This window comes from Neofelis nebulosa, chromosome 1, assembly GCF_028018385.1.
Source record: "Neofelis nebulosa isolate mNeoNeb1 chromosome 1, mNeoNeb1.pri, whole genome shotgun sequence".
In the NCBI taxonomy this organism is placed as follows: domain Eukaryota; kingdom Metazoa; phylum Chordata; class Mammalia; order Carnivora; family Felidae; genus Neofelis; species Neofelis nebulosa.
This window is the reverse complement of record NC_080782.1, coordinates 50246915-50319003: the sequence shown is the minus strand read 5'-3', so window position 1 is coordinate 50319003 and position 72089 is coordinate 50246915. Positions and strand designations below refer to the sequence as shown.

The 72089-nt window shown below is 38.1% G+C and overlaps 1 pseudogene; it reads right to left on the bottom strand.

Moving 5' to 3' along the window:
• Positions 1-28605: 28605 nt before the first annotated feature.
• On the bottom strand, positions 28606-59559 carry LOC131516015 (THUMP domain-containing protein 1-like; annotated as a pseudogene).
• Positions 59560-72089: the final 12530 nt, after the last annotated feature.

Genomic DNA, 72089 nt, shown 5'->3' with positions numbered 1-72089 from the left:
AAGGTCACACAGTCAGTAACATGCAGAACTCAGAAGCAAACCTTATTCTGTTGACCCAGTATTTGATCTTTACAGTAACCTTTCCACTATCCTGGTCTTCACTAGATCCAGATGGTTAACAACTGTGGTCTTCACCAGACAACATCTTTCAGATCACCACATAATATTTCCATAGAGTTTCAACTCAAGATTTTTGGGGAGAGCATGTTTTGACTAGCCACAGATATAAGATGAAAGTAGAAAATACTAGAAGCCCCCTCTAGACTTCTAGTATACATTTATCTCATCATACATTTATCTCACCCTCAGTTTCAACTAGAAAGCTTTCTATCTCAAGCAACAGAAACTTCGACTCAGATGGACAGAAAAATTAGTCAGAAATCGAGCCCTTTCAGGCAGGCTTCGGGGAGTTTGGATTAAGTGTTATCATCAAAGATCCTTGCTCTTTATGTCTTATCCTTGGTGTTAATTTAATGTTCAGGTTAGAAGTAAGATGGCATTTCCAGGCATTACTCAAGACCCAACATCTAGAAAAAGAAGAGAAACTATTTCTTCATACCTCTCTTTCCTATAAGGAAGGAAACTTTTACCACAAGCCCGTCTGCGGTCTTTTCCTCTTGTCTCATTGGGCAGGATTGGGTCATGTGCCTTTCTTGGAACCAATCACAGACAAGGGAAAATCGATTAATAAAAAACCAGTTAGGCCCATCCCAAGAGCTGGAGATGGGGTCACCTTTTAAAGGTGCAAGGCTTCATGTGAAGATGTTGATACCTAAACAAAATCAGGGTTTCCCTAAGAAGGAGGAAGTGGAAATGGATGGTGAGTGGACAACACGTGTCTGCTACACCCTTCTCTGGTCTGCTTCAGTGATTCCAAGTCATGTTACCCAGTACTGTTCATTTTCTTCTCTGTTTATTTCATGTAATGGTAACTTCTTCATTCTCTCAATAAACTCCAAAGGATGTGAATTTCTGAGATGGTAAAGCTCATTTCAGACCATGAAGTGACTTGTTAATCACTGAGATAAAAGGCTGGGTTTTGGAAAAGGTAAATATTGTTTGTTGAGGACATAAGCCACTGCAAATATTTCTTAAAGTATATCCCATAGTATGTAAATCTAAAAGTGTGTGTGTATGTACTTGTGTAGAGAAGAATGTAGATGGAGGTGGGAGAGAGGGTTTTGTGGTTTAAAAAGTCTGAAAATGATGTAGTTTCTCCCTATTTGAAATAGTCAAAGTGTGAATTAATATATTAAAAACCCTGAGAAATCCTTCAGTAGAGCAACCTAGTCATTAACCTAGTGTTCCCTATCTCTTTTTAGATTGGAACACTTCTGAGCATTTCTATTAAAATCCTGCAGAACACATATGCTATGATCACACTTTGAGACACTAATAATACCTTCTTTTGACTTATAACATAAGAATTCAATATTCTTACATTAATACCAGGTATGAAGACATCAAGAATATTACAGCTTTAAAATCTTACCACCAAATTATTTTTTCTTGGAATTCATTTCAATTCAAATAAACCATGTCTAAATATGTAACTATGATGTACATATACACATACATAATTCATATATCTATCTATCTATCTATCTATCTATCCATCATTTATTAAACTTTGAAACCATTTAAGGGAAAGGAGTGAATTTGGGTGAGGGGTAATGATTTCTATTTGCAGCATGCTGGGTTTTAAGTATCTCTAAGATATTCAAGTGGAAAATTTGAACAAATATTTGGATAATGGACATAAAACCTAGAATTTAGGAGATTTAGGTTTCAGTTCAAAAATGTTAGAGAGACATACAGAAATGCTGAGACTGATTATGTGAAACAGTTGAAGAGGCAGGGTAGTATGTTATTCATCTAGTGGAGATTTAAGAGGGCATAGCAGGAAAGACTGAAAGAAAAGAGGAATGTTTGACCAGGCATAAAGCATGAAGCAAGAGTACATGAAAGGACAGATGGCAGTGGAGCTAACACATCTTGAGGTGGCCAAAGATTACAAGAGATGTGGGGCATGTTAGGTCTATATGGCTGTAAGTTTTCTAAGGTAATGAGGCACTACATCCTCTGGTGGCCAGTGGAAGGTGGCAAGAGTTGTGATAGCATAAAAAACACTTTTTTTTTTTCAATGTGCCATCCACAACCTGAATAAATTGCTCACCAGTGAGTACAGAAACCTTTCCTGGTCCTTTTGCTGGTTGTCTCTTTACATGTCAGTTCCTCTCTTCTCCATTCCAACAGCTACAATTTCTCAGGGAACCAACTCTACCCTGACCTCCAGCATTGGATTATGTAACCAAGGCTAAACTAATTAGAACACCCTGTTTGCCTGGCCACAGTGATTAGCTCAGGTATAAATATATAACTTAAGCTGGTATATTAAGAGCATTTTTTTCTAGATTTTGCTGTGAACATTGGGAAAAAAATACATTATACATTCTTATTCCTGCAGCATGTGGCAGAAACTGCTGGCTCCATCTTTAAAATATGAAAGAACACAATCTTATGACTCAGATGTCACAAGGGAAGATAAACCAGAAAGACAGAGAGAAACAAGGATTCTGTTGACATTGTTTGAGTCACTAAGTCAGTCTTCACCTGAAGCAGGTGAGGACTCTGGATTTTTCATATGCATGAGCCAATGAAGTTCCCTTCCTATTTAGGTTAATCTGAGTCAATATTTAATTAGTTTCAACCAAAAATTCATTGAAATATGATACAGAGAGATGCTAATTTCTGGTGAAGTCATCTGAATACTTAATTGATTACATAGATGTGGAAGGGAGACTCTGAGCTAGAGGCCCTGGGCATGCAGGATCCAGGGAGTGGTTGATTAAACCCTTTGTCTTGGTTTGCTTAGACTACTATCTCATGGTCCAAGTAGAATTTTTAGAATATTGGTATGACCATAATTATGTATTGAATACCTTTGTCAATTGAATGATGTTTTCAAAAAAGTTCTTACTAGAAAGAGCCATAAGTCCTTAAAAATAGTAATTTGGTGGAGACTAAACATCAATCACTTGTTGCCATCATGAGCTATGCTTTCTTATTGGAGTCATAATCCAGATGAAGCTGATATCGAGCCACTGACATTTATGAACTTATTGCTTTGACATTTATAAACGTATTGCTTTTTGACATTTACAAACACATTGCTTATAAATTTGTTAATGAATTTATTAGTTAACAGAAATCCACTGCTCACTGGAGTAGCAAAATTTAACACCAAGGCTGACATCATTACATATAGCCTATTTCATCCATAAAGTAGAAGGTATATTCCAGAAGAATGCCAACTAGGATTAAAAATTATTTAGTGGGCCATCACACAGTTCTTTAAGGAAAGAGATCGCAGCACAAGCACCACTTCTAGGTTTCAATGATTTTAGCACGATAAGCTGGTCTACTGGATGTGTCATCAAATTTGATCTGTAACCTGTCTTTGTAAACAAAGTTTATTAGAACACAACCATGTTCATTCATTTACATATGTGTATGGCTGCTTTCATTCTACAATAGCAGATTTGAGTAGTTGTGAAAGCAACTGAATGGTCCACAAAGCCTATGACATTTATTACATATCTCTTTACAGAAAAAGCTTGTAGTTCCCTGTGATTAGACTATGAGTGCCTTGAAGGTAGAACTATATGATTTTCATCTTGGTATGATAATCTCCACTGCATATCAGATGCTTGTTATATGTCAATCACTGTGTTACTGTGCTTTATCGTTTTAAATCCTAAACAACTCAATGGGTTAGGTGTTCTTATCTTGGTTCTATAAAACTCAAAGAGGTAAAACAATTTTCTTGAGGACACACAACCATTAAATCCCAGACCTGTAAGTCAAGCCCAGATGTGCCTGTTTGACCTAAAGTTCATGCTCTTAACTGCTGCATATCCTGCACCACATCTCCATCCCTCTACACAATTCCAGCTTCACAAAAAGTACTTATTGTTTGGTAATGAATTGAAATGGAAACAGAATTATTTTAAAGGTATTTGTTTACTTTATTTAAACCTTAATAGATCATTTACCTTACCAGGGATACTCTCTTAATTGAGCATGAATGGCCTAGAGAAAATTGACAAGAAGGAAGAGTTATTTCCAACATGAAGGAAGAGTTCTATTTTCCCTTTTCCATACATAGGCTTTCTCTTAAGTTTTGGTCTTCAGTAGGCAGCACTAATGAGTCAACCAAGTTAACCAGAAGAAAGAAACAAATTGAATTGCTACTTGGATGATATACTTGATTTACGAAAAAGAGGTTGGAAAGGCCTACCATTATCAAATGGGACAACTTCCAATTTCCTTGCTGCCTTTGTGCTCTTACCTAAACCAACTGAAAATACTCTATTGCTCAAGACTCTATACAAGTCAAGACCCTGTTATGTTTCTAATGACTGATTAACAGTTGTAATGTTTCTTACCTGTTATCATCCAGCATACAGACTGTTGAATCATGGAAGTTGCTATATTATGGATTGCAACTGCACCTCTCTTTTTATATTTTTCTCATCCTGGGATTTCTCAGACATGGCCTTTAGAGATAAAGTGATTGCCTCTAACACACACAAAACACAAAGATAGAAGATTGACCCAGGAAAGATGGGGAAGGCTCCTCTTCCCAAATCATATAACCAAAAAGAAGTAATTGTAGCCATGCCTGGGTGGCTCAGTCAGTTAAGCGTCTGACTCTTGATTTCAGCTCAAGTTATTATCTCATAGTTTGTGAGTTTGAGCCTTGCATTGGACTCTATTCTGGCAGCATGGAGCCTGATTAGGATTCTCTCTTTCTCCCTCTCTTTCTCTCAAAATAAATGAATAAACTTTAAAAAATAAGTAATTATTGCTATGGAAAGAAGAAATAAAGGAAGTTTTCTGTGCCAGAGAATACTTCAGATTATATTTTCCTTATTATCATAGAATATTTTTCTTCAGAAAAGTATAAAACTTTGGATTAAAAGCCTTAAAACCCCTAATGAATTTTTTTAATGGAAACCACCATTCCACATACACCACAATTCCATTTCCCAAGGAAATCTTGTTGTGCCAGAAGCTAGAGCTGTTTTCTGTTATTAAATATGCAGTGGTATTATCAGCAGTGCCTTGGAAAGTTATGGGTGCTACCGGAGGAAGGTTGTGGAAAGCAATGAGAAAGATAGTTGCAGAGGTATCATGTCTGTGGATGTCTTAGTGTTACTGTCAATTTCTGCCTAGTCCCAACTAACATATTGGCTCTTTTCATGTCTAAAGACAGAAGTGGGTGCAAAGTTTTCAGTTCCCCAACAAAGCTTAATTCAGGGATTCATCTTAGAAACAATTTTCTTCAGCTGTCATTGCTTTCTTCTGGACAACTTCAAAGAAGCTAGCTGATCTTTTCTTATCCGTTTTGGGACATGAAAACATTTTTCTACTGAGGTAAAAGTTCCAGAAATTATAGTTTAGTTATCACATAAGTAAAATCCTCCATCTTCTATAGATCCAATAAGTTTAGCCAGCCTTGATCTCTTTTCTTTCCAGATGACCCCAATCATCTATTTCTTACATCTTTACTTCTCAAACTATTGTTCTTGGATCACCCGTATCACAAGCACCTGGGAGAGTGTGGTAAATATGATCTCTAGACCTTATCTCTAGACCTTGTCTCTTAGACAAAAGGTGATTCCCGGATTAGCCCTTTACATATCTTATAGTCATAAATGTTGCAACCAGATAAGCAAGTTGTGTCCAGCACAAGAGTATCCAGTCAAAGGGAAGAAGGATAAAATCAAGGTGTGCGCCCTGGCACAAGACTGTGCCCATCAGAGGAAGAGGTGGGGTTTTTCCTAATTTGCACAAATGTCCCCTGTGCTAATTGGTTGCCCATAAGGTTACATCTGCCAAGAAGGGACATCTTTTTCTAATTTACACAAGGGCACTGTGTGGGCTGGCAGTGCCCTACTTGTAGGTCTAATTTACAGGGCCCATGGGACAAACATCATGTGCTAAGTTCTTTGTTCCCCCTCCCATTGTACCTCCCACACTATTAAAACTCAATATTTGTAGAATCAAATTGAAAATGCTAATAACATATTAATGCTAGAGAAAGAAAGACAGTTTTATCACTCAAACAACAATAGTCCCCTTCATTTCTCTCCTTGCTTGAATTCAGCAAAATCAGCAGAATTTTCCATTGCAGACCACAAATTGAACATACAGTCTGTGTGGGGGGCAAAATGAAACTCTTCTCTTCCTTCCTAGTGGAAATAAAACTCTTTGGCAGTAATTCTTGGATTGTTTTCTTTGGAAATTGCATTCATGTGATTTTTCAAGATGTTTCCCGGGCTTTGTTGAAATTTGATCCATTTAGCAAGAAACACATAACTCAATTCATGTTAAAATTCTCAGGGTTACTTAAGAATAATTATGAGTTGTCCATGTGTGCTAGAAAAACAGTCCAGACTTCCTTAAGAATGGGAAGATTATTTGTCTCTCTGAGGTAATGTTTCTCCCGATTAAGCATGCCCAATGCAAGAGTTTGCTTGAGAGGTGGCCCCAAATTTTTCACTGGAAAGCACTAGACAGGCTTCACTGATTTCACCCTAAAGCCATTCTCAGAAGTGATATATCAGGTATGAAGCAAAGATTTCTGAACTTCTATAGAAGACAATAATATTTCACTTTCATAAAGAGAATAAGAGTTGGGCCAAACTTTGGGATGTAATGGTTGGATTTGGCCTCAAACACAGCTTTCCTGAGATCCCTTTATTGAATAATTTTCCTTCACAGGCATCCTTCTTTTTACTAACCCCTCCAAGCCACAGTGAAATCAAACAAAGCCCCCAAAATCTCCCTTGCTCTCACACAACTCTTCTAACACAGAAATGGACTCTCCTGAGCATTCACAGACTTGGACTTGGCAGGTAGCAAAGGCAACGTAAATGGAGATAGGGAATTGCAGTACAGAGAGAGGCCACCTGTCCTTTTGCCAGTGTTCAAGAGAGAGCTGATCCCTATTCACCCTCGCTTATTTGAGCCCCTTCTGGTTGGGCTCACAGAACCCTGTGTCTCTGAGAACCCTGTGTAAGTCCTTGGGAAGAACTGGAGCTGGGAATGAGAGGCCATCAGGGACATGGTGATATTTTACCACCACCTGTTGTTTTCGTTTCTCCAGCTCTGTGCACCCTATCCTTTGATCCCTTGTCTACATGGTGAGTGCAGTGTTCTTCAGTTTAAATGTCCTATGTTTAAGAGACCAACCCAGGTTTGCTTTACTTCATCCCAGTTCTAAATTCCTGAGGATGGGAAGCGGTTGTTGCACTCATCTTGGATCTGGTAACTTTTCTGGCTTAATTGTCTATGGCAAAGAACAGAGTCAAGCAGAACAAACATGTGCTCAAGGAGGTCACCCCTGTGTCCTGGATCATGGGGAGGAGAAAAGCAAACTGTTAGAGAAAGCAAACTGCTCAGAAAATCTAAAAGGGATCCTGTAGAAGCCTTTCACCTATGATCCTAGAAACAAAAGGAGAGCTTTAAGGTCATTTATCCCAACTACCCATCCATGGCAGAAATCTGTTCTACAACATTGCTAACAATAATCCTTCAGCCCTGCTTGAATACCCGCCAAAGATGGAGAGTTGCCTCCTTCTGAGGCAGTCAGTATTGTTAAAAATTTTTTCTTAGGTTATAGCAAAAAATTCTTCTGGTAATGACCACACATAGGTACTAGTTCTAACTATTTAAGCAGCATGGATTTCTAACATTGGAGTGAACTTGCATATACATATACATGTACATGTATATATACACGTACATGTATATATACATATACATTTTTAAAAAATATTTCATTTATTTTTGGGGAGAGTGCAAGCAGGGAAGGGGCAGAGGGAGGGGTACAGAAGATCTGAAGTGGGCTCTGCACTGACAGATTGACAACAGTGAACCCAGTGTGGGGCTTAAACTCACAAACTGAGAGATATAACCTGAGCCAAAGTTGGAGGCTTGACAAACTGAGCCACCCAGGTGTCCCAACTTATACATTTCTTTAAATTAAAGAGCCTGGAAAGAGGTTAATAAGAAGGAGGATGGTGTGAGAGAAGGAGAACAGGCTCTGGTGATAATATTTAACAGTCAGTTTTCAAACAACTATCAACGAGATGTGCAACCTTCAACAAGCCATTCAACGTCTATTTCCTAATTGTAAAATGGTCAAGTGTCGTGAAAATTAAATAAAATAAAGTGCATAGAGCACTCATTTTAGTGCCTGGCATAGAGTTGAAGCTTATGTTGTTCTAGCTGCCATTATTTTATTTTGGTATTACTTATGTAAATACAATGAAATCATGTATTTTCTGTTTTTTAATTTTTTTAGTGCTTATTTATTTTTGAGAGAGAGACAGACAGACAGAGTGTGAACAGGGAAGGGCAAAGAGACAGGGAGACACACAGTACGAAGCAGGCTCCAGGCTCTGAGCTGTCAGCACAGAGCCCGACGTGGGGATCAAACTCAAGAACCACGAGATCATGACCTGTGTTTAAGTCTGACACTCAACCAACTGAACCACCCAGGTGCCCCCAAATCATATATTTTCTAAGCCTTAGTCACGGTGCAACCGATAGTTCTCAATTTGACCAGATAGCTGCTCCTCCAAGATTGTTCATGTTAATGGGTAAAAGTAAGAATGTAGTGTCAGAGTATTCTTTATCCACAGCCTGGAACTTGTTTCTAGAGAGAAGACTGGGGAAACATCCGCAAACCATCTGTCACAGTAGTGGGTGTCATTCTATTTGTTATTTAAACATGAAGCTAAAGGCTTGTTGCTCAAGCTGTAAAGACGGGGAGTGAGTGAAGATAATTCTATATCTGTAGTCTACAGAACTGGAATATAGAAGTTGACATTTTTATGATTTTCATAATCTTTGCAAGTACGTAGTGTAGCCAGAACCAAGGTGTTCTGAGTCCCCTGGATTTAGTGTCAGGTATGAGAGAAAGGGAAAAGAAGCTGAAATGATTGCATTTGCTAAACCCTTGCTCTGAGAAGCTGAAGAATCAGAAGGTGTCTGGCTACCTAATGAATGGGTACAGCATGACTCTTCAGACTGCAGATGCCTTCAAAACTAGAGATACCAAGGAGGTGGTAAGGTGACACCTATCTAAAAGGATTATCATTTCATTTCTTCCTTTCTTCCTATGAATACTGAAGTGTGCCTAAGCTTTCTATACTAAAAATATATATAAGATTTAATCTTCTACATATTATATATAATATTTTATATCAAACTATGAATTTGACTACAAGCATAAACACACATATAAATACAAGATAGACACTGTTTAAGCTTTTCCATTTTGTCTTCCATTTACAATTACCTGATCAACAGGTGCAAGCATCAGTTGATTTTTGTTATGTAATTAGGAAAAAAAGACAATAAGAAATCAGACTAAAAAATAATAAACTTTCCTGTAATTTAAAAAAATAGACTCTTACAGGGTGCCTGGGTGGCTCAGTCGGTTGAGCGTCCGACTTCAGCCAGGTCATGATCTCATGGCTCATGAGTTTGAGCCCTATGTCAGGCTCTGTGCTGACAGCTCGGAGCCTGGAGCCTGCTTCCAATTCTGTGTCTCCCTCTCTCTCTCTCTGACCCTCCCTGCTCACACTCTGTGTCTCTGTGCTTCAAAAAATAAATAAACATTAAAAAAAATAGACTTACATATATGGTCAATTGGTTTTAGACAATAGTGCTAAGACCATAATGGGGAAAGGATAATCTTTTCAGCAAATGATGCTGGGGTAACAAGATATTCCATACAAAAGAATAGAATTAGACCTTTATTTCACAACGCACAAAAAAATTAACTCAAAATGGACCAAAGACCTAAATGTAATAATTAAAAATGTAAAACTCTTAGGAGAAAGTATAGAGGAAAATCTTCATGACACTGGATTTGGCAATCATGTCTTGGATTTGAAACCAAAAGCACAGACAATAAAAGAAAAATAGATAAGTTGAACTTCATCAAAATTATAAAATGTTTGTGCCTCAGGGGACACTGTCAATAGAGTGAAAATGCAATCCACTTGCAAATTATATACTGATAACAGATGAATATCTAGAATATAAAAAGAACTCCTACAACTCAGCAATAACAAAAAAATGACCAATCAATTCAAAAATAGACAAAATGTGGTATATACAATGTACTATTATTCAGGCATTAAAAGGAATGAAATTCTGATACATGCTACAAAATGGATAAATCTTGAAAACATGCAAAGTAAAATAAGAGAGACACAAAATGACAAATATCCTATGGTTCTACTTATATAAGTTACCTAAAATAGGCAAATTCATAGAGAAAGTATAATGGGAGTTACCAGGGACTCAGGGAAGGGGAAAATGAGAGTCATAGTTCACTGGGTACAGAGTTTATGTTTGAGATGACAGAAAAGTTCTGGAAATACATAGTGGTGATAGCTTAAAAAAAAAAAAAAAAAATATATATATATATATATATATATATATATATATATATATATTTATATATATATAAAATAATATAGTTCCAGAGGAAGGGAAGAGCACTCCAGGCACAGAGCATAGAATGTGCAAAGGCATGAAGGTAAGGATGTCCCCATGTTTGAGGAGTCCAGTGAGGCTGCATCACTGGTTGTTTTGGGAAGAGATGCTGGAGTCTAGGCCTACTTGGGAAGGGCCTTGAACACCAGTCAAAGAGAAGTAATGGCTTGGAAATATACAGTGTTTCTAGGCCCACCTTTACATGCCATGCCGTATTATGTTTTTCCAGAGAAATAAAACCAGGAGGAAAATAAGAGGGGTGTGTGTGTGTGTGTATGTGTGTGTGTGTGTGTATGCACACACACACACATACACACACACACATACATACATCCTATTGGTTTTGTTTTATATAGAGAGATAGAGATATAGAAACAAGAAGAGAGGCAGAAAAAGAGAGATATTTATTATAAGGGATTGGCCCATATAATTATGGGAGAAGGCAAGTCCCAAGATCTATAGGTTGGCTCTGCAAACTGGAGGCCCAGGAAAGCCATGTGACCAGAAAGAGAGGAAGCAGAAAACTTGTGAATAGCCCTAAATCCTCCCACTGAAAGTTCTGCACCCAATTCCAGCTGGATGTGGAGTTTTCCCTCACTGACAAGCAATTCTCCAACACCAGCTGGGTGTCCTACAATTCGACTCAATTCTGACACTATTGACTTGGAGATAGCATCAGATCCCACAAGTTAAGGGCTCAGTCCAACAAGAGCCCCCACTTTATTTATTTATTTTTTTTAATTTATTTATTTATTTATTTATTTATTTATTTATTTATTTATTTTTTAATATATGAAATTTACTGTCAAATTGGTTTCCATACAACACCCAGTGCTCATCCCAAAAGGTGCCCTCCTCAATACCCATCACCCACCCTGCCCTCCCTCCCACCCCCCATCAACCCTCAGTTTGTTCTCAGTTTTTAACAGTCTCTTATGCTTTGGCTCTCTCCCACTCTAACCTCTTTTTTTTTTTTTTTCCCTTCCCCTCCCCCATGGGTTTCTGTTACGTTTCTCAGGATCCACATAAGAGTGAAACCATATGGTATCTGTCTTTCTCTGTATAAGAGCCCCCACTTTAGATGTCAGTGGCAAGTCCACGTTGTAACCTGTACTTCTGACTGACTGGTTATAAGTCAGAGGTTCCCACCACTCCCTCCTTGGGTTTGATTAACTTGCTAGAATGGCTCCCAGAACTCAGGAAACCCATTTACTCACTCAGTTGCTGGTTTATTATAAAAGGATATAACTCAGGAACAGCCAGATGGAAAAGATGCATAGGGCAAGGTATGGATAAAGGGCAAAGAGTTTTTTTCATGGCCTCTCCAAGCCACTGTCTCCAAATCTCTACATTGTTCCCCAACCAGGAAGCTCTCCAAATCAAATCCTTTGGATTTTTATGGAGGCTTCCATGGTTGATTAAATCATTGGCTGTTAGCCATTGATTAAGCCTCTAGTCCCTCTCACCTCCCCAGAGGTCAGGGGCGTGGGACTGAAAGTTCTAACCTTCTAATCACATGGCTGGTTCTCCAGGCAACTGACCCCACCCTTAGGTGCTTCTCTAAAGTCAACTTATTAACATAACAGAAGACACCTTTGTTGCTCTCATCCCTTAGGAAGTTCCAAGGGTTTTAGGAGCTCTGTGCCAGAAATGAGGATGAAGACCAAGGAAATGTCTCCAAGCAGAGTAGTTGACAAAAAGTGACCAAAAAAAAGAGAAGAAAAGGGAAGAGAAGAGAAGAGAAGAGAAGAGAAGAGAAGAGAAGAGAAGAGAAGAGAGAGAAAAGAAAAGAAAAGAAAAGAAAAGAAAAGAAAAGAAAAGAAAAGAAAAGAAAAGAAAAGAAAAGAAAAGAAAAGAAAAGAAAAGAAATAAAGAGCCACAGAGATTGATAGAAACCTGAACAATGAGAGACTTTAGGCAACATCCAGGGACCCCCTTCTGGAACAGGCACGACGTCTTTCCTTATCATTTCTACAACTTCATTTATAACAAAAATGAATGAGAAACCGTGACCATGGTTCTTTCTTCCCAGAATTGTGCCTTGTGTAGCTGCCTATGCCAGTGGTGGTTCCAAATTTTCTGTAAAGGAGGAGCATAGACGCACAAATCTAATAAGGGCAAATGCAGTGAGATTTGTCTTAAGACTGGATTTGCTTAGCATGTTTGGCATTTTTATATAGAGTGCAGGTTTATTTGGGATGGTTTGAGGTAGGACCACTGATGAATATCATAGGGAGATAAAAACCCTGTGAACTCCCTCTTTGCAAACTGTCCCCAGCACATGGCTACTGAAGGGGATCAAATATATGGGTGTCGCCCTGCCTTCAGACCAGAAGACATAAACTAGTAGTGTACTAAGGAGGCCAACCATTCTGGTTTGCCTGAGACTGGGCAATTTTTCAAGACGAAGACTTTTGGTAGTAAAACTAAGACAGTCCCCGGCAAATCAAGAGAGTTAATATCTAGCATATAGACCTCAGACATATTTTATTTTGTCATCTGTTATTTTATTTCTTTTTAAAACATGAGTTAGAATCATTGAAAAATAAGTGTTTCTAAAAATATCCAGGTACATACTTCTTTTAACAATTCAGAAGATCTGGACATTCTGAGACCTGTGTTCCATCAAGGCAGTAATTCACCAGGGCCAAGTGGTGGCAGCTCTTTCCCAAAGACAGAACATGTGCCTTCCAGGTCTTCACAATCCCCACCTGGCTGCTTTCAGTCATTTATACTACTTGCCTGGACCCTGTGGCATGAGGCTGAACGTTAGAAATATCTGAGTGGCCTGTACCATTCCAACATTTAACTATACCCCATACAACCATATAGGAATTTCTGGTGGTGAGACCTTGGCATCTACATATATACATCTTATATATGTACATCTTTTTTAAATATAATTGTACATCTTAAATGTACAATTCAGTGATGTTACATACATTTACATTATTGTGCAACTATCATCAGCCTCAACATGCAGAGTGTTTTCATCATTATAAACAAACTGTACCCTTAAAACTCCCCATTATTCCTTCCCCCAGCTTCTGGAAACCACTGTTCTAGTTTCTGTCTCTTCTTTGTAGCTCATATAAGTGAAATCATAAAATATTTGTTCTTCTGTGTCTTGCTTATTTCACGTCGCTGAATGTTTTCCAAGTTCATCCATGTTGTAGCATATACAGAATTTCCTTTCTTTTTAAGGCTGAATAATATCCCATTGTAAGTATATACCACATTTTGTTTATCCATTTATCCATTGATGGATGTTTGGATTGTTTCCACATTTGGGCTATTGTGACTAATGCCACTATGGACATTGCTATATGAGTAACTGTTCGAGTCCCTGCTTTCAGTTATTTTGGGTATGTACCAAGGACAGAATTGCTGGATCATATGATAATTCTATACTTAATAGTATCCATATTTAAGTTCCCCAGGTGATTCTAGTGTACAGACAGGGTTGTAAACTTCTAATCTCTGAAGAATCTTTACCTTCTCATTTCAATATGGGGAGGAGGGTGATGTAGCAGGCAAGGAGCCAAGTGGGCAGCTCACAAGACAATCAACAAAATTAAAAATGATTTGGAGTACACAGAATCTTTCTACCTTCCCACTCAAGCTTCTGAAAACAATTCTCTGTAGCCCTTTATTGGACATTTCTATCAGCCTTCCAGGAGAGCTATCTTCACAGGATATTGTAAATTTCATTATACATACAGCTTTAAAATATTAATTCAATCTGTAGAATTTTATAAAAATGTACTGGATTGAAAAATGACACAAAAATAATATCCACTGGTTTTCTTTTATAGTATCATCCAACTAAAGTGACACATTTTGGAGCAGCATAGTTATTAAAATGCAGCCTTGAGCTGGTATGAATGTCACTTATTTTTAAAAGGAAAGTAATTTTACATGATTTTCTCTCTTATATTTTTGTCCTGATGATATGAGGAGATCTATGATTCAGGGACTTCATCAAATGATCTTGTTCCTTTTACCACACTACTTTAAATGAAGACTGAAAGCTTTTAGAATCCTTCTTCCCAGGGGAATTTATGAAATGTCAAAATGGTCACATCAGCCACTTGGACTAGCCTGGGAATGAGGACTTAATTTGGTCATGGGAATAGCAGATAAATATTTCCTTGAAGTTCTTTCACCCTCCTGGTCTTTCTCCTCTGAAAACATTCCATCATGCTGTATCATTGTCCAAAATGGAACACTCACTGAACTGAACTCAATTTATCAGAGACATCAGTTAGGGCTCTTAAGAGTCCCAAGTGTAGGAAACCAAACTCAAGTGACTTAACACTGAAGAGAGGTTATAAGTTTGTATTACATAAAAGAAATCATGTGGGCTTCAGGTGAAGCTTCATCCAGAAGTTCAGACAATGTCACCAAGTTTTCATCTCCCTCTGTCTCTCTGTCCTATAATCTGGCATTGGCATATCCTCAGGTGGCTGACTGGCAGGTCTGAACTCTCCAGTGATGCTATCAAAAGACCTGTGCAGTTCTCGATCTCTCATCCTTATACCACATTGTCCAGAGGGAGCCATGAGGCTCTAATAAAGCTAATAAGAGCCCATTCTTCCTAAAGCTAATAGAGGCACCAATCCTGCCCAAATCACATGGCTGAGAATGAGAAGGAGGTGCTTTCCCATAGGACATTCAACATTCTGTTTCCAGGGAAAGTGAGTAATCCATTCTGAGCAGCAAAAAAAACACGTGTCTACTATTCCAAGTGTGTTCTGAACAATGCAGAGCCCAGTGTGACTCTTACCTCCCTTATTCTAGAAGAGTGCTATCTAACAGAACTTTCTATGATGATGGAAATGTTCTATATCAATGCTAATACAGCAGCCACTTAACCACATGTGACTAGTGAGCACTTGAAATGTGGCTACTGTGACTGAGACATTGGACTTTTTATATTGTTTAAATGAAACTTAGTTTAATTTAAATAACTATACATAGCTAGGGGCTGCCACATTGTGCAGTGCAGTTCTAGACTTTTCTTCAATTAAAGCAACTGAGGATCATATTTGTTTTTTGGCAGGCATGTAATATTATTTATAGTACATAATGGAGCTTATTATCAACAAAATTCCATAGCTTTTTTCTATTTATGAGTCCACTGAGTCATATCTTTGTCATTTCGTACACTTGCAATTAATTATTTAGACCTAAATGCAAGATTTTACATTTATAGCAGATTGAATTTTGGGGCATCCCCATCCTTAAAGAAATGTTTTATCCTGATTCTTTTTTCCATGATATTACTTGGTCTACCAACCTTATTTTAGTTTCTGTCATGAAGACAGTCTACCCTACAGCAGAGCTGGTTTTTTTTTTTTTTTTTTTTTTTTTTTTTTTAAATCTGAGCATTATGAATGTCTTTCAAGAGTCTGTGACACTTCTGAAATTACATGTAGATTTTTGTGTGCTTCTTCTTACATTCCTTTTTTGTTTTTTAAAGGAAAGAGCCCAATGCCTTCACTAAACTTTCAAATGTTAAAACTGATAAACAGGAATTTGCATCTTTGAACAAATTATTAAACCAAAGCAGGAATCTGTGGCCTGCTTTTAAAAATGCCCTCTAACTCTTAAAAACTGAGAACAAACTGAGGGTTGATGGGGGGTGGGAGGGAGGCGAGGGTGGGTGATGGGTATTGAAGAGGGAATCTTTTGGGATGAGCACTGGGTGTTGTATGGAAACCAATTTGACAATAAATTTCATATATTAAAAAAAAATGCCCTCTAGATTAATAACAGTGTCTGCCCCAGGCTATGTCTCTAGTTCCTTAGACCAGAAAAATAGTGAGGTAGGTGTGTGTGTATGTGTGTGTGCGTGTGTGTGTGTGTGTGTGTGTGTGTGAGTGGTGTCTTCTGTTGCCCTGCTGTGTACTAAAACTGCTGCCCACTATAAGACAAAACCACAAAAAAAAGAAACTTTAAGTTTTGACTTCTTCCCCAAATCTGCCAATTGTTCACTCTTTAGAGCACTTAGGTAGGTGTTTTTGTATTTTGTATTTAGTTCATACTTTATAATGTTCTGTGTGAGAGGGCCATTCTTATAAATCATTATATATTACTCATTATCTTATTATCTCATTCTCATATACACAGTATTTACTTAAGCAGACCTATATCAATAAACATTTAGGATATCACCATTTATTCTATTTATTTTTTTTGGCAGTGCAATCATGGCTACAGTGAACATCCTTATTTGCACTTCCCTGAGCACAGGTCCAAGGAGATAATGAGAAGTGGAGTGTGGCTTATAGAGTGTGTACATTAAGACTGTAATACATGGTGTCTGAAAGCCTGCAAACATATATAATATTATTTTATTATAAATTATATCATCATATCAATAAAACATTGATATCTATGAATACACATATCTATGTGTATTATATGCATCAAAAATGTATCACATGTATCAAATGTACCAAAATGTTTTCAGACATTGTGGCCATCCTGTAGATGATATGAAAATGCTTTCTACAATGTCTATGAGTGCTAAACATTCTGCCCTGATATAAAGTAACTAAGCAAACTCTGAATTTTCTTTCACTGGAAGATCTGAAGAAAAGGCATTTCTATCTGTAGGAGGCTAAAGATGGCCACCAAAAGCCTTGAGACCAAAGCAACCAGAGGCACCTGGGCAATGCCAGGTACTTGGTTTCTTTGGTGCTTGAGCTCTCATGTTGAAACAGGTCTCAGAAAGTTAGAGTTGGCATCTCCTCAGCTTTGCCTCCTCTCATGCTGTGAAGCCATCGGGGGAAACATTGTATTTGCACAACCCTGGAGCAAGGAAGTTTGCATAAACGAACACTACAAGAGAAAGGTGATGAAAAGGAGTCTGATCCCAGCTCTCCACCCCCTAATGTATGCCAGCCCTGCTCTCAACAAATAGCAGACTTCCCAAAGAGCAAACATTAAGGATTATTAAACCTTCATTTCTTAATTTCCATTTTGATTCAAAAATCACAGGAGGCTATGATCTTACTTTATGATTCCTTTTTTCCCATGCAGCTGGAATGGGGAATCTGACATTTATTAGCTGGTAAAAGTAGGGTTTTTCTTTATGGCATTAAATATTCTTTTTCATGATGGTGTTTTACTTTACAAATGGCAAATAGATCATGATGTGACCGGCATAGAAATGTTTCCAAAGCAGGTTTGAGAATTCTGAAAAATTCTCCTTATTATGTAATGACTTGAAATCCCACTATCTTGTTTGATGAACTCTGCTGGCGTCACCCATCATATTGGCAAGAGGTTAACAGAACATGGGGAAAAAAACTTGGTGCTTCAACTTCATATCCAGCGGAGTTGTTTTTCTAATGAATTCTAAGAACATAACAAGGATCCATTGCTATAAAGCTTTTCAGATTTTTTTTCAATCAGGTGTTCATTTATGAAATCCTTACTAAACATCCATGTTGTACCAATCATCTAAAGTCTGTGAGGGATACAAACATGAAACATCCTCGGACCAGCTTACAGCAAGGGCCCACTTAGTTTCTTGCCCATGATGGGTTCAGATGTCAGGCTCTTTATGTGGGTCAAAACGATGGCATTTATATATATATATATATATATATATATATATATATATATATACACACACACACATATATTTTAAATACAGTTTCAACCCTCATAGAGTTTACAGTCTAGTAGAGAATGCAAATGTCAAGTAAAAAATTATGTGTGTGAATTTACAGTGAAGTATAAGTTCTAACCTTGCTTTATAACTTAAAACCAGTTGAACTCTTGTCCCACTCTCCCATTAGATGGCCGACATCCAGTGAAAATGAGTTCCTTCCTTTTCATTTCCTCCCTTTGTTTCATTCTTTCTCCTACATTATTTCATTCTCCCTTCCATGTAATATTTATGGAGTGACTCCTATGTGTGAAAGAGCAGGAAATGTCAATGAAAACAAGATACAAAGTGAGAGAAGAATTATGTCCACTGGTACCCTTCTCAAAGCATCTGATGGTTCAAGGGCAAGCTTTCCCTTCAGAGCTCCTGCATGGTGAGTATGCCTTTTCTTTCTCTGGTCACATTCCTAAGAATGCCCAGGACCATAAATCAGAGGGTTGTCCTATGACAAACAATTTACTGGGACTTAGGGATAGTTGGACAGTATTTCCCAGGAATGAAGGCTGGATAAATGGCCAAAGTTTATTAAAGCTCTCTGTACGCTGCTTAAGACTAGAATTCAGTCAAATGCCTCGGGTGGCTTTCACTCCATGTTTCCTTCCAAGAACCACAGAGATGAAGTAAATGAGCCACAGGAATAGGGATTTCTTCCAGGCTGGAGATATTACAATCCTTCTCTGAATATTAGAGTTGGCTTAAAAGGGCAGCATTCACTATTGAGGGGATAACTCCGAAGAGGTCTTGTGGTTATAATGGTTTTATGATTATTTTGGATCTTTGCAAAGACTCCTGTGTTTGGGTAACTGATTCCATGCTGGAGAAATCACACAAACATTCCTTAACATTAGTCTGTGGCTTTGTTAGACAGAATTAAAAGAGCTCTGTGTCCATTCCAGTCCCCAGTCATACCCCCAAACTGTCATTCAGATGACTGTGGATTCTTTCAGAATTAAACTCTGGGTCTTCTGTATTTTTTTAAAATCATATATATATAAACATTTTTGGGAAAGTCTACACTGTGTTGAAGATATTTAAGTCAGATTGCTATCCTCCAAAAACCTATAGATGAGGAGGTAATATTTGTTAGTTAAAATGCATGCATATATATATACATACAGACAAACATACACACATGTATAAACAAACAAATAAACAAGTTGGAAAAATAGCCACCCGTTTTCTTCTACTGTCAATTGTCAGGAAACATCGCCTAAGAACCCTCCTTTAGGGGAAGTCTACCCTATATGTTGAAATAAAAGATCAGGTCACAGTCTTCCCAAAGCCTTTAGATGAAGAGATGAAATCTGTTAATTAAAATACATAATTCATACACACACACACACACACACACACACACACACACACACACAAACAGGTTAGAAAAAATATCAAGGATGACAAAAAGGAATGTATTCAACAAATATTTATGAAGTATGTGTTTATATATTAGGCATATTCTAGTGCCAATATAAGGCTTTTATTTACAGTAAGGTAGACAGATAATAAACAAATAAATATATTTCAGATAATAAAAAGTTCTATAAAGAAAAAATAGGGGCTCTGGGGTGACTCAGTAAGTTAAGCATCTGACTTCGGCTCAGTTGATGATCTCATGGTTCATGAGCTCAAGCCCGGCATTGGGTGAACTCAAGCCCTTCTTAGGGTGAGCCCCCGTTAGGATGATCGCCCCTTTGTGTGAGTCTAGCTTTTCTCTCTCTTCCTTGTTTTTTGCCCCTTCCCCACGTGCTTTCTCTCTCAAATAAATAAATAAACTTCAGAAATAAATTTAAGTACAAAAAGTTTAGCTTGTTAAGAGGATGTTTTAATCATAATGCAAAACCATGTTTCCATTAGAATAGCTAAAATTTAAAAGACTGACAATATCAAATATTTGGGAGGGTATAAAAAATTTAGAATTCTCATTCATTGCTGATGGGAGTATAGAACAGTATGAACACTTTGGAAATCAGTCTAGTACTTTCTCATAAAGTTAAACTAATACCTACTGATGATGCAGAAGCTTATTCATAGGTATATAATCAAAAGAAATGAAAACATATGCTTCAAAAAGATGTATCTAAGAATGTCCTTAGCAATTTTCCCTATAGGAGTCCTAAAATGGAGACAATCCAAATTTATATTGACAGGAATATAAGCAAGATGATGTAATTATTTTTTTTTAATTTTTTTTTCAACATTTTTTATTTATTTTTGGGACAGAGAGAGACAGAGCATGAACGGGGGAAGGGCAGAGAGAGAGGGAGACACAGAATCGGAAACAGGCTCCAGTCTCCGAGCCATCAGCCCGGAGCCTGACGCGGGGCTCGAACTCACGGACCGCGAGATCGTGACCTGATGTAATTATAAAATGGAGTATCACTCAGCAATTTTAAGGAAAGAACCACCATTACACATAGCAACATGGATAAATCTCCAAAACATTTTTCTGAACAAAAGAATTCCAATACAAAATATATATATTTATTGGTTCCATTTAAATATAGTTCCAGAGTAGGAAAAGCTAATCTATCGTGATAACTCATATGACTATGTGCTTCTACGGTCATGAGATTGTGGGAGGGTTTTCTAGAATGCTGCTTTCTGGAATTATAGAAATATTCTATATCCTGATAGGGATATGACTTATATCAGCGAATGTATTTATTACAATTGATCAAACAGTACACCTAGGTGTATACTGCATTTCACTAAATGATTGTTATACCTCAGTTAAAAACTGTTTACATAAAATAAATAAATAATAAAATATCAAAAAAAAATAGATACCACTTACGTATAAAGAGACCAAAAATCCATACCTTTCTATCAATTCAAATATGTATACAATTAAAAAGCAGCATTTTTACATTAAAAGGAATCTGACTTTGCAGCTTTTCCCATCAGACTCAGCACTGATAAGAACCAACAGTAGTATTATCTTGTTTAAATTTTATGACAGCCTTTATGAAGTGGCTTATTATACTTTCCCCATTTTGCACATAAAGCAACTGACCTGTGTAGTTGGAACTTGAACCCATGTCCATATTCCTCAATTAGTAACTTCAAATACTGTATTATATTTTCCTCCACAGCAAGGCCACAGGCTCTCTCTAATGAATCCTTGGGTTTCTCTAGGACCTCAGACAATCTCTCCAGGTACTGTCCCTGTCCTCCATCCTTGATGTCTCCTGGGGCATCTAGTTTTCATCCTATCCTCTTATACCTGATTTCAGTCTTCCTCCCCAGCTCCTTTATATGGATGTTTCATTTACAATGTCTCCTTGGTCCTTGGCTTTATGTTTAGATATTGTCTTTTGGTTCCAACTTGGCTGAACACCACGAAGCCCCCAGGCTAGTCCTGCTGTACCTGTGCGAAATACCAGGCTCTCAGACAACCCTCACCTAAGTCCAGATATCCCAGGCTGAGCCTTGGGATAAATCCTCTCACCTTGTAACTGCAACCTATTTCCCTCCAGTGTGGATGTGTTGAACAAGATTTATTACTGAACTTGTTTGATGAAACTGAACATCTACGTCCTTTCTACCAAGAAACTCTAAATTATTTTTTCAGTCAAAGAATAGAGATAATTTTACTATTCAGCAATACAAAATTCAAATGTGTTGGATCTTAGGAAAAATAGTCCTTATCCATCAGAGTTTTAAAAATCTGGCTTAGAGGTTCTGAAAACTCAACTACTTTATGTTTTCCAAAATTCAAAAATGATTTCAAAAGTTAAGGCTAGGTCTGGCAAGACAGCAAGAGAAATAAGTAATAGGTTAGAATGTAAAACAAACAACCTTTCAACAAACTATGCCTTTTAACCCAGGGAAATCCTCTGGTGCCTCGGAGAACACAGGTCAATGTATCGGTCTTCCACTTTATTAAATTATTAGTATTAAAAAATAACTCTGAGGAAGCAACAAAACACAGCACAGTGCTTTCTACAAATAAAATTTAATTTGGTGTCTCAAGAGCTGCTGGCTTTTATCGCCAAAGGTTGGAGCATGGTGTTTTCAGAAAGAAACTTTTTTTTTTATCTAGTTTGGAGGAAGTATGGCCAACATTAGTTCCAAATATTTTATTTCAAACATAAAGCACAGAACCAATACTAATAAACAACAGGCTCTTATGCCAACATTGGTGCATGTTTTTGTTATTGCATTATATTCCATGAGTGTTATTTTGCATAATTAAATAGAAAAAAAACCTTGAACTTGGAATTATAAAACCGTCACCACAAACCAACAATTCCACTTGATGTGTATTAAGTCATTAAATTTATTATAAAAAAAAAAACCAGAGAGAAAAAATCTTTTCCTTGTAAATCATTAAAAATTCATGAGGGTTGAAAGCAAAGCAAACAGCCCGTACATTTGCTTAGGGAAGCACTGCAGAAGAAGACACTGCAATTCAGAACAGAAAATGAGTTTTTCTTGAAATCAGAATGGCCTCTTATCAAAATGTCAATGATGTGGGCTGTTCAGATGAAAGGACGTATAGATTCTGAGAATGTAAATGTTGGTCCCAGATAAAGAATGTTTGTGATAGGGGGTGGGTAGACTGGTCATGGTCTAAGGAGTCTCACGGTTGAACAATTCATAAGAATGGGCTACCCTGGCATCTGTGAAGGCAAGAAGATCCAGAAAATACAGGCTGAGTTAGGACCTGGCTTCTGGACAAGAGTCAAGCCAGGCTGCATCACATTCTCCAATGGCTGAGACAATGGTTTTGCAGCCAGTTATTTAGGCATCAGAAATTATATCAGTTTATTCATTTGTAGGATTGCTACAACTATTGTTACAATCCGGACTGTTAGCATTATGAGTTTGCTCTGAAAAGCTTTTTCTTAATATGCTATAACTGGGAGGCATTCATGAAATGGGCAGAGGTAGAGAGAAAGGGATCCAAGTAGCCAGGAACAGATACCCATTCAAACTGGCTCAGATAAAAGTGTATCTTTACTGAAGGGAAAGTCAAGGTTATCCAAAGATTGGATACTGCATTCAGTTAGACCACCTAGGACCTATAGTAAAAAGTGGAGCATGGAAGCTCCTCCCTCTGCCTCCCGTGGAGTCACATTGAATCTTTGGGAGGGGAGGCTACAAGTGAATACAGTACCTTTCTATTTACTCATCTATTTTCTCTGGTGCTTGCTGGACATCTGGTCTGTTTTTCTTAATCCATGCCAACTTTTTCCATTTTACTGATGGCTTTGCTGCCCTTTACTAATTTGTTTGTGGTGTTGGATGCCATGGCCTAATGGTGGCCCCAACTTCATATGAGCTCCCATCTCACTGACTGCCTCTTTCTCTTTTGATTTTTTTTTTTAAAGGGAATTTACTGGCCTAGTTCAGGTCACATATTTATTCCTGGCCCAATCAGTAATGGCCAGAGAAATTGGCCAGCTTCCCAATCACCAGGGTGGGAACAGATTCTCTGAGAAGGGGATGAGGACACAGCAAGCAAATTCCATAGAACATCCACCTTCATATAAGCGATACAATTAGCCTTTAAGTAGTCAGGAATTGAACTTACAGAACAGGGTTGTATATGTATATCACTTAAATAATTGATGTAGTTCTCCAATTCTAAAATGAATATATTTTTCACATTTTAACATTTTTTCAAATTGAGATGTAGATTGCAATCAACCTGTACATTTAATGCAGTATAATAGCTGCTATTAAATTGATGATGTATCATAAGTTCAAGTTTCTTTAAGAATTGAGGAAACATAGAAAGTATGATTCTACTGGCTCATAGTTTTTTTTTTCAAAGGCTAAAAGCCAAATCTTTTTATATAAAATTACTATTAAATCTGATCTCCCTAATTGTTCTGTATTCATCTAGTTTTCATTTGAAAGATGACAATTTCATCATCTCAACAGGTAATTCTCCAATCCTATCATGTTACCCTTTCTTCTGATACTATGCTTAAATCATCTCTCTTTGGATTAACTTATTATTTCAATTAAAGTCCTTGATATATGTCAAAGATGTGCCCTTATTTGTAACAGAGCCATAAAAAATGTGTTGCTTTAATTCCTTCCATAAATCAGTTTCTCTACTCCATTCCCTTAATTATGTGCTGTTTTCTCTGGAATCTTTCCAATGTCCAGGATTTCTTCTTTTCTGTTTTTTTTTTTTTTTTAAACTAGAAGTGTTTCCAAAATTTAAGTACAGGATCTCAATGTAGTCTGACAAACCTGTCCTTCCTCTTTTTTGATGTTGCCTTACAAACAGTCCCAAGTAAGGCCTTTCCCCTTGCCAGGTGATTCAACACAGGACTAAATTACTCTCTAGATTCATCCAGCATGATTACTCGTAGGACGTTTGCCCACCAGTAAAGACTGGCCACTTTTGATTATTTTTACATAGAAAACTAAGCTTTCACTTTCTCCAGTGGAATTTCCTCCTATTATTTTCAAACTCTGGGGTTATTTTAGCCTGGCAGTTGGCAACAGATGCTGTGAACTGGCATCATCAGGAAGTGGGATGATAAGACACAAAGACCACTCCCAGTCAGTATAGTTTCATTTCAGGTTGTGACATGGACATACCATGTGGCTTTAGGAAAGGAGTTAACATCTCTGGTCTAGTAAATGTTTAAGAAGACAGGCAGGACTAGATGATCGCTGATAGTCCTTCAACCCTAAAATTCTACACTATCATTTGTTAATGGTCTGGTGAATATTTTTCTGACTTCTCATAGGATCAAGACCACAGTAAGTCCTGGGCCCATACCTGTAACACCACACCAACCTTACATTTATTCCCCATATTCTACATTTTCAGAAAGAGACCATCCAGGCTCTACCAAAGTCTCATTCCCCACCAAATATGCATGCATGCACACAGATGTATATACACACATATACATTTTGCTTTGGAAATGAAACTTTATGGAACCCAGCCCTGTAGGAGTTCAGCTTTTTATCATTTTTTCCTGATGGACATACACAAAAAAAGAAACAATGTCCTCACTTTTCACTCTGATAAGAAGATTTTGCACTGCCTTCCCTTCTGATAACCTAAAGAAGAAACTATTTGTCTGGAATGATTTATGCTATTTTCTGATAATCTGGTTATAGAGCTGGTTAATACACCATAAATTTACCTTAATAGACCATGGCCTGCCCTTTGAATTCCTTTTTTGTGTTTTTGTTTTAGGATATCCTTCCTTCAGGCCCAGTCCCCTTTAAATGCATCAGCCTTACCTGGACGAATAGTCACTAATACGTGGCCTCCTCCTGGTTTTGAAGTTTAGAACCTCATTTATCTTGCTTCTGGGTTCATTTCAGATCACAATTTTGCTTGCTAAATGAAGAAATCATTGCCAAAAATCGAGTAGGCATGATACCAGCTCTAATCTCCTAGGAGGCAACCCCTCCTGACCTGCTGACTCATACAGTGTGTGTTATGCTCAAATTACTTGAGAAATCCCTTGCCGCCTTTTGTCAATAGTTATTTTTGCAAGGTCCTCATTACTTTCTAATTGACCAAATTTATTTTCTTGATTTCTCTCATTAAAGACAGGTTTAGAAATAACTTCAATTGTGTAGCTTTTCTAATGGCTTTCTTCCTCCAGGCCTATCCTCATTCCTAAATAGGCCTTTATTCTACCCTCAGTATCTATCTATTTATCTACCTACCTACCTACCTACCTATCTATCTAGTCTATCTATCTATCTAGGTCTAATGGATTTTGGAAAGTGACCAATAGCTGTATGTATAGCTTTATAATCTTGGGTGTGAATAACAATCTCCCCTCTCCCTCACCCTGAGTAGCGTCTCCCTGTGCCCCAAGTACAATATGCATGGAGTGACTTTCCTGGGTTAGCAGGAACCCAGCATCTCCATTTCCTGACTATTCTAAGATGAAGTCAAGCTTGGTCTTGCCCATTGGAACCAGAACTCCAGTGTGCCTTCCTGAACCTAGAGGCCTCCCCTGCTCTGGTGCTGATTGTTCAAGAATGACCTTTACTCCCTCTGTGGGCCTTCGGGTGCTCCATCCTTGCCAGAGCCCATCCCTACTGAAGAGCCAATAGGTCTTCAGTGCTACATTTGATTTCTTCCATGGTGAAACTTCTCTGGGCTCCCAAATTACAGTGAGTGTGTGTGTGTGTGTGTGTGTGTGTGTGTGTGTGTGTGTGTTTTAATTCACTAAAAAAGTATCTTCCCAAGGCTCAGTGTTAAACCTAAAAAATCTGAATCAGGGCACGTGCCAGGGTCATCTGTCTCTTGAACCCAGAAGAGCCATTCCCTTTTACTACTGTAACGAGGGGCTAAAGTCCAGATTGGTGTATTTCAACCCTTGGAGTCACAAGGCCTCTCCTCCACAAGTGAGTCAGTCAAAGATACTCAGTCTACTCCAAAAGATTCAAGGCAGCTTACATTTTTTTTTTGAAAGGAGGAGGAGGGGCTCAGTCCTGACTCTCATAGAAGATCCCTAGGATCCTATGCAAATGACCTCTCTCCTCCTTCTCGCTTGCTTAGCCATAGTTTCTTTGGCCAGATACCTCGGTGTACACACTCTAAATGTCCTCCACAGACATGAAAGCATTTTGCTAATGGCTTCTTTCAGTGTTTTCCTCTGAGACTCTATCCACACCTGGATGACTGTTTTAACTGTCTGCTTGGCTGGGCAGCTTGGCCCAACAACCACCATGTGGGTGTGGGTGTTTTTCATTGAATAAACTGCTTTTACTGTTTTTACTGGCTTGACCAGTCAAGCAGATGAAAATAAGCTACATGTGCTTTTAAAAACTAAACCATTTTTGGCACTTTGATCAATGGTTTGATGAAATCTGCTTTTTACTTGAGTTTGACACAAGTTGAAGCTTAAAATGTCTTTCACCTATGGCCTCCTCTCCTTTCTGTGCATAACCCACTGGACTGGTCAACCCAGCACTGACTCTCAATTCATCAGTTTTCTCATCTGTTATTTGACCATAAAATCCAATGATCCCCACTCACTGCTTGAGATAAAGGCCTTTGAATATAATGGAATCCCCAGAGGTCCTTATCCTTGCTTTGCCCCTCACTAGCTACATGATCATGGGCAAATTACTTCACCTTCTTTGAGCCTTAGCCCTCAACTGCAAAATGGTAGCATTAATAGAACTTGCCTGATAGGGCTGTTATGAGGAACAAATTAGATAATGCATGAAATATCACAGTCAACAATAAACGGTTGTAACAGCTAACATTTATAGAGCATTTTCTAGGAATCAAGCCCTAGGTTAAGAGCCTTTTAGATGATCACATTTAACAGCATCTATTATTATTATTTGTCCAAGTTATTTAGGTGTCACAAATATTAGGTCATTGCTCAGTGATTAGGGCTTTTGTGGATATAAGATTACCAAGATAACATCCCACAATTAGTTTATATTCTAAAGGAAAGACTAAGATAAAGACACACACAAGAAAACACGTGGTGAGTCCATGAGAGGTCTGCAAAGTGTTACAAGGACATAAAACCAGGAGAGATTACTTTTCAAGGGGCATGGGTGCTGTCAGGAGGCCTTTTCGAAGGAGGTGATGTTTAAATGATGGGTTTGTTTAAACGGGCAACAGTAAAAACAAGAATAAGAAATCAGCAGTAATAATAGCAGCTAACACTTGTGGAGTGCCTTTTGCATTCCAGATGCTGTGAGAAGCAGGTGACTCACATTATTTCATTTAATCAACCCCATGCATTAGGTATTATTAATCTCATGAATTCACCCCTTGAATTAGGTATTATTATCCCTCATAATATTCTCAAGACTGAGAGAAATAAAATAACTTTCCCAAGAACACATATCCTGTAAGGTCAAGTCAGAATTTGAATCCAGAGCCTGTGTTCCTAACCACCACGAAAATACTACTTCCAGGTGCTTGGGAAGGAAGTGGCAGTACCACTGGCAGGACAAGTTCATACAAAAGAGGGGCTGCAGCTGTGCTCGAGGACACTGGGTAGTTATGTTTGGCTGCAGGAGGGGATGAGGAAAAAGCAGGATAGGATAGAAGGATGAGCTTTTCAGCTGAAGTCCGCCATGCAGAGAGATGGCCTTCAGGAAAGCTGCAAGCAGAAGACACAGTCAGAGATGTACTTGAAGAAGATTATTTTGGGAAAAGTCTTCACTAAGGCTGAACTGACAAGACTTGGTGACTGGCTGGGTTCAGAGAGATGAGGTAGGAGTTGATGATTCCCAAATTTCCATCAAGACGTAATGTGGGGTAAAGCACATTGATAATTAATGTGTCCATCACATCTAAAATTTTCCTTTTCTCTCAGGGTCTTCTCAAGTTACATGAAAGTGCTGGGGTCACTATCCTTTTCTCTCACTAAAGAAGGTTAAAATTCCTCCAGAGAGTCTCCCTGTGGAACTGGGGAACTGGGGAACTGGGGAAAGTGTCCTTTCTGGAAATTCTTTGTCCACGCAGCTTCCTTAGCCAGGAGCATAGCACACATCATGGTGACTGTATTATCCATGGCTTTTGCATCTTTACCAGGATGGGGATGGGCATAAAATAGAAATCCACGGCACAGGGGGCCATGAGTTTGAAAGCTGTCTTGTCACTTCCAATTTACATCACTTTCGGCCAAGTCACTGATTTCTGCATCAAATTATCTCACTTAATCCTCTTAACCAATCTATGAGGCCAGCATGGTTAATCCCGTTTTACAGAATAGTAAACTGAGGTTCAGAAATATTAAGTAATTTGCCAGTGGTGGGGCAAAAGTTTGGGGTTATCAGTTTAGTGAAGTCTCAAAAAAAAAAAAAAGCATTCATTTCTTTGTAGTAATGAGAGTCTCTATTTTAAGTTTTCTAAAGTATTATGTGTATCCTCTCAGGTAACCTTCCAGTTCTTCCTAACCTTTTAACATAAAACTTTCCAGAACAATTTTCCCAAACATTTTAGGTTTGCTGAAAGAGGCTCTTGCATAATCCCAACCCCTGGCCAAACTCTTAATGATGTTATTTTACACCATATGCATTGAGGTTGGCCTGACTCAGCCATTTTTCTCACTTTTGATTTTTTTCCCTCCCCCTGCCCCCTTCTTTTCAAGTCAATATTCATTTTAAATGCAAGAAGTCAGCCTCCTTTTTAGCTGACAAGGCTGGTTGTTCACACACTTTTTGGCGGCGTAACTGACAAGTGTCCACTTACGTGTGGGGCTGACTGTAAACAAGTATTCTGTGATATTCAAGGGAAAAAAGGCAAGGGAAACCAGCAATTTGCTGAGCAAAGGATGTGGTGATCTTTAGAGCCAAAGTGATCCCCAAATATTTTCCTAAAAGTCCTCTTGATTAGGAAACTGAAATTTGCAGCCTCCAGGCATCCCCACTCCAGCCCTTTGTGTCCTCTTTCTTGGTTGTTTCCTGCAGTGAAAAGAATCTGCACACCCAGGACAGTGAAAGCCCCTGTTCCAGATACAATGCTTCATCCAGCCTGGGTTCTACGGCTCCTTTTCCCTCCTGGTTCATTCGCTAACTCTCTCTTTCTGGGAAAAAAATGCGTGTTCAGTGGTATTTTGATTTTGGTTGCACATCTGAATCACCAGGGAGCTTTAAAAAATGCCAGTATATTGGCCCCACTCAAGACTAGTTAAATTAGTGTCTGTGGAGGGAAGTCCAGGGCACTCATTCTCTGGGCAGTGTGCAAGTTGGGAACTTTGTCAAATATCCTTCAGTTTGGACTTGTCTGATGTTTTTCTCATAGTTGGACTGCTGCTATGGGTTTGAACAGGAAGACCGCAGAGCCAAAGTACCCTTCTCATGACAGGGTAGTGCTGTTCCCTTCACAACTTTGGTCTCTGCTCTGGTAGAAAAACTATGCTGTAATGATATTCTGGAGTCAGATGGCCTGACCTCATACCCTGGCCCCACTACCTACATACACATGACCTCAGGCAAATCCATTTTTCTCTACAAGTTTTAGATGCTTTAGCTCTAGACCAGAGTAACAATCTTTATGCATTTGTAGCATTTAGAATAGTGCCTGGCACATGCTAAGTTAAACAAATGATGATCATCATTCTTATTTATTATTATTAATCTTTTTTGGGCAAAGTTCTCCTATATCTCCTCAAATATGAAATATAGGAGTTGAATTAGGTGATAGTTAAGGAGACTTTAAGTTATAATCTTGGATTGTGGATGAATCCAGAAGAGTTTGCAAATGAAGAGAAAATAGATCCATCAATGTATGCTGCTTTACAATTACCCATCCTAATTCTCTAACTACCCTTTATAACTGAAAGTTGAATTAGCAATTCTGCCAATACTAATTAAGTTCCTCGGTATCTCAGAAGAAGCTGCTAAATATAGGAAAACACTAGACATAGAATTAGAAAATATGAGTCCAGTTAGGGATGGGAGTTTACATTACCAGTTGTAATGTTAAGTTGGAGTTATGTTTCAGTGGTAGAGATGGTTTTACCTTGACCCAGCCAGGCACCTTTGAATGGACCCCATTGGGGCCACCATGGTAGATGGAGGGCTGGGTGAGGGTATGACCTGGGATGATGGAGATAAGCAGAGTGTGGCAGAGCAGAGTAAGGAAAAGAATCACCTTGAGCAGCACTTGGCAATCCCATTCTAGCAGGTAGAAATTGGCTAGCATAGCTCCAGGGTTCTTCATAACATGTGGCTAGCAGTTCAACTGCAGGATTAACCCCAGATTCCTCACCTGTAAAATGAGGATTATAATTCCTAGCTCCTGGAATTATTGAGCAGCTTTAACGAGACCATACATTTGGAAAAGCTTTGTAGATATGAAAAATGCTATTCAGGTGTATCATTATTTGTGAATGTCTAAGAGGGAAAACAGTGAGCAGTAAATAGAGGTGGGTTTATCATATTTATACACAACATATATTCCTCCTATCTACAAAGGCCAATGATGTGGCCCAATGCAGAAGGGTGGCAGAAGTGAGCCTTGTTTTCTACCATGTTTAGGAAGTTTCCCTCTTATAAATCTTGAGGTCACCTGGGTAAACCTTGAACCAACTCAATCAAACAGAAGATGTATAAGAGTCTAGATTCAGTGAGATTGGGAACTAATGGCACACTTGCTTCTCTCAGATAAGAGCCTCTGTTAATTAACATTTTAAATTTTAATGTGTCAATAATTTAGGAGCCCAGTTTGCTTGGGTTGTGTTATTTTTCTTCCTCACATGAAGAATAATTTTGCAAGGGTAAAATCACTGAGCAGGGAAGTCCTGTAAAGTTCATTAGGAGGGTGAGTTGACGTTAATCTGTCTCAGGATGTCTGTTCTTTTGTTGCAAAGGCTGGTTTCTGATTTTTATTTTTATTTATTTTTATTTTTTTTTAATGTTTATTCATTTTTGAGAGATAGAGCGTGAGCATGGGAGGGGCGGAGACAGAGGGAGACACAGAATCTGAAGCAGGCTCCAGGCTCTGAGCTGTCAGCACAGAGCCCCATGAACCTACGAAGCTGAAGTTGGATGCTTAACCGATGGAGACCCAGGTGCCCCTGATTTTTATTTTAATACTAGTCCTATAACATTCAGGGTGGTGAATATAATCCCAAAATTTGAGACACTTGGCTTGAAATTTGGACTATCTCTGAAAATAGGAGTAAAATATAAATACTACAAAATTCAAATAGTGCCCAGGTTAGTGCATTCAGATTGTGCCTAAAATGAACCAATGTAGTCACATAGAAGGTGAACATGTCAGTAAGCTCCTTGTTTCATCTAGAGAAGAGATTGGCTAACGACAGCCCATGAGCCAAATCCAGCCTCTGCCTGTCTGTAAATAAAAGTTGTATTGGAACAGATTCATGCCCATTTGTTTGCTTGTTATCTAGGGGTGCTTTTGCATTATAACAGCAAAGTTGAGTAATTGTAACACAGACAGCATGACTCTCAAACCCTAAAATATTTACTTTCTGACCCTTTACGAATAAGTTTATCAACACAAACCCTGAAGTACTTTCAGGTGTTTTAAATCAAACAGTTTTATTTTTTAATAGTTATGTAACATTTATTTTAATATCTATTAAAACTGCCAAATATGTATTTTTGCATATGATGTTGTTGAGGACAAACTAAAGAATATATATCAAGAAAATGTTAAGTTAATTTAAGGAAAAATACAAAATAATACTATAAGAAAATATGATGGCTCTAAGCAAAACTCTGATATTTGAGAAACAGATACATTGGGCATCTAAAAACTTCTTTGATTTTTATATTAAAAGTAGACCAAGAAAACTTGGTCTAAGAGAAGTTTTTAACAAGTATATTTTTAACATGTTATTTATTTTAGTCTTAAAATAATTTTGGGCAGGAATTAAACAGGTAAAAATAATGACTTTCCAATTAGACATTATGAAGATGAGACATAGAAGAACTTTTCATTTGCAATCACACATTCATAAGCAAATCTGTTTTGGGAAGAGGGAACAGAGTTTTGTGGGGGGGGGGGAAGCTTAATTCTAATCTTTGCTCATCAAAAAATAGTCTTGACTAACTAGAAAGATATGTAAGATCTGATGTCGGAAAGTCCTTCAGATTTGCCATGTGACCATGGAGACAAGACTCAAACTGATCTGGCCAGGCCAGCTACAAATAAATATAAAGGCTTAAATCAAAACCAAAATGAGATCTCACTTCACACCTGTCAGAATGGCTAAAATAAAAAATGTAAGAAATAACAAGTGTTGGCAAGGATGTGGAGGGAAAGGAATCCTCACGCACTGGTGGTGAAAATGCAAATCATGCTGCCATTGTGGAAAATGGTATGGAAGTTCATCAAAAATTAAAAATAGAGGGGCTCCTGGGTAGCTCAGTTGGTTAAGCGTCCTACTTCAGCTCAGGTCATGATCTCATGGTCCATGAGTTCGAGCCCTGCATCGGGTTCTGTGCTGACAGCTCAGATTCTGTGTCTCCCTCTTTCTCTGCTCCCCCCAACTCATGCTCTGTCTCTGTCTCTCAAAAATGAATAATTTTTTTAAAAAAATGTTTAATTAAAAACAGAATTACCATATGATCCAGTAATTCCATTACTGGGTATTTACCAAAAGAATACAAAAACAGTAATTAGAAAAGATATATGTACCCTTATGTTTATTGCAGCTTTATTTATAATAGTCAAGATAAAGAAGCAACCCAAGTGTCCATCAATACATCAATGGATAAAAAAGATGTGTTATATACACACAATGGAATATTACTCAGACACAAAAAAGAATGAAATGTTGCTATTTGCAACAGCACAGATGGTTCTAGAGAATATAATGAATGCTGAACGAAATAAGCCCATCAGAGAAAGACAAATACCATTTGATTTCACCCAAATGTGGAATTTATAAAACAAAACAAACAAAAAACATAGTCTTAAATGTAGAGAGCAAACTGGTAGTTGTCAGAGGGGATGTGGGTGGAAGGCATGAGTGAAATAGGTGAAGGGGATTAAGAGTACACTTATGGTGATGAGCACTGAGTAATGTATAGAACTCTTAAATCACTATATTGTGCAACTGAAATTAATATAATACTGTATGTTAATTATACTGAAATTAAAAAAAATAAATGTTTAAAAAATACAAAGGCTTAAAAAAAAAACCATATATAGCCCCTATAATGTACCGCCTTGAATTTACTCTAGACAATTAGGTTCTCTAAGTGTATACAATGGAAAATTTATAGGCTCAGATTTTTTTTTTAGTAGTTTGGTGACCAAATAGCCTTAAGAAAGGAAACTGATTTAAACAGATGTGAACCTGCTGAAATTTACAGCAGGATTTTTCAAGATCTACATGGAGACGGAGGAAGTAACTTTGCCCAACCTACCAGACCACAGAACTCTTTTCCTATGGGGCATTTTGGGAAACATCACGTTTAAGGATCTAAAGGAGAGTGGACATAATCAGATGGACATCGATATGATTTAGAGTCTAGAATTTATTTCACTTTGATATTTTTGGGGAATTCCTTCTCTTTGGGGTATATCATCAACTTAATAGAGACAATTTTCATGATAGTAGATGGTACAATGTAAAAACATGAAAGAACTTGTGTGCAAAGAATACTTTGGAACATTGAAAAACAGTCTGTGCTAAAACTTTTAGGAGGCTGACTGAAAATAAGTGTCAAAATTCTTTAAAATATGCATGTCTTTTAGTAAGAAATTCTATTTTTACAAATTTACCCTTTACAAAAATCAAAGATATGTGCATATAATTTACAGTAGAATGATTTATAATACTGAAAAATTAGAAACAATTTAAATGTTCAGTAATAGAAGATTGTTGGGAGGGTTTAAATATATTGGAATATTAAGCAATCAAAATCATATTACAAAAGAGTACTTATTGACATAGGAAATTGTTCATGATATATATCTAAGAGGAAAAATACTATTAAATAGTATTCACAGTATCCTACTTTCATCTTTTATAAAATTGTATAAGTGAATATACATGAAGAACAGTCAAAAGACTTACAGGAAGTATAAATAGTGGGATTATTTTTGCTGATGGAATTATGAAGAAAGCTTTCCTTCTTTGCACTGAAATGTTTGCCAACTTCCCTGCACTGAGCTTATATAGGGAAAAAAAAAGTTGAAATTATAGTAGAAAATCCTACAGAAAAGATAGATTTCTCCTTACATCACTTTTTTTCCAAAAGCACTTATGACATGACATTCTGCAAATACACTAAACTATGTATTGCTAGAACCAGATAGGATTGTCTTGCAGGTACAAGTATGGCAGAGGATGATACCAGAACCCTGGAGGCTTCATGACTAAAAAGAGCTCTTCTTGTTTCGTTCTGTTCAGAAACATGTCAACATGAGGAATAGCTACGCCGGCATCTCAAGAAATGACCTGTGGTTTATGATCCAGGTAAACAATTTCCCTGCAGCACATTAAAGCCCTGACTCAGCTTGCCCTATGTATCTGTTCCACTTATATCTAGTCCAGATCTCCATGGTCTTGTCACTTCCTTCCCTGTCCCTATTCCTCCCAATGCAATATTTCTAATGCTAGAAATAAAGTATGGAGTTGATGGAGAAGGGATTTCCTTAAGCTGGGGAATGTTCCAGCCAGGACCAAGCTTTGCATCACAGTTGCTTCTACATAAGGTAGTTAGCTCTTTCTTCACCTTTTTGGGCAGAAATAAAACCATCATGCACTAATTTCTGTCTGCTGAATATTTTAAAATTCTCCCAATGTCATACCTTATTTAAATTTGTGTCTCACCACATGCCACTGGCCTCGGGTACTCTGCCATGAACTCACTATGTGAATTCAACTTGGAAGTCTCCCCAGTCTGGACCTCAATTCCTTTCCCAATTTAATAAAGTGACCAAACTTACTCAACAAACATGTATTGAGTTTTCTACACTGGGGTAAAAGGAGCATAAGACAGGGATAGCCCTTGTCTTAATGGAGCCTACAATTTAGTAGCATGGGCACATATATGTCCTTTATACATATATACATATGTATATATGTATATACATGTATATATATATATATATATGTATACATATATACACACACACACATATATACATATATATATATATATATATATATATATATATATATATATGTATATACATATGTGGGGTTTTTTTTCTAGTAAATCCAAAGGGGTGTGTAAATTATTACAGAGGAGAAAGTATAAAGATTCTACTGGATCTACAGGAGAGGCATCTAAGCCAGACTCACAAAGTCAAGGACAATTTCCTAGACCTAGTGACATCTAAGAAATGACATCCAGAAGACATCCTGAAATATGAGTAAGAGAAAGTAGAATAGAAGGAAGCAATAGCCCACCCAAATTCCAGAAACTAAAGGATGAGTGATTAATTCAAGAGATTAAGGGAAATTCATATGGCCAAAATAGATGGTGCAAGAAGGAAATAGAGTAAGTCATATTCAAGAATTTAGGTTAGGTCTGTCCCAGATATACAATGTGAATCACACATGTAATTTTAACTCTTCTAGTAGTCACATCTTAAAAAGTAAAAAAGAGCCGAAGTTAAATTTAACAATATATTTTAGTTAACCCAACAGATCTAAAATGTTTTTCAACATGTCATTGATATAAAATTGTTAATATGATATATAACATCCTTTTTTCTACTAAATCTTTGAAATCTGATGTTTACATTTATAGTTCATCTCAATTCAGACTCATCGCATCTCAACTACTCAACAGGCACGTGTGGCTAGTGGCTCCTGCATTAGACAGCACAGGTGTAGACCTTATCTTTAGGATAATGCAAAGCTACCAAAAGGCTACAATGGGGGATGGTGTATAAAGATCACCCAGGCTTCTCTGTGGATAACGGATTTGATGGGAAGTGGTGGGAAGCAGGGAAACAAGAAATGAGGGTATTATAGAATCTACAGGAGACATAGGGTAATGGCAGGGAGAATAAATAGGTCTCAGTGGAGTCAAGAGATAGTTTGGAGGTAAACTTAACCATTTTGGCATGCACGTTAGCCTATGGAGCACTCAGATCTGAGAGCTACTTCACAGGGCATAAAGATGCATTCACTTTTTCCTCTCTGACCTCCTCAAGCTGGAAGCCACAGACCTGTGTGAAAAGTCACAAAGGCCAACTGGGTTTCCTAGGACTCATGCAGGGAATGGTTTGGGTGCTGTTTTTACCCTTTCTTTTCTATCCAGAGTGAGATAGAAGGATGGTGCAGAAAGTCTTAGAGTAGTTATTGCCTTTTTTCCCCCTGTTGCTGACACACTGAATCTAGAAAAGGGGGGTGGGTGGGAGGAGGGAACAGATGGAGAAAACTGCTTCTTAGGGGTGATTACAGTCAGAGAGGGGCTTGAAGAGACATCCCTGGGTCCCATATTTCTTTTGCCACCAGTAACTTCCAAATCAAATGAGCCCAAGCTTCAGATCAAAATGAGATTTTTCTTATTGACTTCCCTGAAAGCTTAGCAGGCTCTCTGCAAATCGAGTCATGTGTGTCCTGCATCATCATCAACCATTGCCGATTGCACGGATGTTGGAACCGGGCTGATCTTGGCAAATATGTCACTGATGCATGAGGCCAGGGAAAATCCAGCTCTTATTGGCCTGGCAGTGCTGACCTGGTTTGTCCATAAATGAAGAGCAAATGCAATTTGCAAAACACAAAGAACTGATAAGGGGTTACAGTGAGGTGGGGCTGGAGTCATATTTCTAAGAGCAGGCATGCTTGAAGAGGAGACAAGGCAGATTTCAAGCTCCAAATTCGATAGGCAGTGTTTCTTAAAGTCTGCTCTGTATACCACCTTTCTCATAATCACCTGAGGAGTTTGTGAAAAATACTCATATCTGGGTCTAACCCTAGGCCCACCAAAAGAAGAGTGTCTGGGGGCTGGGCCTGAGGCACTCCATGTTTAACAAGCTCCTGGATGATTCTTATGCATGTTAAAGTTTGAATTCCTTGAGGAAAGAAAGTAGGACAAGGGTATTTCCACTTGTGTTTTGGAAAAAGCACTGAACTTGAAGTCAGTCTACCTGGTCCTCCATCCAGACTCTGCTGCCAACTGGCTGGATGACATCATGGTGAGGGGAATGAAAACAGGATGTGAAATCAGAAGGGGGCACAGGCCTACGTCCTTCACATAAGAACTGTGTGATGATGGTTAGTAACTAAGCTAAACCTCACTGTCACCCCCAGAAATTGCAGACATGGGCTCAGGTGACCTTGAAAAATCAAGCTCTGACATTCTAGCTCTGACACTCTACATCTTTAAATCACCTAATCCCAGTTCCTTCATCTGTAAAATGGGCAGGTTACCTTCCACTGGGGCTAGGCTATTTTGGGGATCCAGTGGAACACTTTATATATTTTGAAAAAAATTCAAAAAGTTGACACAAATATGAAGTGGTGGTACTAACCCATAACAGAATTATCTTTAGTTAGGATATTATTTGTTTTAAGACTATTTCTATACTGATAAATTCCCCTGAAATCACAGCATTTTATTTTTTTAACAAAGCACAATAAAAAGTACAAAAAGGTAGTTTTGTTCATTTACTATAAATCACACTAGTATGAAATGAGCCAAATTAACCTCTGCTGACTGTCTCTTTAACACTACCACTAGCCTTGGGGTACCTGAGTGGCTCAGTCAGGTAAATGTCTGACTTCAGCTCAGGTCATGATCTCACAGTCTGTGAGTTTGAGCCCTGCGTTGGGATCTCTGCTGACCACTCAGAGCCTGGAGCCTGCTTTGGATTCTGTGCCTCCCTCTCTCTCTCTGCCCCTTCCCCTCTCACACTCTGTCTCTCTTAAAAATAAATAAACATAAAAAATACTACCACTAGCCTTGCAGAGACAGAGAGACTGACCCCAAGATAGTCCAGATTTTCTGTCCATGTACACACAAACAAAAACAAAAACAAAATCCTCATTCATGGCCATAACTTAACTTGGCATTCAAGCCTATCAATAATTTGGCTACTATCTCCTTACATGTAACCAACACTATCAAAATTTGATTATTTTATAACATGCCTTGTGCTTTTCTACTTCACAACTTTGTGTTTATGTCACGCCATATCCCTGGTTTAAAATGTCTTGCATCTTACTAAACACCCTCCTATCAAACTCCTACCTAGCATCATGCATATATGCAAAAAACACACAAACAAAAGCATGGTTGATGACCTAAATATCCAACAGTAAGGACTGATTAAATAATAAAGTCATACAATAAAGTACTATATACCAGTTCATATACTGTTGTAAAGAATATTTAACAGCATGGAAAGGCAATCATGACATACTGTTAGGTGAAAGTACCCTTTAAAAAACTATCAACAAGGGGGCACCAGGGTTGGCTCAGTTGGGTAAACCTCCAACTTCTGCTCTGGTCATGATCTCACCATTCTTGAGTTCGGTTCATGAGTTCAAGCCCTGCATCGGGCTCTCTCCTGTCAGCTCAGAGCCTGGAGCCTGCTTCAGATTCTGTGTTTTCCTCAATTTCTGCCCCCCCCCCCACTTGCACTTTGTCTCTCTCACTCAAAAATAAAAAATAAGCACTAATTTTTTTTTTAAAATCATCGATACAGTATAGAACATAGGAGAAGGACACACACTGTGTTGGCCGGTCTCTAACTTTTTATCACATCATAGGAAATTTATTGTATAGTCACACAAAGAAGAAAGGGAAGGCAAGAAATGTCTCAGCACTGACACAGCCAGACCTCACAGAGAACTGAACCCCCTGCTAACTGTTCAAAACTGTGATATTGCTCTGCAAGAGGTAGCCAGATACTCCAGGGACTGACATTATGTAATGAATGCAGCTTCTCTCAGCCTCTCTGCTCTCTCAGTGTCTTTCTACTGCTCTCTGTGTCTCAAATTCAAAACATAAATGTGAGGGTCTGATTCAGTCAGTCAGTCATCACCCAACATGCAGCCCCTGCACTGGGAAGAGCTCTTAGGCCAGGCCATTTCATGGCCAGTGGTCTGATCAGCCGATAGGTGCCTGTGGCCTTGATCCAATTAATTACTCATGTGCAGGGTGGCATGATTACATGACACAAAACTGGAATGCACACATCAGGCACTGCCATGGCTGCTCCTCTCAGAAGCCACTGAAAGCATGGCTACCCTCAAAGACTCATGTCTCCTCTCCAGTACCTGCATCAAATAATATCTGCTTTTTTGCCTAAATGGTGAGGGAGATATGAATCCATTAGATTTGGCTCCCTGTGACAGAAAACCAAAAATCATAATGATTTAAATACATGGTGGTTTATTCTCTCTAGTGGAAGAAGTCTGGAGATGGGCAGTCCAGAGCTGATATAGCAAGCCACAAAGTCATAGGAATTCAAGAACTTTCTAACTTTGTGCTCCTTATACCAGAACATAGTACAGAAGTCATTGTTTCTGCTAACCAATAGTCTTTTCTTCTATCATTTCAAACCTGTGGTAGGATTGCACTTCCCTCCTTCTTTGAATTTTGGTGTGGCATGATAAAGGATATTGTGTAATCAACCAACAAACATCTTACACAAAACATGACTCACTTTTATTACACTTCACTTTTATTTACATTTTCCTATTTTTTTCTGTAAGACCTGTAGCAATTTCATATAAGAAAAAAAAAACACTGGCAACCTCTCACTTATCCATTAGGACAGCTGAAAGACCACCTATTTCATGAAGGCTCCCTTTATCAATCAGTAGAAGCCAAGTCTCCCTCCTATGAGTTCTCTTTAAATCTTAAATCTAGGGGCGCCTGGGTGGCGCAGTCGGTTAAGCGTCCGACTTCAGCCAGGTCACGATCTCGCGGCCCGTGAGTTCGAGCCCCGCGTCAGGCTCTGGGCTGATGGCTCAGAGCCTGGAGCCTGTTTCCGATTCTGTGTCTCCCTCTCTCTCTGCCCCTCCCCCGTTCATGCTCTGTCTCTCTCTGTCCCAAAAATAAATAAAAAACGTTGAAAAAAAAAAATTTAAATCTTAAATCTTGCTTATCCTACCCCCCCATTTTTTTTCACATTTGCCTGTGTATTATAGCTATCTATGTGAGTGCATGCCAGGTCCCCTACCTGATCATAGTTTCCTTGAGGGCAGGGTCCAGCTCTTATTCTCTTCCATCTTCCAAGACATGGTTGATGCTTGGCATGTGTTCTATACTGGAAGAAGAGAAAGAAAAAAGAAAGAAAGAAGACTGTTATCAAATAATATTTATTTTATTTTGAATTTCAAATTGAAACAGAAATGAGCTAATCCTTCCTCCAGAGTAAACACATTAAGGAAGTACCTAAGTGCAAGACACCAAGTTCAGGTCCTTGACAAAGAGAATAATTTAGACAGAAAGCAAGCTCCACAGGCATTCAAGAGGTAAAACGATGCAACACAAGCAGAAATGTATGAACTGGTTGAATTTAGGTATGATCAAACTTAGGAGGCACATGGACAGGTTGTGCTGGCAACTGAATGTCATGGAGCATGGCACATGACTGTCTTCTGGAGTATACCAGAACCTCCCTCCACACTGCCCAGGCATCCTAGTCACCTTGTATGTGAAACTTCTTTATAACTAAGGGCATGGTATTCATCAGTGACTAAAGATCCTGAAATATCATCTAAGTAAATGTTCATACAAAATTCTAATATACAACAAAGAGTGCTGTGGGAAGAAGCTAATGTACTGGCATTACCCTCTAGGCAAAAATATTTTATTTTAAAAAAGTTTTTTAATCTATATTTATTTTTGAGAGAGAGACAGAGAGACAGAGTGCGAGCAGGGGAGGAATAGAGAGAGAGGGAGACACAGAATCCGAAGCAGGCTCCAGGCTCTGAGCTGTCAGCACAGAGCCCGATGTGGGGCTTGAACTCACTGACCGCAAGGTCATGACCTGAGCCGAAGTTGGACGCTTAACCGACTGAGCCACCCAGGTGCCCCTAGGCAAAAATATTTTAAAGGAGAAGTAAGAGGGGATTGAAAATGTTCTGCATAACTGAAGCAGGGAAAGGGATCGTTCTTCTGTAATAGGAATCCAAAATAATAAGTGTGAGTTAACAATGTGCACTTGTTACATGTGCTATATACAAGGCACTATGGTACACGTGCATTGGCTCATTTTATCCCTACAATGTCCCCATGTGATGGATATTGTTTTAATCCCTATTTCTAAAATGCAAAAACAAAGGAACTCAGGGATTTGAGGTGATTTTTTACACTAATGTTGCCATTTAATGGTCTCTCTGTATGTGTACCCTGTGTCAGGTGACTTTGTGCTCCTCTCATCAAAGGATGGAATCTCTTTCCCCATTCCTAGGGTCTAGGCTGATCTTGTGACTTGCTTTGGCCAAAATAATTTTACAGAGGTGACAATATGCTGGTTCAGAGCCTGTGTGTTAAGAAAACTTGCACGTTTCTAATTATCTCTCTTAAAGCTTTGCTACTGCATGTGAAAACCTGGGGTAAGCCTGCTATCTTATGAGAAGAACATGGAGAAGAGCTGAGTCATGTTACCTGACTCACCAGCCCCCAGTTGACCCACCAGCTGACCACAGGCACATAAGTGAGCTTTGCCAGGATCAGCAAAACCTCCCAGCCAATCTCTAGATTCTTGAGCAAAAATAAATGTTTATTATTGTGTGTCACTGAAGTTTTGCAGTTGCTTGTTAAGCAATATTATTGTGGCATAATATGTGGCTGGTAGAAGGAGAAATAAGCAGTTTCTTCAAGGTCACTCAGCTGGTAAATGGCAGAGCCAACATTTGAACCTAGTATGTCTACCTTCAGAGGCTGATATGCATGGGGAAGACCTGAGAAAGAAAAAAAAATCACTTAGTAAATCTTCAAAGTTCCTCAGGATCTCCAGTCTCCAAGTCAGAGGTTCTGTGTTCAGTCCTGAGGTTCCAATTAACAAGTCCACGCTTCTGGACCCTGGGTTCCTTATCTTTTATTTGCCTCCAAAATTTTATTTAAATTCCAGTTAGTTACATACAGTGTAATAATATACAATGTAATATTGGTTTCAGGTGTAGAATTTAGTGACTCATCACTCACTTATAACACCAGTGCTCATCACAAGTGCCCTCCTTAATGCCCATCACCCATTTAGCCCCTTTCCCCACCCACCTCTCCTCTTGTAACCATCGGTTTGTTCTTTGTAGTTAAGAGTCTTTCTTGGTTTGTCTCTCTTTTTCCCCCCACTTTGCTCATTTGTCTTATTTATTAAATTCCACATAAGAGTGAAATCATATGGTATTTATCTTTCTCTGACTGACTTATTTTACTTAGCACAATACTCACTAGCTCCATCCACATTGCTACAAATGGCAAGATGTCATTCTTTTTTACGGCTGTGTAATATTCACACACACACACACACATACACACACACACACACACACACACACACACAGACACCACGTCTTCTTTATCCTTATATCCTTATCTTTAAAATGGGCATGATAATACTTCTTTTAATAAGATTCCTGTTAGGATCCAATGAAATACCTGATGTGAAAGCGTTTCATAAATGGCTATGCAGATGCTGACTTCACATTCTCTACCACTGCCAACAGCTCTACAAGCCAAGACTGCTCTGCCTGAAGGGGATTTTCTAGGAATTCCTCTGCTCTACTCCTGCTTAATTGTGGTATGAGTGCACCTGTGGAGGACAGGGTAGTCAATCCTTTGTCTTTATATCATTTCCCTTCCCACAGCAGGAAATATTTAGCTGAGTTCTAAATGAGAGAAAAGGAAAGGAGGGGGGAATAACTTAAGCTGCTAGCAAACTCACAGCAACCCTTAATGGTGATTTAATGCTGGGAGATCTAGCTTGCCACAAGATTGTGACAGGACTGTATTTTGTTCTGTCAGGGTTAGGTGAATGGTAGAGTGGCTGCATTTAAAGGAAATGGGGAGAGGGTTGTAGAAGGGCCACAGATCATGTATCTCAGAGCATGGTCTGGATTATAAGCAGAATTAAAGAGACATGGAGACTAGGAGATGTCTCAAGAATGACTTTTGAGGTAGGGTGTTTTCAAGGAAGGATAAAAAGGAGGGTCAGGTTATGCCTAACTTGCACATAATCCTCTTAGTTCTAGACTAAATTCTTCCTTCCTGTATGTAGCCCCAAAACCCACTTGGGCAAAGCCTTTACAGAGATCATGTAGCTTCCCTGATGGTTCTAAACATGGTCTTAGTGTCCAAAACTCAGGATTCAAAATTATGAAGTGTCTGTACTTGGCTCCTGCTTTCATCTTTTATACATCTACATACATTAAAAAATGTACTATCATTTAATGTTTAACCCCAAATGCTACCTAGTTTTATGTACATACCAGTCTGCATTCATGTACTCATTCATCAAACACTATTTGTACCCATCTGTTATGTGCCAGGCTCTATGCTAGGCCCAAAGGACACAAAAATGAATGAAATGAGCTACTTGCCCTCAAAAAGAGCTCAGCCCATTAAAGAGGCATAGCTAGGGGTGACTGGGTGGCTCTGTTGGTTAAGCATCTGACTTCAGCTCAGGTCATGATCTCACAGCTCGTGGGTTTGAGCTGACATTGGGTTCTGTGTTGACAGCTCAGAGCCTGGAACCTGCTTTGGATTCTGTGTCTCCTTCTCTCTGACCTTCCCTGCTCATGCTCTGTCTCTATCTCAAAAACAAATACAAAACATAAAAAATGGGGGAGGAGCCAAGATGACGGAAGAGCATGGAAGGGTTTTTTTTTGTGTCTTGTGTCCATGAAATACAGCCAGACCAACACTAAACCATCCTGCACACATAGAAAATAGATCTGAGGATTAACACAACAACCTGCACAACATGAGCCACAGAATTCAGCTGGTATGCAGTGCGGAGAGGCAAACTGGGGGAGAGAGAAGCTGCAGAGGGCAGGGAGCTGCTTTTGAGGATGGAGAGGCGGGGTGTGGGGGCGGGGAGGAGGAGAGGGTGGAGAATACAGGAAAAGCTGAAAGGAGACGGTTTAAATTTCATTAAGACTTTATAAACAGACAGAATGCAGATTCTGAAACTCTGCAGGTCCATACATGGTGGTGCTCTGGTGGAAAGGGCTAATCCCCAGGAGCAGAGTGAAGTCCAGAGGTCTTAGGGGCACATGGGAAGAGCCAGTTCCCCTGCTGGGAAGACACTGGTAGAGGCTGTGTGACTCTCCAAAAGGCAAAGGTGCCAGTGGACCCAGGAGAACAACCACATTCACTGGTGCTGAACAAGGTCACTGGGGATGAAGCCTGGTGCCAGATGCGTGTTGTGATTTGCCACCATCCCTGAAACGCTGCTGCTACACAATAATGTGCACTTTTTCTGGAGTGGGCTGGCACCCAGCCACAGTCTCTGGACGTCAGCAGCAGCATAATACCACAAACATTCAGGGTGCGGCCTGCACCTGGCCATTGCTCGGGAGATCCTCCTGCAGAGGCACAGAATGCGTCAAAGCTGCAGTGCCTCAGAAATAAGGGGTCAGGAAACACAGCCACATCCGAGATAAAACTCAGCAGGGAGGTTCTGCCTGGAGCTTGCCTACGGATGGTGTAAAAGCAGGGAGTGGATGGAAGCCAAAGACAAGGGATGATTGTGGGATTGCTGATCTGGGAGAGCGCAGTTCCAATACTAGAGACCTGGTACCTGGGTGATGCCATTTTCACCACTCCTGTGCATGCACATACGCACCTATGAGTGCCACAACACTCCACCCCAGTAGGCTAGCAGTGCCACCTAGTGGAGAGCAGAGCCGTTACACTAAGCCCCACCCAACTGGGCCAACCACGCTCTTCAGAAACACAAGTCTCTCCACCTGCTTAGTTTATGGACTATAAAGTGCTTACTAGTTTGACTTCTAGGGGAAAACAAAGTAATCTCAGTCATATTTCAGTCTGTTCACTGGTCCATCTGTTTTCTTTTTTTTTTCTTTTTCTTTTTTCTTTTTTCCCTTTTTCGTTTCTTTTCTTTTTCTTGAATATAGAAAGAGAAAAACATCATTTTTATTTTCAATTTTTATTAAAAATATTTTTCTTTAATTTTTTTCTACTGTATTTTTCACTTTTGTGTAAATGTTTTCAAATCCTATTTCACTTCCATCATTTCATTTTACTTGACTGTAGTGTATTCACTTTTTCAAATTTTCAAATGATTTGCTTTTATTTTCCTTTTCCCTTTTTTCTGTTATGTATCAAACCCCTTTCAACACCCAGGCCAAAACACACCTAGGATGTAGCATCCTTTATTCGATTTTCTTGTGTGTGTGTTTGTATTTAATATTTTAATTTTAATATATTGTTGAATTTTAATTTTTTTAATTTTAATTTTTTTACCTCATTAATTCCTTTTCTCCCTTCAAAATGATGAAATGAAGGAATTCATTACAAAAGAAAGAGCAGGAAGAAACGACAGCCAGGGACTTAACCAGCATAAATACAGGCAAGATGTCTGAACCAGAATTTAGAATCACAATAATAAGAATACCAGCTGGAGTGCAAAGTACATTAGAATCCCTTTCTGTGGAGATAAAAGAAGTAAAAGCTACTCAGGATGAAATAAAAAAAAAAACACTATAACTGAGCTGCAATCTGGAATGGATGCCATGGTGGCAAGGATAGATGAGGCAGAACAGAGAATCAGCGATATAGAGGACAAACTTATGGAGAATAATGAAGCAGAAACAAAGAGGGAGATAAAGGCAAAAGAGCACGATTTAAGAATTAGAGAAATCTGTGACTCATTAAAAAGGAACAACATCAGAATCAAAGGGATCCCAGAAGAGTAAGAGAGACAAATAGGGGTAGAAGGGTTATGTGGGCAAATCATAGCAGAAAACTTTATTAACCTGGGAAAAGACAGAGACATCAAAATACAGGAAGCACAGAGGACTCCCCTTAGATTAAAGAAAAACCGACCATCAATAAGCCATATCATAGTCAAATTCACAAAATACTCAGACAAAGAAATATTCATGAAAGCAGCAAGGGATAAAAAGTCCTTAACCTAGAAGTGAAGACAGATCAGGTTTGCAGCAGACCTATCCACAGAAACTTGGCAGGCCAAAAAGGAGTGGCAGGATATATTAAATGTGCTGAATCAGAAAAATATGCAGCCAAGAATTCTTTATCCAGCAAGGCTGACATCCAAAATAGGAGAGATAAAAAATTTCCCAAACAAAAATTAAAGGAGTTTGTGACCACTAAACCAGCTCTGTGGAAATTCAAAGTGGGACTCTCTGAGGGCAAAAATGAATAAATAAATAAATAAATAAATAAATAAATAAATAAATACCAAAAGCAACAAAGACTAGAAAGGACCAGAGTACACCACCACAAACACCAACTCTATAAGCAACATAATGGCAATAAATTTGTATCTTTCAGTACTGTAAACGTCAATGGACTCAATGCTCCAATCAAAAGACATAGGGTAACAGAATGGATAAGAAAACAAGATCCATCTATATGCCCTTTACAAGAGACCCGCTTTAAACCTAAAGACACCTTCAGATTGAAAGTAAGGGAATGGAGAACCATCTATCATGCTAATGGTCAACAAAAAAAAAGCCAGAGTAGCCATTCTTATATCAGGCAATCTAGACTTTAAAATAAAGACTGTATCAACAGAGGAAGAAGGGAATTATATCATAATTCAGGGGTCTATCCACCAAGAAGACCTAACAATTACAAACATTTATGCGCTAAATGTGAGAGCACCCAAATATATAAATCAATTAATCACAAACATAAAGAAACTCATTGATAATACCATAATAATAGGAGACTTCAACATCCCACTCACAGCAATGGACAGATCACCTAATCAAAAAATCAACAAGGAAACAATGGCTTTGAATGACACCCTGGACCAGATGGACTTAACAGATATATTCAGAACATTTTATCCCAAAGCAACAGAATATAAATTCTTCTCCAGTGCACATGGAATGTTCTCCAGAAAAGACCACATACTGGGACACAAATCAGCCCTCAAAAAGTACAAAAAGATCAAGATCATACCATGCACATTTTCAGACCACAATGCTATGAAACTCGAAATCAACCACAAGGAAAAAGTTGGAAAGGTAATAAATACTTGGAGACTAAAGAACAGCCTACTAAAGAATGAATGGGCTAACCAAGAAGTTAAAGAGGAAATTAAAAAGTTCATGGAAGCCAATGAAAATGATAACAACACAACCCAAAACCTCTGGGGTACAGGAAGTGTGGTCATAAGAGGAAAGTATATGGAAATCCAGGCCTTCCTAAAGAAGGAAGAAGGATCTCAGATACACAACCTAATCTTACACCTTGAAGAGCTGGATAAAGAACAGCAAATAAAACCCAAAACCAGCAGAAGACAGGAAATAATAAAGATCAGAGCAGAAATCAATGATATTGAAACCAAACAACAACAACAACAACAACAACAACAACAACAACAATAGATCAAAGAAACCAGAAGCTGGTTCTTTGAAAGAATTAACAAAATTGATAAACCACTAGCCAGCTGGATCAAAAAGAAAAAGGAAAGGACTCAAATAAAATCAAGAATGAAAGAGGAGAGATCACAACTAACACAGCAGAAATAAAAGCAATAAGAGAATATTATGAGCAATTATACATCAATAAAATGGGCAATCTGGAAGAAATGGACACATTCCTAGAAACATATACACTACCAAAACTGAAACAGGATGAAATACAAAATTTGAACAGATCCATAATCAGTAAAGAAATCCAATTAGTAATCAAAAATCTCCCAAAACAACAAGACTCCAGGGCCAGATTACTTTCCAGGGAAATTCTACCAAACATTTATGAAAGAGTTAACGCCTATTCTCTTGAAACTGTTCCAAAAAATAGAAACAGAAGGAAAACTTCCAAACTCTTTCTATGAAGCCAGCATTATCTTGACTACAAAATCAGACAGAGACCCCACTAAAAAGGCGAACTACAGACCAATTTCCCTGATGAACATGGATGCAAAAATCCTCAACAAGGTATTAGCTAACCGGATCCAACAATACATTAAAAAAATTATTCACCACAACCAAGTGGGATTTATACCTGGGATGCAGGGCTTGTTCGATATCCGCAAAACAATCAATGTGTTCATCTTATCAATAAAACAAAGGACAAGAACCCTATGATACTCTCAATAGATGCAGAGAAAGCATTTGACAAAATACAGCCTCCTTTCTTGATAAAAATCTTCAAGAAAGCAGGGATAGGAGAATCATACCTCAAGATCAGAAAAGCCATATACCAAAGACCCAATGCTAATATCATCCTCAATGGAGAAAAACTGAGAGCTTTCCCCCTAAGGTCAGGAACAAGACAGGGATGTCCACTCTCAACACTGTAATTCAACATAGTATTGGAAGTCTTAGCCTCTGCAATCAGACAACACAAAGAAATAAAAGGCATCCAGATTGGCCAGGAGGAGATCAAACTTTCACTCTTCGCAGATGACATGATACTCTACAGGGAAAACCCAAAAGACTCCACCAAAAACCTACTAGAACTGATTCATGAATTCAGCAAAGTTGCAGGATATAAAATCAATTCACAGAAATTGGTTACATTCCTATACACCAACAATGAAGCAACAGAAAGAGAAATTAAGGAATCTATCCCATTTACAATTGCACCAAAACCCATAAAATATCTAGGAATAAATCTAACCAAAAAGGTGAAAAATCTATACACTGAAAACTATAGAAAACTTATGAAATAAACTGAAGAAGACACACAAAAAAAGGAAAGAAATATTCCATGCCCCTGGATAGGAAGAACAAATATTGTTAAAATGTCAATACTACCCAAAACACAAACTACATATTCAATGCAATCCCTATCAAAATAACACTGGCATTCTTCACAGAGCTAGAACAAACAATCCCAAAATTTGTATGGAAGCAGAAAAGATCCAGAATAGCCAAAGCAATCTGGAAAAAGAAAACCAAAGCAGGAAGCATCACAATCCTAGACTTTAAGCTGTACTACAAAGCTATAATCATCAAGACAGTATGGTACTGGCACAAAAACAGACACTCAGATCAATGCAACAGAATAGAGAACCCAGAAATGGACCCACAAATGTATGGCCAACTAATCTTTGACAAAGCAGGAAAGAATATCCAATGGAATAAAGACAGTCTCTTCAGCAAGTGGTGCTGGGAAAACTGGACAGCGACATGCAGAAGAACCTGGACCACTTTCTTACACCATGCACACAAATAAACTCAAAATGGATGAAAGACCTCAATGTCAGACAGGAAGCCATCAAAATACTCAAGGATAAAGCAGGCAAAAACCTCTTTGACCTTGGCCACAGCAACTTATTACTCAGCATGTCTCCAGAGGCAAGGAAAACAAAAGCAACAATCAACTATTGGGACCTCATCAAAATAAAAAGCTTCTGCACAGCAAAGGAAACAATCAACAAAACTAAAAGGCAACCGATGGGATGGGAGATGATATTTGCAATTGACATATCATATAAAGGGTTAGTATCCAAAATCTATAAATAACTAGTCAAACTCAACACCCAAAAACCAAATCATCCAGTGAAGAAATGGGCAAAAGTCATGAATAGACACTTCTCCAAAGAAGACATCCAGATAGCCAACCGACACATGAAAAAATGCTCAACATCACTCATCATCAAGGAAATACAAATCAAAACCATATTGAGATACCACCTCACACCTGTCAGAATGGCTAACATTAACAACTCAGGTAACAACAGATGTTGGCGAGGATGCGGAGAGAGAGGAACTCTTTTGCACTACTGGTGGGAATGCAACCTGGTCAGCCACTCTGGAAAACAGTATGGAGGTTCCTCAGAAAATTAAAAATAGAACTACCCTACAACCCAGCAATTGCACTACTGGGTATTTATCCAAGGGATACAGGTATGTTGTTTTGAAGGGGCACAGGTACCCCAATGTTTATAGCAGCACTATCAATTTAGCCAAAGTATGGAAAAAGCCCAAATGTCCATTGATGGATGAATGGATAAAGAAGATGTATATGTACATACACACACACACACACACACATATATATATATATATATATATATATATATATACATACATATATGTGTATATGTGTGTATGTGTATACATATCCACAATGGAGTATTACTCAGCAATCAAAAAGAATGAAATCTTGCCATTTGCGACTACGTGGATGGAACTAGACGGTATTATGCTAAGTGAAATTAGTCAGTCAGAGAAAGACAAATATCATATGAATTCACTCATATGAGGACTTTAAGATACAAAACAGATGAACATAAGGGAAGGGAAGCAAAAATAATATAAAAACAGGGAGGGGGACAAAACATAAGAGACTCTTAAATATGGAGAACAAACAGAGGGATACTAGAAGGGTTGTGGGAGGGTGATGGGCTAAATGGGTAAGGGGAATTAAGGAATCTACTACTGAAATCATTGTTGCACTATATGCTAACTAATTTGGATGTAAATTAAAAATAAATAAATAAATAAATAAAAATAACATAAAAAAGGAAATTATTTTTTAAAAATGAGGCATAACTGGAGAATGGGGTGAATCTAAATTTGGGAAATCAGAAACTGCTTCCTGGAGGAAGTGATGCTCAAGCTGAGGCATGAATGATAAGGAGCCCAGGAAGTGTATAGTGAGCAGTGAGCCTGAGCAAAAGCACAGAAGCAAGAAGTAGCAGGTGTGCCGTAGAACAAGGCAGTTGCTGGAGAACACAGGGAGGAGTACAGGGGAGCTAGAGAGAAGCCTGGAAAGGCAGGTCAGGCAGATTACGGAAGGGGCTTTAAGCCATGCTAAAGAATCTGCAGGTGCTATAGAATCAGCAAGTGCCTTAAACAGAGAAGTGGAATGGTTTGGTCCTTGCCACCTTCATGACTTGGTTGCTCAGACCAAAATTCGGAGTCAACCTTATACTTTTCATCATTCATTTTCACTGTATATCTAATCCATTAAATAATCCTGTGGATTCTAAAACCCAGCCACTCATCTTCCCCATGACTGCCCCTACCCTCCTCATTGTCCCCACGACCTGTCACCTGAGACTGTCTCCTTATAACTCCCTGCTTCCATATCCTATGATTTCCCCACTGCAGAGCCTTCTTTTCTAAACATAAATCAAAACCCATCTCTTCTCTGCTTCCATCTTTCTGATGGCTTCCTGACAGATAAAATCCAAGCTCCTCATCACACCCTAAAATGCTCTATGTGATCTGGCCTCTTCCCACCCCTGTGAGCTCAATTTCCTTGCACATCCCCCGCTGCTCAGCTCTGCCTAGCTATGCTGGAGCTCTTGTGCTCCCTCAACAAGGCAAGCTCACGACCATCCCACCACTTGCCCTTGAGTTTTTTTTTTTCTCAGTTTTCCCATGATCCTCTCTCTTTTATTCAGATCTGTCCTCAAACAACTCCCCTTCAGACAGTCTTTATTAAGCATACTACTTTCCCCACCCCTACTTTCACTACTAATCTCTGTCCTCTTATCTTGCTTCACTCTTTTTTTTATAATACTTATCAAAACTTTGCTGTGTAGATGCTGCTCTTATTCTTTATCTCTTCTTCTGTGTTACTTTCTTATTTGCTACTCCCTCATTCTCTATCTTTCTTTCCAGAATTCTCTATTCAAAAGAGCAAAAACATCCATGTCTATCTAGTTCACCATGTCCCCGTGTCCTAGAAACATTATCTGAGCTCATAGGAGGTGCTAAAAAATATTTGTGAAGACAGAGTGTACAGAAAATTAGCATGTTTGAGGCAAGATGATGAATTATCTTGTGGACTGGTTGAGGTATCTAAAAATTGGTCTCCATAGCTGGATTCAATCTTTCATTAACCTTCTACATCCCCATGTTTCCTCCCAGATCCTGAGAGCACTTTCTAAGGTCTTTAAAAAGAAGAGCTTTACCTCTATAAATCCCACGTACAGAATAGGAGTATTGAGATTCCTGTAAAAATTAGTTGAGAAGATCAAATAGGAGAAGTGAAAACTACTACCTAGAACTTGATGACAAATTTGACTCCCAGGAATAGATTATTACAAGATGCTTGAATTCAGTGAATAAAAAAATACTATAGAGACTAATTCTTATTCTTTCTTGTACATCCTCAGACCTCCACCCCAGTGCCCAGATAACAGCATCTGCTACCTGTTGATTTCACAGAAAGCAAACAGCTTTTGCTCCAGAATTAGGCACATCTGGGATTCTCTGCTTGCTAGAACCATAAACTGCCAGGATACACTGATTCCCTGACTGACCTCCAGGATCAGGGAGGATTACTCCTTCCCATCTTACTGGTCTTCTGCTCCCAGACCTCCATTCTTGTGATCATAATAATTTTCTTAATACTTCATCTTGGCTACTGCTTTTTAGAATATGTTATTATAGGGGCATACATATACAGGTCTCCACCCCCATGTTGACACTTTCCTAGGCTGAGGTCAAATTCAGGTATATTCTTCTTTTCCAATTACACACACACACACACACACACACACACACACACACACACACACAACTTGTCTTGTTAGAATATATCCTTTTGAAAAAGTAGGGGCAAATTACCAGCATTCTCTGTGTGAATGTTGATTTTTTTAACTTAATAGAGCTTATAAATTATTTTTATCATGACATACACAGAAGACAATTTTTTTCATAGTAAGGTACCATTGAGTTTACTTAATAGGCCTTCTACCAATGAGTATTTTGGTTACTTCTAGGTTTTCCTATTCAAAAGTCACTGCACGTGTGTGGGCATGACTGTTGAATGACGTCATACACAAAGACTGACCTATGTAGGTATGCCACAAATTTTGATTTCTGTTGCCAAAAAATCTGCACCAATTTACATTCCAAGCAATAGCATATGCATATCTGTTTCCCCAGTGTTATCAAGTTTTTCCATCTTCACAAATCTATTAAGTGAAAAATGAAATCTCATTTTTGAAGATTTGTATTTCTTTAATTATGAATAAGGTTGAACATTTTGTTAAATGCTAAAGACATTTATGTTTCTTTTTCTTTGAACATATTGTTAATATCCTTGATTCATTTTTCTTTCAGTTGGTGATTTTATCTCTTTATTTACAGACACTGAACTAAGGAAATTTAGTTATAGCATAGTATTTTTTCCATGTTCAATTTTAAACATTTTATGTAGTAAAATTTGTCAGTCATTTTTTTGTGTATGGTTTTGGGGATTTATTTCTTCTTCAGAAATATCTTTTGTACTTCAAGATTACAAAAGTATTCCATCACATTTTCTTTTAGAGATCTGTATGGTTTTTTTTCTTTCCTTTTTACAATTAATCCATGAATCCATATGGAACTGTGTTAGTTTTCCACTGCTGTATAACAAATTACCACAAGTTTAGCAGCTTAAAACAACACACATTCATTATCTCACAGTTTCTGCAGATCAGGAGTTGGGCATTATTTAACTGGGGCCTTTGCTTAGAATTGTATACACTCTGATCAAGATTTTGCTAGAATTGTGTCTCATCAGAAGTTCAATTGGGGAAAGATCCACTTCCAAGCTCCATCAGACTGTTGTCCAAATTCACTTCCTAATGCTATAGGATTCATGGCATCCTCCTTCATCAAATCCAGAGAGAGAGAGAGAGAGAGAGAGAGAGAGAGAGAGAGAGAGAGAGACTCTAGCAAGACCTTACACCATTATGTAATTACACACATGTGATCACATACATTTCACCTTTTTCACATTACAATGTTTAGAAGAGAGTCACTGATCCTTCCAGAGGGATTACACAAAGCTATGAATACCAGGAGGCAGGGGTCCTGAGGACCATTCTATTTCTGTACTCGACAACCTCTTTTTGGTGAAAAGAGTGAGGTAGGAATAGACATTTTTTAAGATTAGCCAAGTTCTCAATATCATTTATTAAATTACCTAACTTTCCCATAACTGATTAGAAATTTGACTTTTTCTGTTTTCCTTAGAACGATACAGTTTATATATCTCAAACTAGGTCATTTCTCCTTTCCTCAAGTACAGCATCTGCAATACTGGGAATACAGTTTGTCAATTCCACAATCAGCTTACTGGGTATAAAAAGAGCACTTATCATGCTTTCTCCCCAAAGTCAGTCACCATTGTCAGTTTCTGTTATATTGTTTCATATATATGTATATTTATGTACCTATTCATATTTATTTACATATCCATATCTATCTAGCTATAGATAAAGTTGAAAACATAAAATGAAGAAGGTCCATTCATTATCTCATTCCTTTCCTCACAAGAGGTGCATATTTGCAACACAACCTCAGACAAATCCAGGTATATGCTAGGAAACACTAAATCCTTTGTAAAACAAACAGCTGACACTAATCATGCTCATAAATGAGACAAACTCAGGACCAAGAAAAGGAAGTGGGAAGCCGACAGAAGACAATTTTTGAGGATATGAGCAAATCCCAAAGAAGATGATATAGATAACAAAGAATAGACAGTGTAGTAGGAAAACCCAGCTGCTAGCAAGTGCCATATACTTAAACTGCCATGGTATCCACTTGGTCCTTTGTGTGTAGGATCCTGTGAGTTTGATAATAAAAATTAATAACTTCTGGGACTGTGTCCTATTTCATATTGGAGTCTGTGACCATCCATTGAAGCAATATAATTGTCCCTCAGGAGCAGATGGTAGAAAGATGATGAAGCACATACTAGCCATGTCATTTCCTAAAAAAATGTCCATCTTCTCTATGTTATGGTAACCCATCCCTACCCTGTCACTACCTTTTTAGAAGAGGTTATTTCCTGTGGATTAGAAGTTGTTGCTGTTGTTTTAATTACATTTATTTTGAATGGGGAATATACACATGTGGTAAAAAAATCAAATGTTGCCAAATATACATGAAAAAAAAAAGTAAGTCTCCCCCTATCCCTGTCCTTAGTTCCCCAGGCTCCATCTCTTTCCCAGAGGGAGCCACCACTGTTATCTTTTCCTTTCATGTTCTTCCAGAGATTATATTTTACATATCATTCTATATTTTATTTAAATCTAGCATAATTTGTGTGTATATATATATATATATATATCATACATCTTATGTTGTACATATATTATACATATTATACATATGTATTATACTATACATATATATATTATATATATATATATCACACTTTAAATAATAAAACAGTAGCATGCTTTACACCATTTTCTGTGCTTTTTTTTTCTTTTTTTCTTTTCTTATTTTTTCTTTTACTTAATGATGTATCTTAGCATGTGTTCCATATTAGTACTATAGAGTTCCCTTATTTTTAATAGATACCTAGTATTGTTTGGATGTAATATAATTTTTATAATCATTCCTTATTAGTGGATATCTAGTCTATTTCCCATCTTTTGCTTTTAGAATAATGCTTTAATAACTTCATACTTTACAATACCATTTTAATTCACAATCCTTTTAAAGATCAGCAAGAGATTATTTATAACATAATGTACATTGTTTCTATCATTTATCACCATCTACCAAAAAGTTGTACTCTACTCCACAGCAGTTGTCAAATTGAAGTCCAAAGCAGAGGTCCAGACTGATAGCCACTGGCTACAACTAATATAAAGACATATGTTTGGTCCACATGATTATTTTTCCAAATGGAATGACTTTTCAGAATTAGAATGGTCAGAATTGTGATGTGATTTAGAGAAATCACATCAAAATCAAGATGTTGGGTGTCTCTTGAATAACTAAATACTCAGCAATACTGGACTCACTGCTTGTCCAATAGTAGTTAGCTGGAGCTGAATAAAAGCTGTTGAATTCAGATATGGCATGCACTTCTCCAGTCCACCATATGACCAAGATGGGAACCAAGATTGTCCTACATCTTTGAGGTTGCATCAGCTGTCATTTATTATCATGCATTCTTTATTTTTCCCTCTGTAGCAGAGTTGAGAAAAAAATGAAATGTTTTTGTATCCAAGTGTCTCCTAATAGTAGGAAAACAAAAAGAGTAGACCCATACTCACCACTCACTCCCTGTTGCCTCACACCTAGATGTTTCCTCACTCATTTACATAACTAGACTGGCTTCTCAAAGCATTTGAGTTTGCAATCCTATGTTTAAAATAACCAGACTCAAACATATTTTCAGTAATAGTCCAATATAGACATATTATCTATCTCTTCTCTTTATTTAAACCCTCTATCCATTTGTCAACTTTTTTGACAGGTTTGACCTAGAAAAGATTATTTATTTTTAATACCATTTCTTAAAAACAAAAACAAAAACAAAAACAAAACCCCAGTCTGTCCAATGGACTTTGCAGCTAAAGTGGCCAATCCATTGATTCTGGAGCAAGAAGAGCAGCTGGCAAAACTAATCAGTGTTGGGCATTTGCATTTTTTCCCTTTTTAATGTCTCCCCTGGTGCTGGGAGATTGGTTTTCTATGTTGGAAGAAGGGCACCACGAGCAGCTGCTGCCTTTCAGTCTAGTGCATAGTAAAGGAAAGAGCGTGGTATAGCATTCATCTACCAAATATCCCAACAGGTTAACCAGTTCTGGAGCAAGGAAGTCACAGCTTGCTTTTGAAGGTTCTTTGTATTGAGTATAATCGATTTTATGTTTCTGGGAATAAGATGTCTCTCCTCAAATCCCCTTTCTCTCTCTCTCTCTCTCTCTCTCTCTCTCTCTCTCTCTATATATATATATATATATATATATATACACACACTCTAGGCAGTAAGATGATGCTTCTTAGGCTTGAGAATCTCCTGTTGATGAGAGGCTGACCAAAAAAATATTAAATACAAGTATGAACTTGAAAAAAGTAAGTATATGCATGCTCCTAAAATGAGGCATCAATGTGATGCTTACTGCAAATTATTGAGTGCTTCCTAATGAGTGCTTCCAGACATTGTGCTCAATGCTATACATGCATTATCTCATTTAATTTTCTCAATACTCAAAACACATGTGCTATTGTTAACCCTGTTTTATAGATGGAGAAACTTAAAATAAAAAAAAAAATTATAGTGGTTTTCACAAGAACTCTAGGCTTGTAAAAGACAGAGTTGATATTCCTCTAGGCCTTTCTGATTCCCTTGTGCCCTTAGCTAAGCCCCTGGAAAGTTTCCTTCATAGAATAAGCACTCTATAAGGAGGTTGCTATTGTATTTTCAGTGAGGACCACTGAGTGTATTCTCTTTGGAATATAATGCTTCTGGGGATAACCATTCAAGGAAGAACATTTTCATCCTACTTTTTATGTAATTTTTCCCTTCCTTATATTTTCCACAAGAAGCAATCTGCTATTGGCCCCTTTCTCCTCAAACAATTCACAATTGAAGTAGCTACACTATGACCTCACTTCTTTTCTGAAAGATCATTTCTTTTATTAGCCACGTCTCTTCCTGGTACTTGTAGGCTCTCCTTGATGCCCTAAAAAGTTAAGTCACTATTCAGTAGCTCTTGCTGCTGGCGGCATACCATTCACTGCACCTACTTGGTCAGAGAGCCATACCTAACCCAGGTCACCTGTTCTCTAATCCGTGAAATTTCAAGCTTCACACCCCATTTCTCTCAAAAAAGATCTTTAGTGACAATTTTTTTAAAAAAAATAATTACTTTCAATTTATATATGATAAAAGACACTCTTTGTGGTGTACAGTTCTGAATTTTAACAAATCCACACAGTTGTATAGCCACTATAACAATCAAGATAAAAGCACTTCCATCCTCCCCCCATAAATTATCTCATGTTATCCAATTATTGTCACCCACCATAACTCCTAAATCCTGCTGATAGCTGATTATTCTCTGTCCCTATTAATTTGTCTTCTTCTATAATGTCATATAAAATGCAATAGTACAGTGTGTATCCCTTCAAATCTTCTTTCACTCAGCATAATGCGCTTGAAATTCGTCGGCGTTTAGTCCGCTCTTTTTTTACTGATGAGTAATATTCCATTGCATAGATGTTCCATAGATTTTTTTTTTTTCAGGCAACAGACAGCTTTAATGATTTCTACTACCACTGTGTACTGTGGATTGGTAAGATCCACTTTATTTTCCGAATTGAGGCTGCCTACTATTCCTACCAATTCTTTGATAACTTCTTCTCTATTCATGTGGATGTTATTTCGAGATTTATATACAATCTGAAATGTCCCTTTGTTTGGAGCTTTAAACCAGGGTTCCAAAAATGTTTCTGCATATTTTTTCATGTCTTCTAAGAAAGCCTTGCATGTGCCCGAAATAGGTAACATTCGTAGAATAACCCGAGTCTTCTTCTTCTTGGTTTTATACATATCCTGAAGAATATGATGTACCAATTTCTCAGGTTCTATCCCAAGTGTCCTGATGAAGACTACGTTATATGCTCCACTCTCCACTGATTGGAATCTTCTTAGCTTCATCTCCGTAGATGCTTTAATGTCATCTTTGAAGCATCATTGAAGAAAGATGCTTCTTTCTTCAAGGCAGCCTCCACATATTCATCTTCTCCCTCACTTCCAGAGGGCTGCTGATCTTTGTAAACTTTTCCGGCCCGTACACGTCGTTGCCGTATTCGTTGAGCAGACTGTAGGCCTCCTCCACGCACTTGCGCTCGTTCATGTCGCAGGTAATGAGAATGCCCTGTAGCCCAGGTTCCAGCTGCGGTGGCCCACCGCCGTCGCAGCGCCGCGCCCGCTTGGCCTGCACATACCAAGCTTTCCCTTTGCGCTTTCCACCGCTAGACTGAGGAGGCTGCTGGACGGGGGCCGCCATGGCGCGTGAGAACCAAGGCTAGTGAGAAACAGCTTTCTCCTCTATTCCCGGCTTCCTCACCTCTCGATGTTCCATAGATTGTTAATCCATTTGACAGTTGAGGGGCATTTGGATTATTTCTAGTTTTGAGGACTATGAATAAAACTGGTATAAAACTTTGTGTAATGTATTTTTGAAAACACAGATTTTGTTTCACTCATGTAAATACCTAGGAACAGAATTGCTGGGTTATATAGTAAGTTTAACTTTATGAGAAACTACCGAACTATTTTGCAAAGTGACTGTAACATGTGCATTTCTGCTAGGAACGTATGAGAGTTCCAGTTGTTTCACATCCTTGTCAGCACTTGATATTATCAAGGTTTTTTGTTCATTTCTTTGTTTGTAGTTGTTTGTTTCTTTGTAACATCTAATAGATGTGTGGCGGTATCTCATCATGGCTCTAAAGCAATTCTCAGCTAACTAATGTTGAGTATCTTTTCATATGCTTATTTGCTGTCCAAATATCGTTTCTGGTAAAGTGTCTCTCAAATCTTCTATACATTGTTTTTTTTTTTTTTTTTTTGGAGAGAGAGAGAGAGAGAGAGAGAGCACAAGCAGGAGAGAGGGGGCAGAGAGAGAGAGAGAGAGGGAGAGAGAATCTTAAGAAGGTCCCACACTTAGTGTGGAGCCCGAAACAAGATTCAATCCCAGGACCCTGGAATCATGACCTGAGCTGAAATCAAGAGTCAGACACTCAACCAACTAAGCCCTCCAGGTACCCCAAATCTTCTATACATTTAAAAAATTACACTGTGTCATTTGTTTAGTGATATTCTTATAATTTGAAGATTAATTCAATTTATATTGATCTGCCTTTAAAATTTAAATATCCCAGAATTATAAGCTTCTATAATAATAATAATAATAATAATAATGATATATATAACAATAAGCTTCTAGAGAGCACTGATAACTTAATATAAATTAGTTCCATACATTCATTTAAAAGACAAAAGCACCTAAACAAAAGCCCATTGTTCTAGAGACTGTGAATACAAAAATAAGCAAACTCAGTCAGCTTTCAAAGAGACTTGTTTAATCAGACTGCTATCCACACAGCCAAATAAGACCAACACTGTGGTAAAAGGGAATTTTATGGGCTTGAGTTGAGATTAGCATGACAATTTTAGAGCAGTACGCTCCCTACACCAACAGCATTAGAATTGCCTGGAAATTTGTTAGGAATCTACTGAATAGAAAGTCTGTGGAGGGACCATGTGTATTAAAAGTGTTCTAGTTTATTTTGATGTTCAAATTTGAGAGCAAGGAAAACTGCTGTAGATATCTAGAAGATGAGGTGAATGGTGAAAATTTTTGCTCAGGCTCAAGTTTTATATCCATATACTGTTTAGTAGTTTTCTTCTTCTGACTATAGTGTTTGACTCGAAAATTTGGTGGGTAAAAATCCCTCATGTACTTCACGGTTAGCATTATAGTCATCAGAGAGTTACTTGGTCCTGTGTGTTAACTCTGAATGCAGTCAGCTGGTCACTCTCAGAGAGGTGAGTTGTCTCCTCACTGCCCTCCGCCCTTTCTAGCTCTGGTCAACTGCAGCAAGAGGGGAAAAAAGCAGTGTATCTTGAGTGAACAAAAACATAGTAATAGGTCCAACCCAGTTTTAACAGATCAATAATCTTGCCACAACACTTCTTTCCTGATTTTAAGAATTTTTCTCTTTATATTTTTGTGGTTGACATTGTTTCTTTTCTAGAAGATTTTTGAGCAGTTACTTCGAGGAGTTACTAATTCTTACCTTGTGCACACTGCTATAGAAAGGTTTCAAGGGAATAAATTTTTTTTTCAGAAGAAAAAAGTAAGTCAGAGGCAAGTTATCTTTTTGAAACATTTAACCTAATTCCAGTTGTACTCATTCTCTACTATATAAATTTGCTATTTTCCCCAAATGACAAGTATCCACTCAACCTGTGCTATATGCAAAACTTCCAAAGTATATGCCAACCAAAATCTTGTATATAAATATTCATGGAAGCATTATACAAATAGTCAAAAAGTAATTTCACCAAATGATGAATGGATTAAAAAAAAATGTAATGGGGCTCCTGCGTGGCTCAGTCAGTTGAGCATCTGACTTGATCTCACAGCTTATGAGTTCGAGCCCCACGTTGGGCTCTGTGCTGACAGCTTGGAGCCTGGAGCCTGCTTTGGATTCTGTGTCTCCCTCTCTCTCTGCCCCTAACCCATTAGCATTCCATCTCTGTCTCTCTCAAAAAAAAAAATAAACATTTAAATTTTTTTTTAAAAAGATAACGTAACCATCTAATTAAATATTATTTGACCTAGAAAACTGATGAAGTACTGACACATGCTACAACGTGTATGAACCTTGAAAACATACTAAGTGAAGAAGCCAGATACAAAAGGTCATAGAGATATCGGTAGAGACAGAGAGCAGATTAGTGGTTGTCAGGATCCAGGGGAGAGGGGAACAAGGAGTGACCAGATTTTCTTTTCAGAATGATGAAAGTGAAAATGTTCTCAATTTAGATAGTGATGATGGCTGCACAACTCTATCGATGAATGTACTCAAAACCACTAAAGTATATAGTTTAAAAGGGTGAAATTTGGGGGTTTTGAATTATTACACCTCAATAAAATGTCCCAAAAAGAAAAAAAAAGTTGAGGGGTTAAGTCTCCTCTATTGAACAATTTCTCAGTTTGGTTAAGTTTTGTGCAGTAGAGTGGGAGACTATGATGAGCCTTGAATGAAATGACCCTGTAGAGAGAACTGAACAGCCACACGATCAGACCTGCACTTACAATTTATTCTTAAAGTAGCAAGCCTTGTCAGGAAAATGGCTTACAGGTTGCAATGTGGGAGAAGGCCACTGAAGGAATTATACTGTCATTAGTATTTTAAATTAAGATACCATTCTTAAAATGTCCAAATTTTCTATGAGAATCTTAAAAAGTGACCTCCTTTTCACAATCCTCTGATGAAGTATATATAAAACCCTACTGTAGGGTAAAATCTTTCAGCCAATCTATCTATGCTCATTAAACTACCATCCTGCTTATTATTGTTTCTTTATTATAATTTAATTGATCATCAGCTTTGATATTGTTAGCAACAAATACATTTTCAACAGGAATTTGCTTTCTAAATCACTCCTCTGGTGAAGGGACCATAAGAGACAACAGAGAGGGAAAACCTGGTGAAGGGTGAACAAACATATGTCCATGAGAAGTCACAGGGATAAAATATTGATAAAATATTAAAAGCATGAGAATGGGACCAGCTAGAAGTTTAATCTGAAATTGAAAGTATAACATATTTAAATTATGATTTAGAAGTAAAAACACAATCCAAAAGTTAAAAAAATAGGACAATGGAGGGGCGCCTGGGTGGCTCAGTCAGTTAAGCTTCCAACTCTTCGATGTTCGGTTTTGGTTCGGGTCATGATCCCGTGATTTTGTGGATTTGAGCCCCACATCAGGCTCTGTGCTGACAGTGCAAAGCCTGCTTGGGATTCTCTCTCTCCCCCTCTCTATGCCCCTCCTCTGCTCATGCTGTCTCTGTCTCGTTCAAAATAAAAAAAAAAAAATTAAAAAAATAAAAACTAGGACAATGGATTTAAAAATTATGGCATGTCCATATGGAGATTATGAAGATATTATAAATCAAACTTCATATTTAGTAACAGATAAACGACCATAAATTCCATTATAGTTTTAAAAAAGCTCAATTATTAATATAATGTGATCCCAAGTATGTATTTGTATATACATATATATAAAATCTTTGCATATATAATTTTCATATATATGTATATAAATATATAGTTTTCAACACAAAGTACAGGTATACATATATAAACATATATTTTCTGTTATGAATGAAATAAAATATTATACACTTATATTTATAAAATATTATACATAAAATAATACTTTTATATGTATCAGTAAAATGCTCAGAAGGATGATTATGGGTCATTTTTATTCCTTTTATTACCAGTCATGGGGCTCTAGCATGATGGATACCCCAACAGGTTGGAAATTAGAGCATTAAAACTGCCCTTTGATGTAGCTCCTTTGGAAAATATGTTGGATGCTTCTTAAAAAGTTAAATGTGAGGAGCCCGGGTAGCTCAGTTAGTTGAGTGTCTGACTCTGATTTTTGCTTAGGTCATGATCTCACAGTTGTGAGTTTGAGCTCCACACCAGGTGTGGAGCCTGCTTAAGATTCTCCCTCTCCCTTAGCCCATCCCCCACTCAAAAAAAAAAAAAAGTTAAATGTAAATTTACCATATAACCCAGCAATTCCACTCATAGGTATCTGCCCGAAAGAAATGGAAACATGGCCACATGAAAACTTGCACTTAAATGTTCATAGCAGCGTTATTCATAATAGCTAAATGGAAACAACTCAAATGTCCATCAACAAAATATGGCATATCCATACAATGAAACACTATAAAAAGGAATGCATGATACATGCTACAAAACATTATTGTAACCAAAAGAAGCCAGACACAAAAGACCATATACTATAGGATTTTATTTATATGAAATGGGAATGGGAACAGAGATTAAATTTAAATGAGTATTATGGATCTTACTGAACAGATGAATGTGTTATGATAAGCACAACCCAGTAAACTTGATAAAAATCACTCAACAGTACACTTAAAATGGGTAAATTTTATAATATGTAAAGTACATTTCAATAAAAACTTTTAAAAATTGAAAAATTTTTTTAAAGATGAGCTTTAAATTAAGTTAGTAGACCTCAGCAGAGATCTACAAAATCACCTTTGGAAGACAGAATGACTCCCAGGCCAACAAGACTTGACTATAACCTGACAACATAGGAAGAAATCTACAGAAGGAATGTGTTATCGAAATGGAGGGTGGGCAGTTTGGGGACTACAGGTAAAGGGGAGAGATGGTCTTGATTTAGAGAGTATCATTGTGTTGGTGTTTCCATTACTCTTGTCATGAGGCGGGTAGAAGGAGAGGAAAGAGGTGGTACTGAAAAGAAAACTCAGCTAAGAGTTAGCTAAACAAGTCCCCAGGCACTGATCCCACGCACCCAGTCCAAGAAAACATTTGTTGGCTAGCTTCTGCAGCCTCGCTGCAGGGTGACGATGTACTGATAGGTGAACACAAGTCCTCCTAGACTGTGGCCTTGCTCTTGTAACTCAACAAGCTTAAAATTCTGGGTACCATAGCTGTTACTATGAACCCAATTCATGTTAATTCATCCTTGTGAAAAACAAGCTTCTGAACCTATTAGGCAGAGAACCTGAGTGTGGAGGGTGGTGAGTTTCCCAGACTAGATGTCTTCCAGGAGAACTGGTCTGAGTGATTGGAGACCTCTTCAGTTTGTACCCTCTATCTTGATGTGTGTGCCTAGGCCAGAATGTAGTTGGCACAACCCATTGCAAGACAGTATAGCATATGATAAGAATGTAGACTTTGGAGTCAGACTGCCTTGGTTCAAATCCTATGATACTCCTTAGTAGCTGTGTGGCTTTGGAAAAGTTACTTAACTTCTCTGTTTCAATTTCTCATCTACAAAACAGATAAAAACAGCATCTTCTTCACGTGGTTGCTAAAATGATTAAATAAGATCATATACATAAAGCACTTAGCACAGAGCTTATCACCTGGTAAACACTGGAACATTAATTATTATACTTCAATTGGCATTCTTTTCACACTTTTCTATTTTTAATCAATTTTCTTATAATGAATATATATCATTTCAGTTTATAATCAGAAAATGACATTATCCAAAACACTTGAAATAAATGCAATTTCTGTTTAACCAGAAAAGAAAAAAGAGTAAAGAACAGAGATGGAGGAAGGAAGAGGAAAAGAAGGAAGCATTCAAAAATGCTAATGAGGAACATTTTAGAAGGACAGAATGTTGAAATCCAGGCCTTTCTGTGTAATACAAGCCATCTGGTGACTGCATCTGAACAAGCCTTACTGAGATTTTTCTTGAGAGTTCTTTTGCACTGTTCATTCCACACTTCATCTCAGTGGGCAAATGGGTGGATTTGCCCTGCACAGAACAGGGATAGTCAGTGGAATGAAGTGAGAAAGAATAATCCAGTGAAGAAAGTGAGAATTGTTTAAGGTAAGGGGCAGCAAGGAGCCCTTCCCCACATTCCTCTCCAATCTCTCAGCATTGGAATCTAAGTCTGTGGTTTTAGATGAGGCTCACACACAATTCAAACCACAGATGCAGTTCCCTTCCCAAGTCCCAAAGGCTCCCAATCAGCCCTCGGCCTTGTGTAGGGAGCTGTTAAACCCCTACCCATGGTTTAATTAATTTTCTGAGAAAAGTGATTGGTTGACATGACAGCAGTAAACATCAAATTCCATTAATTAATGCTGAGACATCAGTGTCTGTGTTGTTCCTCAATTACACATTCAGATGCAGCCCCCTTGTGCTGGCATGAGTTTGGTGTTGAAGCCCCAGAAAGTCCCTCATAATGGAAGGGCCACCAAAGGTGGGGGGAGGGGCGGGGGGGAGGATGGCATGGGGCACTTACACCAAGATAATCAATTTGGAGAAATTCATACTCCAATGTGCACTCCCCAGAGAAAGGTTTTAGAGACCTAGATGAAAGGATTTAAATGGTTTTGGGTGAAGCATTTTCATTTTGCTGGTGGCCTGGAAGGGAACTATCAGCTTGATGAACACAGAGCTTCCCTTGGGTTCCAAGACACTCTCTTCACACAGGCTTTCCCAGCCTTCTTCCCTTGCCCCCTCCTCATTGTTCTCTTTCTCTCTCTCTCTCTCACACACACACTCCTTTTTTTTTTTCCCCTAACTACAGTCATCTTCAATTTCATGTTAATTCAGAAGAGAGTCAAAAGGGAACAAAAAGCAATCTTTGCTTCTTTCACTCAAGTAAAAACCCTAAAGGGACCATGACTCCCATAGAGGCACATGCCTTAGGGCCTGGAGACAAAGCAAAATGTTCTCATGAACACTCAGAGGTTAGATCCTAGAGATAAAGCAATGTGATTAAATCTTGATAGATTTTTAAGAGCTGAAGGAGTTGGGGTGGGGGAGGGCGGTGCAGCTATTGTTTGCCTGGTTACAAAGAGTGCCCTTGGCAATCCCTGCTTAATCAGGATCTTGATGAGCGTATTTTCCCTCCCAGGACTAAGGCACCAAGGAAGAGTCTATTTGAAGCAGCCTCTGGCCCATTCCCATGTGGTTGCTCCATCCTTTGCCATTTCCCTGGACCCTGCCCTGAGAAACAGCTGTTTCATTATTCCAGCAATCTTATGAAAATTGTTTGTGACTCCAGTTTGAAGATTATGAAAATAAAACCTTAGCCCCACCCAGCCCCAGATTGCAACATGCAAAGATGATCATTGTTAAATGTCTTCCATACCTTTATAGGGAAGTATTATCCCCTTATTCATATATTAATAATCTTTTCCACTTTAAGAATAGAGAAACAAAGACCCAAAAAGTGAAGCTATTTGCCCAAGGTCACGTCCCAAATGAGTTACAGGTCCCTAATAGATACACAGTTTACAGAACCAGGAAGGAACAGAGTGAGATGGGCTGAAATGATAGCATACTTGCTGGATGCTTGGACTGGGCCTCAAGACTCCAGATTTTGAGACTGGTAGTGTTAAGACAGGGAGGATTCTTTATTATTATTTATCTCACATCACCATATTTCAAAAGATTGAAAAAAAGGTGGGTTCTCAAGACTGAAAAGTACAGAGGTACACAGATAGAAATTAAATAGTAGAACTCACAATGGCATGTTTCAAATTCAGATATCCTCTGGATAGAAAAAAATACAAAGAAAAGAAAAGGTTCAAATCTGATATGAAAGATTGAAATTAATGCCAAGGAAGAAGTCAAAATATTTAATTCTGTTCCCAGGTTCCATCACCACCTTGCACTGCAATCTTGATCATTTCAGTTAACCTCTCCGGTCCATATTTCATTCATTTGTTTAAAGATGCTCAGTTACCTGCTTCAGATTCTGTGTCTCCCCCTCTCTCTCTCTGCCCCTCCCCTGCTCATGCTCTCTCTCTCTCTCTCTCTCTCTCTCTCTGTCTCTCTCTCTCTCTTCCTCAAAAATAAATAAACATTAAAAAATAATTATAAAGGTGCTCAGTTATACCTGCTCTACTGTCAGGGTTGGTATGATTAAGAACCAAATGGTATTTGTCTAGCAGAAGCTTCCATACAAACTTCAAATGGACCCAGATGTGTGACAGCAGTTGGATGCCTACCACTTGGAGAATAATGGCTAATGTTAATAAGTTTTTGATTTGTCTCAGGCAATAAGTTACTTTGCAAACTATCCCCATTCAATCTTCAAATAATGTATGAATTAAAAACTAGCATTGCTTGGGGCACCTGGGTGGCTCAGTCAGTTAAGCCTATGAGTTCAGCGCAGGTCATGATCTCATGGTTTGTAAGTTAGAGCCCTGTGTGGGGCTCTGTGCTGACAGCTCAGAGCCTGGAGCCTGCTTCACATTCTGTGTCTCCCTCTCTCTCTCTGCCCCTCCCTTGCTCACACACTCTCTCTCTCAAAATAAACATTGAAAAAAAAAAAAAAAAAACCAAACACTAGCATTTCTCTAGTTTAAAAGATGATGAAGCTGCAGCTCAGAGATGTTAAGATACTTGCCTGAGGGCCACACAATTAGTAGGTGGCAAAGCCAGAATTCAAAGCTACATTTGTCTAATTCCAGAGCTTGAGCATTCACACACTGGACAATCGATTCGACATGGCAAAAGTACTTTAGTATGATTCAGAAAAGGTGAAACACACCCCTATTGAACACAATATAAAAATACCAAGTTGAGGGGCGTCTGTGTGGCTCAGTGGGTTAAGTGCCCACCTTTGGCTCAGGTCATGATCTTGCAGTTCATGGGTTCGAGCCCCACATCGGGCTAATGCTGACAGCTCAGAGCCTGGAGCCTGCTTCAGATTCTGTGTCTCCCTCTCTCTCTGCCCCTTCCCTGCTCTCTCTCTCTCTCTCTCTCAAAAATAAATAAACATTAAAAAAAATTCCAAGTTGGAGCACACTCGTTCAAAAGGAATAGAATTTCTAGTCATCAGAATGGTATCAGTGTCCCCTCTCAGACTGGAGCCTGCAGGCAAAGAGGGCAGGTGGAGGGGCTTGTTGGACAAGGCCAAACTTGGGGCAGACACAGCCCTGAAACAGCCCTCCTGCTCCACAAATCAGTGGCGGCTCCCTCCACTTAAGTTCATTCCAAACAAATCCATTAAAAGCATCATGTTAATGAATATTTTATATAGCTATGACATAGTGAGTCCCATTCAGAAGAGGCTCTTACTAAAGGCTGACACAATGAACAGCTAAAATAGCCAACTAATCATCAAGGCCAATAGAAATCTGGTCAGGGGACACAATAATTTTACACAAAGAAAAAAAATGAAAGTCATATACTCCCTTCTTGATGATTTAAGAATGCTTTTTAAAAAATTCTACCTACCATACTCAAATATTGCCATCCATCAGCAAAAGACACCTATTTAGATAATTAATTTGTTTTTCCTTGGCCTTCTCATAGTATCTGAGGAAAGTCAATGTAATATTTGTTTGTTTCTCTTGAATTAGGTCTCTTTCTGGATCCCTAGCAAACACACACACACACACACACACACACACACACACACACACATGCACACACAAACACAAACACACAAATACATAAACATGTCTTAACCTATTTCCCCTAGAAATAGAAAGTGAAGAGAATCTTAAGTGACAAATGCAGTGGCCTCCCACATACTCTGCACTCCTCCAAGTCTTGCTTCTCTCCCAGGAAAACATGGCTCAAGGATTTTGGAGGAAAAAGAGGGCAGAACCTATAACAGAAAGCAAACCAGTGGCCTATGTGTAAAATACAACTTGCAGACGTGTTCTATTTGGTCTGCCAGTATTGGCTTGCCTACTGTTTTTAAGAAATTTGAATTCATTGTTAATATTTAAAAATCTGGAGATATCACAAGTGTTTCTGAATTCTGACTTCTCTTGAACAATTAGGAGATCTGGTATGATAGGATCTGCATTCCTGCATAGTGACAGCCAGCTGGAGCTGAGTCTTAGCTCACACAGGGGACAGTCACCCCAGTTCCTAGACTTCATCATGTTTCCCTGTCAGAAAGACAGGATCAGTTGCCATTTGTCATTATCCTTTGAGTTTTTCTACTTTCCTTAGATTTGACCAGTACAACAGAAGACCCGTAGACCAGTGGAACAGAATATAGATCCCAGACAAAACCCATGCATATATAGTCAAATGATTATTGAGAAGGACATCAGAAACACACAATGAGGAAAGGACAGTCTCTACAGTAAACAGTGTTTGGAAAACCAAATATCCACATGCAAAAGAAGGAAACTGGACCACTATCTTTCACCACTCACAAAAATTAACACGAAATTGGTAAAAAACTGAAATGTAAGACCTGACACTATAAAACCCCAAGAAGAAAACATAGGGGGAAAGATCATTGACACTGGTCTTTTCAATTATTTCTTGGATAAGACAGTAAAATAAACTAAAAATAAATAAGTGAGATTACATTAAACTACAGAGCTTCTGCACAGCAGGGAACAATTAATAAATTGAAATGGCAACCTATGGAATGAGAGAAAATATTCACAAACCATGTATCTGATGTGGGCTTAATATCCAAAATATATAAGGAACTCACACAACTCAATAGCAAAATAGTTAATAATACAACTTAAAAATAGGGAAACTTTAGGCACTTTACCAAAGAAGATACACAAATGGACCATAAGTATATGATAAGATGCTCAACATCACTAATCATCAGGGCTCAAAACCATAATATCACTTAACATCTGTTAGAATGGCTATTAACAAAGACAAGAGATAACAAATGTTGGTAAGGATATAGAGAAAAAGTAACCCTTATACACTGTTGGTAGGAATGTAAAATGGTAGAACCACTATAGAAAACATTATGGCATTACCTCAAAAAATTAAAAATTGAACTACCATATGATCTAGCAATCTTACATCTGGGTGCATATCTGAAGGAATTGAAATCAGTGTCTCAAAGAAATATCTACACACCCATGTTCATTACAGCAATATTCATATATACAAGATACAGAAACAACCTAAGTGTCTGTCAAAAGATAAATGGATAAAGATGTGGTGTATACACACACACACACACACTAGAATAATATTCCTTGAGACAGAAGGAAACCCCTCCATTTGCAACAACATGGGTAGACCTTTGAGGCTATTATGTTAAGTGAGATAAATCAGAACCATAAAGACAAATACTTTATGTTACCACTTGTATGCCGAACCCCAGAAAGTTGAGCTTGCAAAAACAGAGTAGAATGGTGGTTACCAGGGGTTGTGGGTGGGAAAATTGAGGACACATTGTTTAAGGATATAAACTTTTGTCTAGTCAATAAATAAGTTCTATAGATCTAATGCACAGCATAGTGATTATAATAAATAATGCTGTATTATACACTTCAAAGTTGCTAAGAGATTAGATTGTAATTGTTCTCACCATAAAAAAGAAATGACAATTATGTGATGTGATAGAGATGTTAGCTAATGCTATTATAATCATATCGCAGTGTATAAATGTATCAAACCAACATGTTATATACCTTATAGTTAAACAGTGTTATATGTCAATTATATCTCAATTAAAAATTTAGTTAATGAATTTAAAAACAAAAGGAAGTGAAATATTTTTCATACCCACATGTCTGTCTAAAGTGGGAAAATTAATGGCAAACTGGGATAGTCACATATTGGAAGAAAAATGGGAGAAAACTTAAAGCCTAATTCTTTGTAGGAATGAAGACTATGCATTTGTGTTTGATATGCAAACAAAAAACAGGCTGGTTTAACTTAAGTTTCTCACTTGGCCCTTGTGGGCATTTGAGGTTGACATCGCTGCTGAAAGTCACTGAAAATCTTTGGAAATTGGTCTTTACCCTGATACTTTTCATTCATAGTTCCAAGTGCCCTCTTTAGTTCTTGGCACAGTTCCAGGCATATAGTGGGTGCCGAAAAATAAAATGTGTTATGAACTGAAATTATATTGCACTCTTTTCCCCCTCCCCATTTGATTTCTGTATACCAACTCCCCTTTACCACCACCACCATCCTCTCTTCTTGCGGGTTTAAGAATCCTTTTAGAGCCTTTTTTTGCTCTAAAGCTTTATTTCAGGACCAATCATACCAAAAGGACCTGGTAAAGGAATCACATAGAGACTTTAGTGACTGTTTGATAGAGTATTCACTTGAGGACCAGCCAAACTTAAACTCAAATTCCAGCTTTACCATTCACTGTCTTAGTGTGGGTTTTCCAACAGCACAGACTGAGATGAGGATGTGTGTATTTATTGGAGAATGTGATCCTCCAAAGGAGAGGCAGGGAACTGAACAGAGGAGGAAAAACCAATACAAGAAAACACTAATTGCTGAAGGCAACTGCTTACTTCAAGCAGGACTTTCTGAGGAATCCTATGAAATATGTGTCAAAACTGTCAGCCA